This window comes from Panicum virgatum, chromosome 3N (genome assembly GCF_016808335.1).
Source record: "Panicum virgatum strain AP13 chromosome 3N, P.virgatum_v5, whole genome shotgun sequence".
NCBI classification, from domain to species: domain Eukaryota; kingdom Viridiplantae; phylum Streptophyta; class Magnoliopsida; order Poales; family Poaceae; genus Panicum; species Panicum virgatum.
Window position 1 is genome coordinate 45,436,935 of NC_053147.1, and position 72,089 is coordinate 45,509,023.

Consider the following 72,089-nt stretch of genomic DNA (forward strand, 5'->3'; position numbering starts at 1 on the left):
TGGATAAGTTTGTCGTTGTTTTCATTGACGACATTCTAATCTACTCCAAGACTGAAGAAGATCATGCTAATCACTTGCGAGTTGTTCTACAGCGACTACGGGATCATCGCTTATATGCTAAATTCTCAAAGTGTGAATTCTGGTTGGATAGTGTGAAATTCTTGGGACATATTGTCTCCAGTAAAGGCATATCTGTTGATCCAAGCAAAGTGCAAGAAGTAATGGATTGGAAGCCCCCTTCTTCAATTCATCAGATCAAAAGTTTTCTTGGTTTAGCCGGTTAGTATCGCCATTTCATTCCGGACTTCTCCAGAATAGCTAAACCAATGACGGAATTATTGAAGAAGGGAGTTAAATTCGTTTGGGATGACAAATGTGAATAAGTATTCCACACTCTTCGAGCGCAATTGACCACTGCCCCAGTGCTGGCTCAACCAGATAATACCAAGCCATTCGATGTATATTGTGATGCTTCTGGCACCGGACTCGGATGCGTACTTATGCAAAACAATCGAGTAATTGCTTATGCATCACGAGCACTTCGGAATCATGAGAAGAACTACCCCACTCATGATCTGGAGTTAGCAGTAGTTGTCCATGCTCTCAAAATATGGAGACATCATCTTATGGGAACTCATTGCAATATCTACACCGATCATAAGAGTCTCAAGTATATCTTCACACAAGCTGATCTGAATATGAGGCAAAGACGATGGCTAGAGCTTATCAAAGACTGATATTGAAGTTCATTATCATCCTGGTAAAGCAAATGTGGTTGCGGATGCACTCAGCCGTAAGTCACATTGTCATTGCTTAGAAGTGGAATCATACAATGAGACTCTATGCAATGAAATGAGAAAACTAAATCTAGAGATGGTTCCACAAGGTTGCTTGAATCACATAGCTATTGAGCCTACGATTCAAGATAGTATTATCTCGGCACAACTTCGTGATAAAAGTGTCAAGATCATCAAATAAGAGTTAGCTCGAGGCGAAGAAAAGTACAATTGCTTTCACCTGGATCATAAGGGAATTTTATGGTTCGACAATCGCATTGTTGTTCCTAAGGACCATCAACTCCGAAGGCAAATTCTTGATGAAGCACATCTCTCAAAGTTCTCCATTCATCCCGGAAGTACTAAGATGTATCAAGATCTTAGACAACATCATTGGTGGACCAGAATGAAAAGGGAGATAGCCAAGTATGTTTCTGAGTATGATGTCTGCCAGAGAATTAAAGCCAGTCATCTCAAGATAGCAGGTACACTTCAACCGCTATCAATCCCATCCTGGAAATGGGAGAATATCAGTATGGATTTCATTATTGGCTTACCCAACACCTCTTAGAAGCATGATTCAATATGGGTGATCGTTGATAGATTAACAAAGACTGCTCATTTTCTTCCCGTACATACTACTTATTCTACTAAAAGGTATGCAGAAATCTACCTTGATCAAATAGTTCGTCTCCATGGTGTACCCAAGACGATCATATCTGATCGTGGAGCACAATTTGTCTCACATTTCTGGGAGCAATTACAAGATTCTCTTGGAACTAAGTTAATTTGTAGCTCTGCATATCATCCTCAAACGGATGGCCAAACCGAAAGGGTAAACAAAATACTTGAGGATATGCTCAGAGCGTGTGTCATCCAGTATGACAAGAACTGGGATAAATGTTTAGCCTTAGCAGAATTTTCCAACAATAACAGCTATCAGTCCAGTTTAAAGATGGAACCATTTGAAGCATTATATGGTCGAAGATGTCGAACTCCATTGAGTTGGTCACAAACTGGAGAATGCAAAATCTTTGGACCCGACTTAGTAACTGAAGCTGAGAACAAGGTGAAGGTTATCCAAGCAAATCTCAAGGCAGCTCAATCTCGACAGAAGAGTTATGCAGATATGAGGAGAGAGCCATTGCAATTTGAAGTTGAGATCATGTATATCTGCGAGTATCTCCAACTAAAGGTATTCAACGATTTGGCATAAAAGGAAAGTTAGCACCACGCTACATTGGACCTTTCGAAATCCTTGAAATATGTGGACCAGTGGCTTACTGAATTCAACTTCCTTCTCGATTATCCATGATGTGTTCCACATCTCTCAGCTCAAGAAATGTGTTAGAGTCCCCAAGGAAATTGTTGAACAACAAGACTTGGAAGTAGAGTCAGATTTATCATATGCAGAGCATCCAATGAAAATCCTCGACACTAAGGAAAGAAGTACCAGAAGAGCAAAGGTTAAAATGTACAAGATCCAATGGAACTATCACACCAAGGAAGAAGCTACCTGGGAAACAGAACACTATCTTCAACAAAACTTTCCCGACTTCCTTAGAACGAATCCAGGTACCTAACATCCTAGTCCACTACTACTTTGGAATCTCGGGACGAGATTCTTTTTAGGGGGGAAGGCTGTGACACTTTAGGTGTCTAGCTATTAGAATCTAAGTTGTGTGTGCATTTTGTGTATTTACCCTTGTGTGGTAGTCAAAAAAAAATTCAATGCAAATTAAGGGCATATATGTAATTATACAAAATTACTAGCCCCTGTTTGCAAAAAGTGTAAACATAGGAAGTATTTTCAAATTTATAAAGGGCTTTCTTGCAAAATGCAAGTAATCATGATTTTGGCAGCTTTATTGCACTTAAGTCCAAAATTTTGATGAATTTGCTACCAAAAAGGTATTTTCCTTGTTTAAATCAAACTCTTGCAAACTTTTGAAAATATTTCAAAATACCTTGGTCTAGTGAAAATTTGCACAACATGAAAGTTGTAAATCTTGAAAAACTGGACAACTTTCATTTGGGGAACTTTTTCATTTAAGCCCTAGAATAGCAGGAAAATTTTGTTTACAGTGGAACCCCTTAAGTTTTCACAAATTCCAGAAAGGTCCCTCCCACCTTTCTTCCCCGTCCCGACCCGCCGGAGCTCTGCCCCACCACCGTCGCCGCGGATTCCCGCCCACCGGCCGCCCGCGCCGCTGGTTTGGGCTTCCACCGACCTCCCTGTTCCTCTTGGCCCTACTCCCCTCCTCTGCTGGCGCGTCCTCCCCCCGCCACGCCGCGCCGCCGAGCCCCCGCCCCTGTTTTTCTTCTTCGGAGAGCTCCCCACCGCTATTTCCATTCCCAGAACCGCCGCGCCGCCTCGGAGCACTACCACCCCACCTCCACGCGTCGTGCACAAACCTCCGCCGCCTCTAGCGCCACCCCTGCTGGTGCTTTCCGCGCACGCCACGCCGACGTGCCCTGCCACCTCATTGGTCGCCGCTGGGAAGCCAGTGCCGTCGCCATCTTTGCCTTTCCTCTGTCGAACTTGACCCCTAGACATTTCATCTTGCTTATCCTCTCTTCCTTGGCCTATATAAAGCCCGGCCGGACTTCAATTCCGGCGTGCACCACCGCCACCCTTTCTCCCCAACTCCTGCGAGCCTGTCCATCGCGGACCCGCCGCTACTGCCCTGCCCCGACCCCTACAGCCATCTAGCAAGCTTCATCGAGTTCCTGTGAAGCTGATCCACCCCCCCCCCCCTCGCTGCTAGTTCCTCACCAGAAACCCCTCACCGCCGTGTGCCCTCGCCGCCGTGCTCTGCGCCAACGCCGACCCCCTTCCCGGCCACCTCCAACTGCGCCACGAGTACCTTCAGGTGCACCTTGACCTGCTCAACCTCACTGGCCCCTCGGACCTCGCCGTCGGCGATCGCCAACGCCAGTATCGGCGATCAACCATCGCCCCTCCCCTCTGACCACGATGAAGGACCTGATTGCTTACATTCCAAATTTTCCAGGGTCGTCTTTGCAAAAGTTTCTTTTCCTTTTATTCTTTTTCCAGTGAAATTTGAAAATTCCTAGTAATTTGTAGAAAATCAGAAAAATACCAAACCAATTTTGTTGTGTTCCATGTAAATAGATCTACAAGTTTGGTGTTGTGAAGATTTGATGAAACCTTGTGCTTTTAAATCTAAAAATAAGATTTGTTTATAGTCCTTTTCTTTTATATCCATTGTTCCAAAATGAATTTGTTTGTGAGCTTTTAACCATATGCTCCTTTGAGTAGGTAAAGCTCTACAAAAATTTTCTATAACCATTAGTATACTATAACCTCTACTTTCAAAATTTCCTTCTTATGTTTTAAAAAGAATCTATAAGAAATTATTTATATAATCTCTTGTGGATTATTCTTTTGAAATAAAAGTTCCTTTTCCAAGTTATTTTATGGAATTTTACCGCATTTACTTCTACTCTATAAACAATTTCCCAATAAAGTAAAAATTATTAAGAATTATCTTAATATTTACTTTTGCATTTCATATAGAAATCACCCCGCTAGTTGACGAAACATACGAGCTCACACAGGAGCCAGAAGGGGATTTTTCTTCTGAAGCTCAGGCCAACGTTGTCGAACTAACAGAAGCCCCGAACTTTGGTTCGGAAGAGCCAGATTTTACTGACCCTACAGATACCTCTACAGGCAATCCCCGTAGCATAATCCTATTATTTTAAATTATGCAACTTATCATTTTTTTTACTTGTGCATTTAAGTTATTGGAGTTGAATGAAAACCTTAGATGTATAATTCTAGGTGCCTATTGATTGAATACTAGATTTAAGTCCGAATTAGCTGCTTTGCTAATAGGACCGGTAAAAGTCGAGTGATTGTCTGTCACTCGCGAGCTTATAGGAGTTGATTGTTTACTTCCTGCAATCACTATAAGGATCATGGGCGGATTTGTTGAAGTCTGTCTGTGTTGATGAACTTGATAAGGCCGCAGTGTGTGGTAGCGGTGGTTAAGCGTTTGAAAATACTAGCCACATGCCGTAAATATGGTACGCGGCAAGCCTAGTAACCGATCAGACCGGCAAGTGGACTTTACCCCACTCTCTTGTAGAGATAGGAAGTTATATATTATATGTTGCAACAATCCATGACTACAGAGAGGGTCGGGCTCTCTGTAACCGAGGAGAGTAGCCCTGTCCATGAACCGAAATGAAAGGCAAATGGTTGCTTGGGTGTGACTCGTCAGTGCTCCAAGCGTGTGTGTTATGTTCTACCTTGCAAGGATTGAAATTCGGTTCGAACTGTTCCGTCTCTCACGGATAATGAGACTACTTAATCCCTTTGCTGCATAGAGTAAGAAGTTGAATATTTATATTCATAATATGGTTAAATGCAAATATATCCTCTACCATGTTTGTGTAGATAGATGCTTACCTACAATGGTTAATGCAACTAGAATCTGAAAGCTAAAATTTGACCTTAAGGATCTACTCTTTGTTGCTTTTCAGCAAAAGAAACTCCAGAGCCTTCACAAACCTTTCATGTCTAGTTAAAGGGCTATGCTATACCCTTAGACGGGTCAGTCTTGCTGAGTATTAGTATACTCAGACTTGCTTTTGATAATGTTTGCAGGAATGCTTCCCAATGACCAAGACTCTAGCTCAACTTGGCCTAGTGGTTTACCTGTTGGCTGGACGATGGAATGGGAACCATCTACCAGCTATGGTTCGGATGAATGATGTCATGTTCGGGCTTACCATGACATCACCCCTACGATGTCTATACATAATCGTGTTTTAGTTTCCGCTGCAGAACTCTTTTCTTATAGTTTGTTTATGTGAAACTTCTCTAGTTTCTGTCAGAATAAAACTGTAAAAGCTAAAGCTTCGGCTTACTAGCTTCAAAACTTTGATGTAAATTATACTCCTTATCTATGCGATGTAAAATATTGTAAAATTGTTGTATCTCTGACTCGCCTTCGTGCGGGATGTATACTTGTATTACGATCCGATATCGAGTGGCTATATCAGGATTTTACCCGAAGGACCATTGGTTATACTAGTTGAAATGTTTGAAGCACTAAAACTGTTGTATTTCAAAGTAGTTCTGCCACATGCGCCCTGTTGGGAGTGAAAAGTGCGAGTCCTGGTGGCCTACCTCTGCGGCTGCGCCTGCATGGAGGTGGATGGCAAGGAGGCCGTGTATGGCACATGGTAAACCTCGTGGCGAGTGTGCTCTTCTCCGTCGACGTCGTCAACGTTGGCACAAACACGCACCCTACAAGTTTTGAACCATGAATTAAGAGGAGGAAGGGGAAAATGAGAAAGGAGGAAAAGAGAGGGGAAAGAAGAAGAGGAGGAAATGAATCCCGCTAAACCCGAACGAACTCGATCTGGATCGGTACGAGTAGTGATGTGAGATAGTCCAACAACCACTTACCGTAAATGAAGATTCACATGAGTTCGAAATTATGATGAAATATTCACAATTTTTGTCATGTACTCCTTCCATCATGTAATATAGGGCACCCTAACATTTTTATGAGAGATTAAAGAGATGAGGAAATAACGCATGTACCCCTATTTAATGGCTTGTTTGGATGTCATTTTGCTGATTTAATGGCTGATTGAGAATAATTAGTTTCCAAAATGTCCCAGGATGCCTTACATTTAGGTATAAATTTTGAACCCTCTAATGCCTTACATTTAAGGACGGAGGAAGTAAGCGGAACCATATCGATGCATTTCGTGAAACAAACAGAAACGAGGCAATCGTGGCCCATGCGCCATATGGATATTACTATGTGAAGGTAGCCCAACCCAATGCAAATTTTTCTAGCCGACCGAGATGTGGGAGGAGATAACGCTGAGGAGTGAGGAGAAGGAATGGATCCCTGGACCAGGACCGGCTCATGATTGAGTTCCATTCCTTAATGGTTAACCTGATGATCTGGCCATGCGCAATTCATATACCTTAGATCTTAGAATGAATGTTTCGGCCATGATCGTGTTTTGGATTCAAATGGTCATGAGGTGCAAGGTTTAGCCGCACATGACACGATGCAGACGCAGAGCTGAACTAAGAGGATGATAAATATGGGCCCCTCCCTCCTCCCCCTAAATCCCAAAGCGAAAAACTAGTACATACACACACTGATGATAAATATGGGCCCCTCCCTCCTCTCCTAAAGGCCAAAGCAAAAAACTCGTACATACACACACTAACACACACATAGTGAGAGAGTAGGGGCAGATTTGGGAGGGGGGGTTGGCTTAGGGGGGCTCTAGCACCCTTACTGCCTAAAATCTCCATTAGAATAAAAGGAGAAAGATGAGAAGAAAAGAGAAAAAAGACGAAGAATAAGAGAAGAAATGAGTGGAGATGCAATCCCCTATCTTTGAACTCTGCGTCCACCACTGAGAGAGAGAGAGAGGAAGATGTGTGACCGTGGGATTCACCAATGCCGAACATTGTCGGGCTACTAGCCCTCTTGACGCTAGCCATGATTGTCGTGGTGATCGTGAGTATCTGTTCGCGGTCGCAAGGCATGGAGAATGAGCATGCGGTAGCGTCACGCGTGCTCCAGCTGCTCAATAGGGAACCGCTCGTTATAGTCATGATGCTCGGCAACCGCGCGCCGTCCTTTGTCACCGTCGCCATGCCCGTCCTCGCCTCCTGTTGGCACTCCTTAGCCTAACAAATTACTCCGCAAGCGCACAGAGACCGATTGTAGCTTTCACTAGAGAGTATACCTGGGATATCGAATCCAAAGAACGGTAAGACTTCGACCAAACTTAGAGATCCTCAAACGGACACTACCAGCGAGAAGAAGATAACGGGAAGAGGGCCTAACTATAGATAACCTACTACTCTGACTAGTTGACGGGCTAACTACTGACTGTATCTGCTTCGGCGGCTGGAAGAGGAAGGACTTCAGAAAGAGATGATAGGGGAGTCCAATGGCAACCTGCACTGCTGCTATGAAAACACCTAAACGTGGTGGACTACAAAGGATGGATAGGGCTGTCACCACCTACCGACTATCACAACGGTTCCGTGGGGTGGAACACAACCTGAGATAACTACCAAGCCTAGGCACCACGCCCACAGCTCTCAAGCTACTTGCTCCTACAGTGTACTTAGATAGGAAGCAACCTCAAATAAGCAGAACTTGCTACTTATACAGACTCAGGATCCCGCAGATCAAAGTAAGCACTTAACTAGTAACTAAGACAGAAAGTAAAGCTAGCGAGAAACTAAAGTCGAGACAAGGAACATACTCAAGTATATTCCCCCGAGGTGGATACAAAAGTGGAGTAAGACCGAGAGAACTCGAGTCCGCTCCTTTCAGCTCGGCTTTCCCCAGAGCACTCACCTCACTCTCTTCCTACTCAACACAAGGGTGTACAAGAGACTCTCTTCTCTATGGAATGGTGTGTGTTACAAGAGGGGTATGGTGCTCTATTTATACTATTCTGAAGTCGGTACTGGGCTGAGTGTCAGTTGCACGCAGGTAAGTTCGTTGAGCTTGTCTTCCACACCAAGGGAGAGCAGCAGAGGCTGCCAGGTGGGGCCGGACGGCCTCCCCTAGGCCGGCTGGCCTGGGGATGTGGCCACGTGGCCACCGCCTTTGCGTGGATGCTCTGGATCTTCTCTCGGAGTCGGTGGAGGTTGCGTAGCACCAACGGTGACAGTTAGGGGCCGGCCGGCCTCTCCTCGACCGGCCGGCCTGGCTCTGGCTCGGCTCAGGCTCATGTTGCACTGACACATTGTTCCCACAGCCCACTCTACTTCACAAGTTAAATTGGGCTCTGATTCTTCGGGTTGTCACTGAATTTGACCTCAGCTCTACTTGGTTCAAGCATTTTGGCCTTATCTTGTGAAATTTGCTAAACCCACATTGGTGTGACTTGATCTTGGGCGCAAGTCACTCTCCACGAAGTTGCATGATGTGGTGCTGCAAGGGTAGGCTGGCCGGCCGGCCTGGGGTTCACCCATTTTTGGCTCAATTTTGCACATGTTGATCCTGGATTCAAACAATCACCAAAACTTGTGGAACTTGTTAATGTTAGTGAAAATTACAGCAATATGGTTCCAAAAGTATGAAATCCGAAGGAATATTGGCGGTAAAAATCGTCGAAATCGACCGCTAACACCTCCCACGATGCTGAGGGCGCAACCGTGTAGGCACGGGGCATGAAGCCCCGCGCGTGCCGATGTTTGTAAGAGCATTTTCTTGTATGGTATGTTTATTTATGCATTTTCGCTGTTTCAGGTTTGTTACCATGTGATTTCCATCGATTTGGTGTTTTTCCTTTTTTTTTTGTTCCATGGCCATGTAAAAAAACTCTCATTTCATCGGTGATTCTCGTCCTTTCACTTAATTTACATGTTGACTGGATACTTTTCCTAAATATTCAGAGTAATTAACCTGTTCTCAGATATAGCTTTAAATTCGTGCATTGATGAAGTTTGGTTCTCAAGTATATATATGCGTGGGATTTAATTTATGTATCATATTTGAGTTTGTCTTAAAACTACAAAAAAAAATCTATTAATCTATGATGATTAAATTTCATTATAGATCACTGAAAAATCGTCATAAAACAATATCTATGACGATCTCAAATTTTGTCACATATTAAGCGTCATAGATTACACCTCGCGACATTCCTTATAAATCATCACAGATTAGATAATCCATGACGTTTTGAACCTGTTGTAAAATATCGCTAGGCTGCCGCACAGCCCAGCCCAGGCTTATTTTTTATAACGAAAATAAACGTCACACATAACGAAAATAAACGTCACACATAGCCGCCACTTGGATGATGATGTAGCTGCCTACATGGATGATGATGTGGCTGCCTACGTAGATGATGACGTGGCTATGGCTGCCTACGTGGATGATAACGTGTCTGCCTCCATGGACGACGACATGGCTGCCTACGTGGATGATTGCGTCACCACATTCCAGCTTATAAAAAAATTTTGGCCCACCAATTTCAATTGTTTTTTCCAGCCCAATCAGAATTATAATTCCAGCCCATGGATCTCATTTCCAAAAAATTAAACAGAACTAGCATCACATCAAATACAAAACTTTTCATCCAGTATGACATAAAAAAAAAGGCTCAAGCCTCTCCTGTCCCGGTGGCTACGTGTACGTGTCAGCCCAAAGCAATATTTTGCCTTATAACAAAAAAAACGTTTCTAGCCACCCAATCATTACTATAGCTAATCATCGATTAATTACCATCATTAGATTCACCGCGCAAAGTTACACTTATATGTGAAAAGGTTTTGCAAATAAACTTCATTTAGTACTCCATGCACGTAAGATTCTTTTTGTAGCGCGAGTAGCACAATGGAAACAAGCGGGGCCGCCATGTTTGGTTGTAGTAGCGCAAGCTACTGTAGCAAATTTTGACCAATAATTAAAGATACTAAATAAAGGTAGTTTACAAAACTAACTCCACAACCCCTGTGCTACTTTGTGAGACGAATCTAATGAGACATTTGACCGCATGATTAGATGTTGGTACTGTAGCTTTACTGTAGCCAATCATCGATTAATTACTATCATTAAATTCATCGCGAAAAAATACACTCATTCATAAAATGATTTTGTAAATAAACTTCGTTTAGTACTTCATGCAGACAAGATTCTCTTGTAACGCTAGTTGGGCTACTTGCAACCAAACAGGTGTCTTATCAAAAATAAAAAAATAAAAACAGCAAGGACAATGATAATGATAGGGAATTGACGGGAGGACTAGCTCATTTCAGCTTCCTCATCCTTAAACTGGCAGCCCCGTTTCCACATTAAATTTTTTTTTTACTTAGGCCCCGTTCACTTCTCAAAAAATTTTCTATGGTACCTGTCACATCGAATTTTCGGACACATGCATGGAGTATTAAATGCAGTTGAAAATAATAATTAATTACATAGTCTAACTGATTAGCACGAGATGAATCTTTTAAGCCTAATTAGTTTATAATTGGATATTATTTATCAAATAACAACAAAATGTACTACAGTAACTTTTCATCACCTTTTCGCGAACTTAACGGGGCCTTAGGTTTCAAACGGGGCAGGAGGGGTGCAGCGGCCGGGTTGCACTGCACATGGGCAGCCAAGTGCCTTCAAGAATCGGGTAAATTAAAACCTGCTACCTTTGCTCTCCTCCGTGTTGCCTCCCGCAAGCTTCGACAATTTTTTGGAAACATCCTCCAATTTTGTGAAAATCCCAACTAAGTCCAGCTCATTCTAAGATTGCAGTACCCATATTCGTATATTTTCCACGTAAATCCTCACACTAATATTTCTTTCGCTACAAAGAAAAAACACCCTCCACGAGACACTTTTTACATTTACACCCTCCTGCAAGCCCCGAACCCTAACCCCTCTCGCCAACCCCGCCACCTCCTCTCCCTCTCCCCTGGCGGCGCCTCCTCCCTTCTCTCTCCCAGCACCTTCTTCCCGGCGGCGTCCCTCCCCGCCCTCACTCCTCTTCGTGGCACGGGCTGGCATGGATCCGACAGGCCTGCTCGCAGCACGGCCGGAAGTGCTTGCGCGCGGGAAACAGAGGCGAACACTGCTGCGCACGCGAGGAGGAGGAGCAGTAGTACACAGACCCCGCACGGGCTCGGCCCCATGGGCGGTAGGAGCAGAGGCCGCAGCGCGGGAGACAGAGGGGTGGCCGGCAGCGTAAGCGCCGCGCACGCCAGGAGGGGCAGCAGCACCAACGTGGGTCCCGGGCGGGCTCGTCCCCATGGGCGGCAGGAGCAGAGGCCGTGGCGTGGCCATGCAGCAGCAGCGCGGCGTAGGGCAGGAGGGGGACGCGGCGTGGGTGTGCAGGAGGACCAGCGGCATGGCCGGCACGCGCGTGCGTTGGCAGCACCATCAACAAACAACGAATCAGGTTCCTTCCGCCTCGAATTGACCTTGCTGGGCCTTAAATCGAGGTCTCCTTCCTCAAATCGAACTCCTCCTCCTTCAAATCGATCTCACCAAGAACAGAATCGAGCTCCTACTCCCTTGAATCGACCTCAATGAACCGTGAATTAAGCTCCTCTTCCCTGGAACTGACCTCACCGAGTCACGAATCCAGCTCTCCTGAACTAGCCTCTCTTCCCTCGAATCAGCCTCTCCTCCCTTGAATCGAGCTCCTCTAGCCGGAGCAGGAAGGCGAGCACGAGCAGGTTATGTGTTTATTTTGTGCTTGCAGTTTTTCTTCTCATGATGCACGGGTATAGTAAGGCATTGCATCATCTGTGAGATAATTTTCTAAAAGATGTCATCAGAGAGAAGAATTACAACCCGAAATATCAATTCACTTAGACATTCTTTGATCTGATAATACTTGCTATTATTCCGTGCCGGTGAAGTAGGCACATATGTTGACTAGCTGCAGAAAGTTCATGTCAGGAATTGCTTTCAGGTGTAATTTAGTGTAGCAAGATGCAAAAACCCTCTTTGAATAAAACTGATTCATATTGCTAATTAGTTAGTATTTTGTGCTACTAATCGCAGAGAGAAAAATCTTCATTTGGCTCGATTTAGCTATACTCAATTAAATTGACTGTTTATAAGGAGTTGTGGCGGCAAACGCTAGAGTCCAAAGGTTTTAGACTTAGCAGGACTAAAACTGAGTATATGAGGAACTTCGGCGCCACTCATGAGGGAGATGTTAGTTTGGAAGGCCAAGTAGTGCCCAAGAGGGATACCTTTCGATATTTGGGATCGATGCTACAGAGAGATGGAGATATTGATGAGGATGTTAGTCATAGAATCAAAGCGGGATGGATGAAGTGGCGCCAAGCTTCTGGCATCATTTGTGACAAGAAGGTACCTCAGAAGTTAAAAGGCAAGTTTTATAGAACGGCGATTAGACCGGCAATGTTGTATGGTGCGGAATGTTGGCCTACAAAAAGGCGGCACGTCCAACAATTAAGTGTTGTAGAAATGCGCATGTTGCGTTGGATTTGTGGGCATACAAGGATGGATCGAGTTCGAAATGATGATATACGGGATATGCTAGGGATAGCACCAATTGAAGAAAAGCTTATCCAACACCGGATGAGATGGTTTGGATATGTCCAACGGAGACCGCCAGAGGCACCAGTGCATAGTGGTATACCTAGAGATTTGTCCTTGGATAGGAGTGCTTGAAAAGCCGCGATTCACGTGCCAGAACCATGAATAATGGTCTTTGTTAGGTTTCAACTCTAGCCTACCCCAACTTGCTTGGGATTAAAAGGCTTTGTTGATGTTGATGTTGATGTTGATAAGGAGTTCCATATTTTCATGTAGACTCAGGGTCTTGTTTCCAAATTATGCTCATTTCGTATCTATATTTTTGTTACAGAATTTGGGTTCTGTTGATTGTTTTGTATTGGTTTATATCTTTACTAAAAATAGAAAGGGAGATGGTGAAAAAACTGAAAAGGTATACATGATGATCTGAAATTGTCCAATAATTACAAACTTTCATGCTTCAGATATTTGTAAACGTTATACTGTTATGAATTGTCATCTGATTTGTTCTGCTCTCACATGTTGCAGGTTTTCAAATCTTTTAGTGACAGTCAAACATCTTTGAAGGAATTTGTCTTAGCTCTGATATCCATCGTTGGAACATAAGTTTTTGTGGAGGCAGTCGGGGTTGGTAAAGGTAGCATGATTTGACTGGATTTGTTACGGACTAATCTAAACCCAATCAAGCTCTCATAGCGACTTGTCTACAGGAAGGACTGTTCGTCGCTTGGTTCAGAAGATATAATTAAATTCTTAACTGGTGATTTCAGAAGTAAGACAAGATCAAATGATATTTTCTGGGAAGCTGTCTGGCCCTGTTTGCTTGCAAAAGACTGGCACTCAGAGTAGCCAAAGGATGTCAGCACAACTAAAAATTGCCTTGTATTTCTTATGCCTGGTATAAATAAGTTCTCGAGAAGTTAACTCACTAAAGACACCCATTATTTTGATTCTGTGAGTGATGTCCTAAAAAAATGGTGTCAGCTGATCCTGTTCTTCTTGAATTTGAGGCTGATGGGGGTATACCATGGTTTAACTGCTGAGAAAAATGGCAGTATGTGGTCGACCATGAAACTGAACCAAGACAGTCCTTCAGATGGATATCAAGAGTTTCCTAAGCTCACAATAATTGATACAAGTTTAGTTTTAGGGGAAGAACCCTTCAATGTGTGGGAGATGACAAACTTACCTGCAGATGCAAATATTAGTTTTGTCCTTTCACGCCATTCATCTAATATGGTGAGTGGCAGTTCCTCCGAGGAGGAAGATGCCAATGATAGATTACAGATGAGCAGGAAGATTGTGGACGAGTTACAGCTGAGGCTAACGAAATTGAAATGGTTTCAGTGGGTTCATTGCGGAACATGGTGACTGCTAATGGTCATTCTTCTAATGGCAATGATGATAAAATTGATTTGACAGGCAGCTATGGCATCAAAACAAAACCTGAAAAAACAAATCCAGAAAGGCGCAAGAATTTGTCCCCAGTGTCAAAGCCCAGAAGATTAACTAGCTGTAGTAATGAACAAAGCAGCCGCCCCAACTTTTCTTTCTCAAAAGGTCGTGGTGTTTTGGAGAAAGAGAAAAGCAAGCCGCCGTTGACTTCAACATCAGCTGCAGTTGATGTTGGTGACACTTTCCAGACTAAAACAATTGCATGCTGTTCTACAAAGGAGAAGCGATCTGAGCACAAAATGAATGCATCAAACTCTGTTACCAATGATGAGCAAAATGAGAGAATGGTCATGGAGAACTTAATTGAGGACAAGTCGTTTGAGCATAAGGCTGATGCAGTGGCTGAAATTCACTCAAAGATCACCGCTGATGAGACAAATTATGCCAAAGAAGGTCATGTTTTAGTGGTCCGATTAACTCAAATAAGCTGAAGACACCACATGATGATAGGGCAAGCGGCAGTATTTGTGTCATGCCATCAAAAAATCAGAGTGGCATGAAGGATGATGAAGCTCCCTCCAGTTCGAACAGTAACATGGCTCGTGATCCTTCCATGGCAACAGGAAAACCTGCAGCAACCTGCTTTGGAGGCTAATCCTCGGTGGCATGGAACCAGAAATAGGCCTCCCACTGCAAGAGCTTTAGAAGCCCGCTTTTGCACTACTTGCAAGCGGGAAGCGGAAAGGTGATCAAAGAACATGGCAACAAACTTCAAGATTTATAGCTGGAACTGCTTTTACTTCAGGTTTGGGCAACTGGAAAAACGTGGACAAATGTTTGTCAGTTGGAATAGGTGGTAGCTTTCTTGGGTCTGTATTTGTGCGTAGTGCACTCTAGGCTGATTAACTATAGAGTTATTCAGTCCCTAGGTTCTGCATTATCCAAAAAAAAAGTCCCCTAGGTTCTACCACTTGTATGTGTTCTGACCTGACATGCCTAGAAAATATTGCCAATTTTCAGATCCAAACGTGAGGATAAGCTAACAAACATCTATAAATATTATGACGTCAGATGATAAGATGTCTGATAGGGCACGCGAAGTGTGCTAGACTGATGTATAAATGAAACATTCACTTGGCAAGATTGAACTACCTGTTGTATGATGAATTTGAAGACCAATTGGTGGATGTAGCTAGCAGAAGGCCATATCATCATTTTCTCTCCTTTGTATAGACAAATATATGAACATGTTTCCATTTATTACATGCTGATGTTATGGATGTCAAAATGTGCCATATCTGTTTAATATTGTAATGCATCTTGAGGATTATGATAGGGACATTATGATAGGGCGCGCAAAGCGCGCCAAATGTTCTAGTTTTCCATATAAACCTACAGGGGCAGATCCCCTAGCCCTCTATTGGCCAAAAGCTCCATTAAAATCAAACAAGAAAGATGATAAGAAAAGAAAACAAGATGAAGAAAAAGAGAAGAAATGAGTAGAGATGAGGAGTAGGAAGTATCAAGCACCCGTATCTTTAAAATCTGGATCCGCAACTGTTGATCGCATCCATCGCTAGGGCTAAGTGTTCGACCTCTTCTCGTTCTCAGGTCACTAGACGTGCAAGGACAACATCATTGAGTGCTAGCCACCTGAGCAATAATTTTAGTCCTCAAAGGTACGATCGACTACTAGCTAACCAAGGCCTACTCCTCGTTCACCCATGAAATAGATTTGTTGGATGGATAGTTCTGTTAGTGAGATAGGATTGGATAGGATTGGATGATGAGGACTATCTACAAGTGGACTGGAGGGTAACATAATATCAATTAGATGTTAATTGGATATCAATAGTTGGATTTTGGATGATGATCCATTCCTAGGAGTATCAGAGAGCACCAACGGTCTTATTGTTATCAGAAAAAAATCAGACCAATGTTTAATAAAGATAAATAAAAGAGTAAAGTCTATTTTTGGCCATCCAACTCTTGCCTCGGTTTGGTTTTGGCAATTGAACTCCAAAACCGGGTATCTTCGACCACTCAACTATGAAAACCATTCATTTTTTACCATCGGGTTGTTTTGGTGGGTGGTTTTGCTGACGTGGACGCCACGTGGCAGTGGGCCCACTTGTCAGCGTTACCCCCTCTCTCTTCTCTCTATCTCCCTCTTTCTCTCTCCTGTTTCATCCCTCCTCTCTCCTCACTCCTCCCTGCTCGCCGCCTCCTTGCTCACCGCCGCTGCTCGTCTCCTCCCTCCTCTCTCTCCGCGCCTCCGGCGGCCCTCCGCCCCCTCCCTCACTCTCCGCCCTCCCTGCTCCCATCAAGCGGCTCGAGGTCCCCGCGCACGAGTCCCCTGCCCCCGACCCCGTGACTCCAGCGGCCGCCGCCATCTGTCGCGCTTTCACCGGCAGCTCCGGCGACCATTGGGTCCCAGGCCCGTCTGTGCGCGTTGCGGGGCCGTCCCATCCACGCGCTCGCCATGCCGGCATCAGCACCGCCGCCGGGATCCTTCTGCTCTGCTCTAGACAAAGCCACGCCACCACTCTGCTTCCGCCGTCGCGCGTCGCCTTCCCGGCCAAATTCGCCACCACCACACCATTGTCTGTCGATTCCTTCGGTGGACAGCTCCACCACGACCCCGCATTGCTTCCCCGCCAGTCATCCTGGCTCGTTGACCGACGGGAGGAACCGGCGGCAGCAAGACAGGAGTTCTTCGGCCGGGAGGGTGAGTGAGCTGCGCCTCCACAGGCAGGCGAGCTCCACGCTAGTCGCGCGTGGGCGAGCGCATCCTCCCGGCGGCCATGGGCGAGCAGCGGAGATCGACGTGGGCGCGGTGCGGCGACGGAAGCGAGCGGTGCGGAGGCGGAGCCCCGCGCGCCGGCGGAGCAGATCGAGCAGCGCAGGGGAGCCTCCTGCCAGGCCCAGTGCTGGGACTCCGGCGAGCAGGCAGCGTGGATCCGCTCCGCCCTCCATCGGACTGGGCGCGAGGCAGGGGAGGCCGAGCCGCCAGCGCCGCCGTGACCCACTTCTAACGCCCAGCCAGCCGCCCGCCCTAGCTCCGGTCTCCCGCCCCAGCTTCAGTCTCCCACCACCGGCCGCCCGCCCGCCGGGCGTCTGAAGGGAGGAGGGAGGAGGTTTGCAGCGGCGGCGAGCAAGGAGGCGGCGAGCAGGGAGGAGGGAGAGGAGAGACGAAACAGGAGAGAGAAAGAGGGAGATAGAGAGAAGAGAGAGGGGGTAACACTGACAAGTGGGCCCCACTGTCACGTGGCGTCCACGTCAGCAAAACCACCCACCAAAACAGCCCGATGGTCAAAAATGAATAGTTTTCATAGTTGAGTGGTCGAAAATACCCGGTTTTAGAGTTCAATGGCCAAAACCAATCCGAGGTAAGAGTTGGATGGCCAAAAATAGACTTTACTCTAAATAAAAAGGGGAAAGATATCTATACTTCAGCTGCTCTGCAACCGTGCAGAAACAAGTCACTGAACATTTTCCTCACACTCTGCGCAGCCGCACAAGTCAAAGCACTGTGCAACGGTCACCTGGCCGTCGCGACCCCGCAGCTCCCCGTAACGTACACTTGCCAGCAATTCAAATCGAACCCACCAGGCCACCACCACCGAAAGCTGCCGCAATTACACCCGCTGCATCCTCCCGATTCCTCTCGCTCAGATCCGATCCAAGTCCCAATGTCGCCGCCGGCACCAATGGGAGCACCGGACTTCTCGCCGCCGGAGCCGGAGCCGACGCACTCGCCGGAGCCGGAGAACCCCGGCCACGACAACCGGGTAAGCACTAAGCAAGCAGCTCGTCTTCCTGCTACCGCTGCTGGGACCTGTGCCGCTGCGAGCTCGTTCGATTTCGTGCCGGCTTGTCATTTCTGCGCGTGCCTGGGGTGGGGGGATGCAGAACTGGAAGGCGGACATGATGTCGGCGCTGGGGGAGTCGGTCTCCTTCGGCCGCTTCCTCACCGAGCCGCCCGAGTGGGGGAAGTGGTCCGCCTTCGCGCACAACCGCTACCTCGAGGAGGCGGCCGTGCAGGCGCGCCCGGGCTCCGTCGCGCAGAAGAAGGCCTTCTTCGAGGCGCACTACGCCAGGAAGAAGAAGCGCAAGAGCGAGGACCACGGCGCCGCCGCTGGCGCTGACGCCGGGCTCGAGGCGGGTGCGGCAGAGGAGGACGGTGGTTCCGCCGCCTCGCGGCCGTCCTCATCGGCGGAGTCCTCCTGCATGACGGATCAGGCTCCGGCGCCTGGGGATGAGGAGACGTGCGGCAGCGGGGAGGCCGGCGTGGTGGATTGTGGTGGTCCCCGTGCCAGTGATGAGCCGGTGGGAGTGCCCGAGGAGCTCGCGGTCGCGGCCATCACCGATGCTGTTGGTCCTTACAGGATGGATGCACCCATGGACGGGTTGTGCTGCAAGGAGGACGGCAATGAGCTAGTTGCTGGAGCAGTTTCGGAATCGCTGGAGAAGAAAGATCTGTGCTCGAGTAATTTGGTTGTTGTTGCCGTAGAGAAGCAACCCTTGAAGGTAGAACAAATTCGTCTTTGTTTCAACGAGTAGTAAAATTAAATTGCTCACGCAACTGTTAACATGGCCTATGTATTCTTTGCAGGAGAGCTCTCTTGTTAATCAGGATATCACGGATTCTGCAAAGAAAAGGAGGATCCAGATGTCATCTCTGCTTCAGAAGCCGACCAAATTCAGATCTCCCCCTTCAGGAAAGAAAGGGCAGCCTTCATCAGTGAAAAGACGGTCGCCTCTGCATTCTGCAAAGGAGAACACCTCACCTCCTGGTACAGATAATAACATGCATGAGGCAACTTCAGTCACTCGAAAGAGGTCCACACTGGCGGCATTGCACATGCTTAAGAGTTTCACTAGATGTGAAACAGGAAATGCTGCCTGTGGCTCAAGAAATCTTGGTACCACAATTGCCGAGAGGATTAGCCAGTTGGAGTCTGAAAGCAGACCTGTCGAAAGCACTCAGCCTGAGGAATTTGGGCCACCAAGAAAGGTATATAAAGTTTTCTAAGCATGGATTGAGTTTATCTTTTTATTTTTTAGGAAGATGAATAATTCTCTGTCTGACATTTATATTTGTTTGCTGTGGTGAACTTTTCAGACCTTTTCCACAATTTTGCCAGAAGTAGCCCTAGGAACTCCTCAAGTGGATGAACAAAGGTACCATTTGAAATGCAGAAGCTATGATTATCATAGAGTATATATTGAAAGACTTGATCAGAACGGAACAATTCTAAATCCTGAATGTAATTATGTTATTAGTTCTCTCAAAAATCCGACAGTACTATACGGATCAATAGATACCTTTGAATTCTAAACCATCTTCTAATGGTACCCTATATTTCTCTTGCATCATTCAGGTCCTCCCATGTGATGAGAATCAAAGAAAAGCTCTTTGGTTCAACATCACCATTGGTGCATCAGAAAACTGCTATAACTAAGGAAAAAGAGGTAGGCACTCATCGTAATGTTTATGCTGTTGCAAATAAAGGTCTGAATGATTATCCATAAAAAATGCAGCTAACTTCCCATAGTTTGTGTCTGTTATGTACATTCCCATAGTTTTAAAATTAATTTATAGATCGAATAAGGTAGTAATAAAAATCATTGCTACCAATGCAGGAAAAGCTCAGATTCATAGTTGTCTTTTTTTGTATCTGACTGTATTGACAATGGAGAAAATTTACTCCACATCTAGCTAAAAAAATATAAGCCTTAAAGAGACAGCTCACATAATGAAAAAAAAAATTTATAGTGCATCACATCACATCTTTAGAGTTTCTGTTATGCAGAGGAAGTTCAACAATGAATCTGGGTTTAAAGAATCACGGCAGAGTTTTTGCTTCAAAACCAGGCCACTGCCAAACTTCTGTCGAAGAAATAAACAACTAAACGATGGTAATCAGCAGGTAAAACCCTTTTCTATATTTCTCTTTTTACTTTGAGAGTGTGGTTTTAAAGTTGTTAGTAAACCAGTGAGAGATGAACTGCTGTTGCTTATCTTCTTAAATATCATTGAGATGTCAAAGTATTTTTGGAAAGTACTTCAAAACATTGTAAACTTATTTCAGGTAAAACTTCAAGTTACAAACATTTCAAATATGACACCTCATGGGCTAATGAAAAATACGGTGTTAATCTGAAAAATTTCATGTTGTAAATGTCATGTTTGGCCAATATTATTGTGGATTGTTTCCTCACCATAGTTCTATACTTCTATGTCACAGATTGATCTGTTCTTTCAGTTATCCACAATCAATTTTCCTTTGATCTGTTCTTTCTGTTATCCACAACCTATTTTCCTGTTTTTTTTTTCAGAACCATAAGTATGTAGAAGCTAAATCTGGGGTAAGTATATGCTTAATTCTGATGGTTTCAATCCTGTACTAATGATCCAATTATCTTTTGCTACACTTTTGTGGGCCATAAACAAATAAGATATAAAACAGTAATGCCACTCTTAACATCTTTTTTTCTTATTTCGTATTACTGCACTGTTTCATCGTTTGACCTCTTGGCAGTATGCCGGTATTGCCCCATATTTGCTATCAATGTTTTAATTCCTAGATTTCTAACCGCAAGGATATTGAAATGCAGACTATCGAAGAGTTTCCAAAGTTTCGGGACAGCAACCATTCAATGACAAATGGTAGTCGTGCACAGCAAATGGGCAAAGGTGTATCCAAGGAGAGACAAATATGTTGTTTCCCCATCAGAAAGCTGTATTAGATCAGTCCCGCTTTTCCTTATCCGTCTTATTAGGTTTCCAGTAAATAATAACTTATTCTTTGAATTCATATTGGTTGTGCCGTATTATATGTTTAGGACAGGCAATCCATAGTGGTTATCTTATGTACCTACTTGGAGGATGTCAGTCTCAATCCATCTAATACTCGAGCTCGAGTTTGTGATTGTGATCTGAACTATCATTTTCTAGCTTGGAAAATAAATGAAATCAAGTTTACTATTGACTCTTAGATGAGGTAACAATTTTTATGGAGACAAAGAAATGATATAGGTTCTGTAATAGGCTGAAATCAAGACTTCTAGTGACGTATGCTGATCATGTCTTGAATTGTTTGTAACTACAGTGGACAATGTTAGCTATTTTCCTCATAATGCATGATGACGTGGCAGTACAGCTAAATCTTTAGAGTCAGTAATCTATGTTTGACTATTTACTCTGACACTGATTACAATCAATTGGTAAACAACCAGTAGGATACTTGCTAAAAACTGAGGCACCAACCTCTCTACTCGACGAATGCGAGCAACTATTCTCTCGCGATGTGGTACATTGTCACCACCGCCCTGCTCCATTACTATATCAGAATCTGACGGTGTCTCAGGTACTTCCTCCATGTCCCCTTTATCTTCCTCCCCGAGTACCACAACCACCCTGGTATGAAGAGGCTTCAGGCAAGTTGGGTAGTCGGTGAAGGGCACAGGAGGCGTGCTAATGATTTGAGCATTGCCCTAAAAAAGGTATATGTCAATGCAAGCAAATTAAGTACACATGCAAATGTACTAAACATAGCAAAATGAGAGGCTACAAATCTTACCTCAGGAGGGGGATTAGTCACCCGAAACAAGGATGGCACATAAGGAACATGGAGCTGATCTGGAAAGACCAATCTAGTCATCTCCAATGCCTGAGCATGCTCCATGGGCTCTGCAACAAGTCGGGAACTATCTTGAGTTCCTTGATATTCAAAGCCAAAAGTGTTTCTCCTCTAAAGAGGCTGAATTCTCCTTTAAATCTAGTTGTAAACAACTGAAGCAGCAGTCACTCTCTTTGCTCTAATGGATGCAATTAGCTGCATCAAATCTCTAATCTGGCCTTCATCAGTATCGGAGCCAGGGCACAGCCACTCGAGTACATACTCGGGGGCTTTATTCCTGATTCGAGGAAGAGGAGGAAAAGGATTTCTGACATAAAACCACTCAGCCTCCCAACCACTCGAATCGCCCAAAGCAGGGTATGGAATATACTCGTCAATCCTTTCAGGCCTCAACCGGATCCTTGCTCCCCCAAAGATATGAAGATTTTTGGAAGTTGGGTAAGAAAATACACAGAAGTGGTGTCGAAAAAGATTGAAATGAGGTGGAATTCCAAGGAAAGCTTCACAAAAATGCACGAAACCGAAAATGTGCAAAATTGATTCTGGATCACGGTTGTGAAGTTCGATTCCGTAATAATGCAGCAGCTTGAGCAAGAAATCGCAAGCTGGCAATGCCAAGCCGCATCTCACAAAAGCGACAAAAAGCACAGTTTCATGGAGCCAAATTGATGGATCTACATCGTTTCAACAGTATGCCGGCGGATCACCTCCCTCGATTGAAGGAGACTCGCTTGCACTAAACCCATTATGGCGTGTTTAGTTCCGTTTGCAAAAAAAAATTTCAAGGGAATCTTACTAATTTGAAGTACTAAATGAAGTTTATTTACAAAACTTTTTGCACAGATGGATTGTAAATCGCGAGACGAATCTAATGATGCTAATTAATCTATGATTAATCAATAATTAGAGGATGGTTACTGTAGCATCACTGTTGCAAATCATGTTTAAGTGGCTCATTAGATTCGTCTCGCGATTTACAGTCCATCCATGCAAAAAGTTTTATAAATAGACTTCATTTAGTACTCCATACATGTGTCGAAACATTCGATGTGACTTTTTTTGTTTGTGTTTACGGGGTTTACGGGGTCGGATCTAAACAGAGCCTATGTCAACTTTAGAGGACTTACTTGGGACCTAGGAAGTTTCTTCCGCTGACTCCTCCAAGTCATCACGTTTCCTTTTCTCACCGCGAGCAGTGCTCTTCGATTCATCCATCCTAAAGGACTAAAGGTCACGAGTCTCTTGGTACACATAAACTTGGAGGCTTAGGATGAAAGTTTTGAATGCTTAGGAGGGAGATTTGGAGGCTCAAGAAGCAAGGCAGCCAGGAGGTTGGGACAATGGCGGCGGAAAGAAGCGACGACAGCATGGGCAAAGGTACTTTAAACCCTAGCAAAATAGGGGATTAAATAAAAAAGTGTAATGACAAAACTGTAATACAGTGGAAGCCGAAATGACCATTCGCCGGAAAAGTAAAATCCCGAATTTTACGAGATATCTATAGCAAGGCAATCAGTTAGCCATTTTTTAGGGATCAGTTCCGAAAAAAAGAGGCATGATGAAATCATGCACAAATCCGAGTATGGCACGATCTTTTGGATCCTTTTTTCAAATTTGGAATTTTGGATACAAGGCTCGGGGCTACTGGGTAGGTACGTGTAATCAAGGATTTATTTTTCAACATCTGAAGGATAAATTGAGTGAAATTAAGATACAAAATTGAGCTTCAGTTTGATTCTTCAATTCAACATAAGGCTCGGGGGCTAATCCATATGGAGTGCGACTATTTGTCGCAGTCCATATATGAAGATCTTTTCTAAAGATGTCAAGACCACTCGAGCAAGAGCACCACGCAGCCTCAGCACAACTCTTGAAGTACTCGGAAGGCACGTTCTACGCGAGGTTTAGGAACTACTCGACGACGACTTCTGAAGTACTCGAAGACCTACAACTACTCAGCTACAAAAGTGCTCGGGGACTTGTCAGACCCAAGGCCACAAGATATCTAACGTGGAACGGTCCTATATGAGATGTAGGGTAGGGCATGTCATGTATACATACGTCATGTAATTACTCCTATCAAATCTTGTACTAGTAAGTATAGATGGAAACCACCCAAGTAGTACTTGGATAGGACTTAGGCGCCGCACCGACCTAGGGATTCTATGTAACCCTGCTCCCTCAGTCTATATAAGGGCGAGAAAGGACCCCTCCAACACATCGACCTTCAAGTCATTCCCCTCAAGCAATACAAACCACACATGAGGTAGGGTATTATGCAACTCTCGCAACCCGAACCTGTCTAAACCCTCGTGTCGCACCATCGTGTTTCTGATCTCGGCGATCCCCAACGCAACTAATTACTACCTAGAGGTATCCCTAGGTAGGTTTGCCGGTAAAACACCGACAACAAAGGAAAGAAGTTTCAAATTTAAATTGGACCCTCAACCCGATTCTTCGATTCAACCTAAATCTCTGGGGCTACTCCATACGGAGAGCAATTTTCATTGCATCCTATATATATATATATAAAGATTATTTCTGAAGATTTAAAATCTACTAGGCCAAGAGCACCATGCATCCTCAAAGCAGCTAGGAAGGTACTCAGAAGATACATTCTAGGTGAAGTTCAGAAGAACTTGAGGATGACTTCAAAAGTACTGGAAAAACCTTCACTACTCGACTACGAAGTGCTCGGGGGATTGTCAGACTAGGGGGCACAAGATAGCTTACGTGGCATAGACTATGTTATAGACTTGTACAAAATAAGGGATGTGGCATGTCTCAAACCCTAACATGATGTAATGTACTCGTATACGAGTAGGACTAGTCGAAACAGAAGGAAACTATCCGGGTATAGTCTAGGTAGGATTTCTAGGCTCTTATCAGGCTAGATTTCCTTCTGTCCCTCCTGATTATACAAGGGCGGGAGGGTAACCCCTCCAAATCGTCTACAACCTCATGCAATAAAACCACCACACATGTAGTAGAGTATTACACAACTCGCAGTCCGAACTTGTCTAAACCTTGTGTTAATTGCACCATCGACTTCTTGATCTCGGCGACATCCTACCTGCAAATGAATCACCTCAGGGTATCCCTCGCTTGGCTTGGCGGTAAAACATCGAACGTAGTCGTATGGTGGCCTTGGCCGATCTTGGCTGGCTTTCTTGCTGAGCTGCTTGGGGTCAATGCTTCATCAGGAGGTCAGGGTTGGACTAGTCCCCTAGCCTTGATAGTGCGTGTCGGCCGGGCTAGCTCGACGCACTCTCCCATAGCTTAGGCTTTATGGTAGAGGGCGACGTGTTACACCCCACCTCGTCAGGATGATGGGACGGAGCAGGTGCAGACAAATGGCCTCCAGTCCACAGCGTCATGATAGCCTCGCTGACCAGGGGTTTACGTGCCGGACCTCCGGTCCTCAAGTGGCACTCCGTGTCTGGTTTGTCAGATGGGGTCTGTGTCAGACCCGGGGCAGTGGGACTGCTTATAGGCATAGAATGTTCTAGAGTAAGGAATAGCTCATGGCATGTACCTTACCTCTTTTGTAACTACCCGAATAGGTGTAGAACTAGCTGCAGTACAAAGGAAACTACCCGATCGTGTTGTAGTAGGACTCCAACTGTGCTCGGCTAGGACTTTCCATGTAAACCTGTCCCCCCGGATATATAAAGGCGGGCAGGTACCCCATCGAAATACATCAACACCTAAGGCAATACAAACCACCACACAGGACGTAGGGTATTACGCAACTCGCGGCCCGAACCTGTCTAAATCTTTGTGTTCCTTGCAACTTCAAGTTCCAGAGCCGTCGATCCCTACCTACAAACCTTACTGCTAAGGGTATCCCTGAGCAGGCTTGGTGGTAAACATCGACAGCTGGCGCGCCAGGTAGGGGTCTTCGCGAGTTTATCGGCGAATTTGATGGTCACCTTCGCTTTCAGCACCATGACGCCTCCTCAAGGCGGCCTTCATCTTTGGCTCGTGGGTCTGCGTCGCCAATGGTTCGTGCGGCTTTGACAGCCACATAACCAACTTACCCGCGCTGAAGATCATCACGTCGGAAGACTCCAACAAACTTGCCAGATCTGACGATCGCAGCATCATGTTGCTTCCCAACCTCGCCAAGGAGATCGAGGCGAAACTCGAAGACAACTCGAGTTCCACTCGAACTCAGATTGACCTCAAACCGAAATCTACTCGGATTGGGACTCCTCTTGCTCAACCTATATTCGGCTTGCGCAATTCATCATCTGCCTACAAACAGATGATCAGATCCATCTATGAAAATAGCTTGGATCACCCTCTTTACGTCGGAAACCACTCGGTCGCCGCTAGCCGGGAGGCACCCGTTTTCGACGTATACTCAGATCTAGTCGAGTCATCTCAAGACAGCCTGGATTTCATCACCAATACGCTGGCAAAGATCCAACTCGAATCTTGCCAATGCCATACTCTCGCGGCACTACTCGACAACCTTCGCGAAGTTGCCAGCATTGACGATCTTCCGTTTCAACACGGTACCCCCCTCGTAACCGAGAGGGAAACTGGCTCCGGAGAAACCGTCCTAGCTGATTACGACTCAGAACTGGAAAGCTTCTCTCCCGAACGCCTAGTTCCATGATCATCCAACAACATGAAGCTAGTCAGCATGATCCAAACAAAACCTTGGATCAGATCTCAGCAGACAATCTGACCCAAGACGCTCCACAAGATGAAGATGAAGCTGCCCGCACAGCTCGCAGGGCAAGAAATCAACGTAAAGGAGAGCGCAGGGTTCACGCTGCCGAACGAGCTCGCCTTCCCCCGCGCAACCTCAACAACGAATTCAACAATGTCACGGATCCTGTCTTCAGAACACCAATTGCTGCGATGACAGAAACAACCCTGTGACTCATGCAAATGCCTCGAAACCCAGAGATGGAACAAGTCATAAACCTTACCAAGTATGCTGTTGAATAACTCAAGAGACAAAACCCATTGTCCTCACTTCATGGTACACAGTCAAGGGCTACGGCAATAGTCATACCTCAGGCAAGCCGTACTCCTTGAGGTCACCATCGACAACAACAACCGGAGCAACAAATTCAAAGAAATCAAGAGGATCAAGATGCCGCGAGCAGCCATCGCCCCAGGGGTGGCCAACAGCCGGCAAACCAGGCCCCTGGGCCTCAGCCAAACAACAACAACAACAACAACAACGGGCACAACAGGGAAGAGGTAGCCGACTCTATAATGGATGCACGGGACATCATCAACGCAAGATGCAGATCGCAGCTTGCAGACAACTCCAATCGCTTCCAAGCCCTCAGTAGAGTCTTCGACAACGTCAAGTACCCAAAGGATTTCAAGCCGACGAACATCCAAAAGTACGACGGTAAGCAAGATCCTGCTCAATGGTTACGTTTATACTCGACCGCTGTTAGTGTTGCAGGGGGAGACACCAACACCAAGGTCCTCTACTTCCCGATGGCCCTGGAGCCCGCACCCCTCACGTGGCTCGAAAGCTTGGCGCACGAGTCCATACACTCATGGGATGACCTCAAGAAGGCCTTCATCGACAACTTCCAAGGGTCGCTACACCGAGTAGCTACTCGACACGCCCTATCCATGTGCAACCAGGAGCAAGGCGAGTCGATCAGATCCTACGTCAAGCGCTTCTTCGACACAAGAGCCACCATCCCCAACGGCGCCGACGACGATGTCATCGACTACTTCCAGGACGGCATCACCGTCCAGTCTCTATACCGTGACTTCGGGCGTAATCGCCCCAAAATGGTAGTGGAGCTACGAGACATGATGCAGCGCTGGGCAGACGAAGAAGAGCAAGAACGCAGTCGCTTCCCACGCCGTAACAACGACAACAATGGAAAGCGCCACAACGACCGTGGAGGGCCTAGCAACTAGCGGGATCCTGCGTGCAAACGCAAGCCTGACGACACTGTCGGCACTATGGATCGCACCCCGCGTGGTAAAAAGGGCGACAAGCCGCAGGACTAGTTCGACAAGATTCTTCACAACAAGAGATGTCCAATCCACCCCAAGAGCAGCCACTCGATGTGGGAGTGCACGATTCTGCGCAAATCCTTCCAGTCGGCACCTGCAGTCGCTCCTAAGAAAGAACATGACAAAGATGATGAAGACGACAAGAAAGACACGGATGGTTTCCAACAGCAACAAAACATCGTCAACGTCATATTTGGAGGATATCCCAGCTTCTCCAAGCGAGCCCAGAAGCTCCTACTCAGAGAGATCCTCTCAGTCGAGCCAGCAATTCAGAGGCCACTAAAATACAGCGAGGTCCCCATTACCTTCTCCAGGGAAGATCAATGGACCAGCTTCTCTGAACCTGGAAAGTTCCCGCTAGTACTCCATCCAGTCGTCCAAGGCTCCAAGCTTACTCGAGTGCTTATCGATGGCGGAAGTGGGCTTAACTTGATCTTCGCAAGCACATTGGCAAAGATGGGCCTCAACTACATGAGTCTACTCACTCCAAGCAAGGCACCATTCTACAGCATCGTCCCCGGAAATTCCTCTACACCAATTGGCTCGGTTACTCTTCCAGTCACATTCAGTACAGAATAGAACTTCCGGACATAATACATTAAATTCGAAGTAGCCGACTTCGAATCTTCCTATCATGCCATCCTGGGAAGACCAGCGCTAGCCAAGTTCATGGCAGTACCACACTACTGGTGATGTGGGCACCAAGACCATCCAGCTACAAGAGGGAGACGACTCCAAAACCGCCATCATCGGAGCAGGACTGGGTGACAAATAGGAACTCGAGCTCGTCAACTTTCTTAGGGCCAACCGAGATGTATTCGCGTGGAAACCAGCGGATATGCCAGGGTTGCCCAAGGAGTTGATCGAGCATGCCTTGAAGGTCGACCCTAAAGCCACACCAAAGAAACAACGGTTGCGGCGTTAATCACCAGACAAGCGAGAAGCCATAAAAAAAGAGCTGGCAAAACTACTCGCAGCAGGGTTCATCAAGGAAGTTTACCATCCTGAATGGTTGGCTAACCATGTGCTCATCCAGAAGAAAAACAACAACAAGTGGAGGATGTGCGTCGACTACACCGATCTAAACAAGCATTGCCCAAAGGATCCTTTTGGACTACCACATATTGATCAAGTAATCAATTCTACAGAAGGATGTGTCCTGTTATCCTTCCTCGACTACTACTCAGGGTATCATCAGATTGCCCTGAAAGAAGAAGACCAAATCAAGACGGCTTTCATTACCCCTTACAGGGTATACGCCTACAAGACCATGTCTTTCGGGTTGAAGAATGTTGGTGCTACCTACCAGCGTGCGATACAGCTGTGCTTTGCCGATCAGTTACATCGCAATGTTGAAGCCTATGTCGACGATGTTGTCGTCAAAACTAAGACCCAGGACCAATTCATTACTGATCTGGAAGAGACCTTCAACAGCCTCCGAAAATTTCGCTGCAAACTCAACCCAACCAAGTGCGTCTTTGGCGTACCCTCTGGAAAACTACTCGGATTCATCGTCAGTAACCGATGAATTGAGGCCAATCCAGAGAAGATCAATGCCATCATGGCTATGGATGCTCCAGCTACTATCAAGGACATCCAGAAGCTTACAGGCTGCATGGCAGCTCTGAATCGATTCTTGTCCAGGCTTGGCGAACGGGGTTTACCTTTCTTCAAGCTCCTGAAGTGACAAGATAAGTTCGAGTGGACTACAGAGGCCGCGGAAGCACTCGAGAACCTCAAGCATCATCTCCAGACACCGCCGACTCTAACCGCTCCATTACATGGCGAGGAACTAATCCTCTACATCGCTGCGACTACTCATGTAGTCAGTACGGCGATAGTAGTCGAACACCCGGAGGAAGGCCACGCCTATGGCGTTCAGAGACCAGTTTACTTCATCTGTGAAGTACTATCTGAATCAAAGGTTAGATATCCATCAATCCAGAAACTTCTGTATGGAATTCTAATCACCTCTTGGAAGTTTCGACATTACTTCGATGAGTACAAGATCTTAGTAATAACTGACTTCCCATTGGGGGATATACTCCACAATCGGGATGCCACTGGACAAATTTCAAAGTGGGCAGTTGAACTGGGAGCCTTGGAAATCAACTTCAAGCCAAGAACAGCAATCAAGTCACAGGCACTAGTCGACTTCTTAGCTGAATGGCGGGAAAATCAAATTCCAGCACCGCATAACATTCCAGAGCATTGGGTAATGTACTTTGACGGCTCACTCAAGCTCGACGGAGGCGGCGCGGGAGTTATGTTCATCTCTTCTAAGGGAGAGCAATTGAAGTATGTGTTCCAAATCTTGTTCAAGGTCTCCAACAATGAAGCTGAATACGAGGCACTGCTACATGGCCTTCGACTAGCAGTTTCTCTCGGCATCAAGCGACTACCTGTTTACGGCGATTCTCTACTCGTCGTTCAGCAAGTCAATAAAGAATGGGACATCAACAATGATACAATGGACGCATACATCGAGGAAATCAGAAAGCTCGAAAATAAGTTCTCAGGATTGGAAATCCACCACGTAGACCGCGACAACAACGTGGGAGCCGATGTCCTTTCCAAACTTGGATCTACTCGAGCAGCTGTTCCACTGGGAGTTTTTGTCCATGAACTTCATCATCCATCAGTCAAGGTACAAAGCCAACAAGCCACTGACACGGAGGCCCCGGCCACAGTCAAAGAGGTACTGATGATTGAAGAAGATTGGCGGACCCAGTTTATCGACTTCATCAAGGAGTTCAAGCTTCCACCACATGCTGATCCTAAAAGCGCTGAAGCTGCCCGCATCATCAGACGTAGCAAGGGTTTCGTTCTCGTCGACGACAACCTATACAAGTGCTCTGCTTCTGGCATCCTCATGAAATGTGTTACCCTTGAAGAAGGCAAAGACATCCTCAGAGAGATACACGAAGGAGTTTGCGGCAACCACGCCGCATCAAGGACACTAGTCGGCAAGGCTTACAGGTCAGGTTTCTTCTGGCCAACAACCGTTTCAGATGTAGAAGACCTTGTCAGACGATGTCCTGGCTGCCAATTTTTTGGCAAAAAGACTCACGTCCCAGCACACAACTTGATAACAATCCCTCCATCTTGGCCGTTCGCCTGTTGGAGTTTGGACATGATCGGACCATTAACCGTAGCTCTAGTAGGATACAATCATGTGCTGGTAGCAGTTGACAAGTTCACCAAATGGATCGAGTACAAGCCCATTGTCAAGATCTCATCCGATAGAGCAGTGGATTTCATCTCTGACATCATTCACCGGTTTGGATTTTCTCACACCATCATTACGGATCTTGGCTCTAACTTCACGTCACAATCTTTTTGGGACTTCTGTGACAACTCCTGCATCGAGGTCAAATATACTTCAGTAGCTCATCCTCGGGCAAACGGTCAAGTAGAGCGCATCAATGGTTTAGTACTCGATGGCTTGAAAAAAAGACTCTACGACGCCAACACCAAGAAAGGTGGCAAGTGGATTCAAGAATTACCTCATGTGGTCTGGGGGCTGCGAACGCAACCTAGCAAAGCAATTGGACAGTTTCCTTTTTTCCTTACTTATGGGTCTGAGGCTATATTACCCGCAGATATCATGTGGAAATCTCTAAGGGTAGAAGCCTATCAAGAAGGAGAAGCAGATGAAGCACGACAACTTGAGTTAGACTCAGTCGAAGAAGCCAGAATCAATGCTTTAACACAATCGGCTAGATATCTTCAAGGAGTCAGACGCTATCATGATCGCAATGTCCAGCAAAGATCTTTCAACGTTGGAGATCTGGTATTACGAAGGATTCAAGATGAAACAGGATTGCACAAGTTAAATTCCAAATGGGAGGGTCCTTTCATTGTAACTAAGGTTACAAGACCCGGATCATACAGAATTACTGATGCAGATGGCAACGAGATACCCAATTCCTGGAACATTGAGCACTTACGCAGATTTTACCCTTGATCCAAGTAACATAATGATGTCAGTTGATCTCTTTAGTAAAGCAAAGGCCTTCATCGATTTTTTGACTACACTAAAGGCAGTTTTCAACTTGACAGCACTATCTCTGATTATTCACTGAAAAAGTTCATCCAACCAGGATAATCTCTACAAATTCATACCGACCTGGATAACTCCCTCTGGATAGCTTACATAGTTTTCCATCAGGGTAACTATACAAGCCACATCCTTGTCCTCGATATATGGGTATAACCTACTCGCCTAGCTCGAGAAGGTATATGGATACATTTACTAGTTGTCCACCTTGGGTAACTCGACGAAGTTCATCCTAACAGGTCAACTATAAGGAACTCCAGCCTTGTCTAAAGGCAAAACTACTCGCTCGCTCGAGTATATTATGGATACTACTACATTTTGTCCATCTTGGGTAACCCGACGGGGTTCATCCTAACAGGTCAATCTTAGTAGTTACTCCAGTCTACAAGCTAGAACCCTATTCGCAAGCTCGAATAGGTATTGGATGTCTATAAGATGGTTTCATCCTGGATAACTCGACGGAGTTCATCCTAACAGATCTATCTTAAAAACTACTCCAGTCCTTGGTTAGGACACACTACTCGCTTTTTCGAGTAGTTTATGGATATCTTTGCAGTCTTTCTATCTGGGTAATCCGACGGGATTTATCCTAACTGATCAATTATAAAGATTACTCCCTGCAAGCATTTTACTCGATTACTCGAGTAGTCTGTACATATCCTATGGTATCAGATAATATTTCTGAAGACATACCAACGGGATATGAGCAATGTTTACAAAGACAATGAGTTGTTACAAACATTTTACTCTGCCAAGTTCTACAGAATGTCATCAGCAATCACTTCTGATTCTTTACAATAGTCTCAGAATTTCTCATCAAAACAATCGGGAGCTATTCCTTTAGCTATGGGAGCTAAATTGAACTGAGGCAAGTAAGATTTGACAACTCCTATCATGTGGGTCAGATAATTCTTGGAGGTAGCCGTCATGACATCAAAGATCTTCTTGGGAGCCTCTTCTAAACGCTCTTCCAAGGATTTGCTATTCGACGACCCCTCTTCAGAATCAACCATGTCCACAATGACCTGAGCTGCTGCTACCAGTCGAGTATGGTCATCTGGAGAGCCTGCCGGAAAGATATTTCAGTAATTATTTTTGACAAAGCAATATCAAGACACAAGATCGAATACTCACAAGCTTGAGTAATCTGCAACTGTTCTTGAAGCCTTGAATTCTCTTCCTGGAGCTTTGATCTTTCTTCTTCTAGGCCCTTGATCTGCCGCTTCATATCACAAATTTCTAGATGATGCTTTCGGTTTGCTTCATACAGCTTGTTTCGACCAGCAAGTGATTCATCTAGTCGTTTGGCAATCAGGGCGTTATGCTGCTCCAAGGTTTTCCGATTGTCAACAGTCTTATACAAAGCTTGAGACTTTAAAAAAGACCGATTGGCAACATCCTGTAACATACAAGGCAAGACTGGTCAAACATCACCAACTACTCGAAGAAGACAAGTAGTAGCAGAAGGCTCACCTTGGTATATTTGAAGCTCCAGTGCATATAGTCAGCAAGCTTCTTTACATCATCTATGGACAACAACGGATCATCAAACAATTCCTTTCCCAACTCCTCCTGGGTTGACTGAGGCATAGATTGAAAGGGCACCAGTCGAACGGCAAGACCTCTTGATCCTTGAGCTCAACTATTGCCGGTTCCATCAGCATTGGAGGCAACCTCAGCAGCTGCAGAAGTACGTTCAGGTGCTTGAGGATTTGGCTCATTTGATATCTCAGCCGTGTCTGCATTTGGCAAACCAGCAGATGGGTTCTCGATCAACCCAATTACTGGCGACTCGGGGGCCGATCGACTAGTTCCTTCTGAACTACTCTGCACCCAGTTACGAAAGTCTTGGATTTGATTTTTCTCATGTGCTGGTAGATATTGGATCCTAAGCCAAGCAAGGATTGAAATAAGAAAGCTGAGGCAAACAGAATGAAATCAAAAGAATATCAGATTCTTACTGGCCAGCATCGAGATAAGGAATTTTTCTCTGCAACAAAGATCCAGGAGTTGCCTTTCGTTTCTTGCTGCCATCAGAAGCAGCATCTACTGAAGTCGGTGGCATGCAATACCATGACTTATAATTTTTCTGCAAAAGAAGCAAAAAATTCGTCAGAAGATAAAAAAAATGTTAACTAAAAGTACTCGACAGTGTTTCCCAAACACATACCCATGCATTCTCGGGAAGGTTTTTCGCCCAGAAGAGTGTTGGAAGTTTCAAAGACTTGTCAAAGTTGTCGAGTACTTTGTAGCATCTCCTGATTACTTCAGACTGAGCCATTGGTTCTGGTGACATTCTGGTGGGATCTTGTGTGCCTTCATATCTGAAGGCAGGATTCTTTCAAAGCTGGAGATGCTGGATCTGACGGCTTACAAACAAAAAGACCACATGATCACCAGTGACTCCTTTATTCTTCAAATGAGCAATGGCTTTTAAGATGCAATTAACTTGCTCGCCACCAGGTCCATTACTCGACCAGTTTTCTTGGATTTGGGGGGCCCCAGGAATTCTTTCTGGAAGTGGAGACTCAAAGTTCCCGACATGAAACCAAAAATTTTTCCACTCAGCTCCTTTACCTGATGGATCATAAGCCAAGTACTCGTTTCGGGTATCAGGACGGAGTACTAATTCACAACCCTCAACAACGGCGGGTTTGGCGGAGTTTGGAACAGGAATAAGAGTGAAAAAGTGTTGGAAAAGGTGAAAGTGGGGAAGAATGCCAAGGAATGCTTCACAAAAATAAGTAAAAATAGAAAGATGCAAAATGGATTGAGGAGTCAGATGATGCAGTTGGATTCCCCAAAACTGCAGAAGAGCATAGAAAAATTCTGATATGGGAAGTGCAAGACCACGTTCCACGACGGTCTCGAGGGTACCTTCCATAGGGTAATCTTCTTCTTCCCACGCACGCCATTGGATCACACCCTGAGTCTGGAGAAGACCCAAATTTTCCAATTCTTGCACCACTGCTTCAGACATTTTGCTTTTGCGCCAATCTGTTGACATATTGGCAATTGCTTCCTCTTCAACCTTGGTTTTGTCCTTCTTGGGAGCCATCTCAACGTCACGAGCTTAGTCTCGGGGGCTACGAGAGGGGCTATGGATGACACTGGAAATGGGCAAGTGTGGATCTGAATTTCACGGCGGCCAGGCGTTCAAAGGGTAAAACCCTCATAAGTTACCAGACGGATTTATATGGTGGTAATTTCGTAAATATTTGGGAGATCAATGGATTCTTTCTTTTTCAGGGAAGTTTTTCATTACTTATTTTGCCACGAGTTTACTTTGATTCTTAAATCTAAATGGAGAGATTTAAATTCAAGACTCGGGGGCTGCTGGATATATATATCAGAGATTTATTTTTCAATTTTTTTGGAAAATAAGGAAGGAAAAAGAATGAAGTGACCCTCAGCCTGATTCTACGATTCAACCTAAGGCTCGGGGGCTACTCCATATGGAGCGCGAGTACTTCGCGCACCATATATGATCAATATTTTAGGGCTTGAGCACCTCACAGCCTTGAAGCAACCGGAAGTACTTGGAGGACTACTCGACGTATCTGAAGGAAGGCCCAGAAGTAACCAGAAGCATGTTTTGACTACTTGAAGTACTCGAAGACGCCCGGCCAAGTACTCGACGCTTGCAGGACTCGGCTACGAAGAGCTCGGGGGCTTGTCAGACCCGGGGCAACGGGACTGATTATAGGCATAGAATGTTCTAGAGTAAGGGATAGCTCATAACATGTACCTTATCTCTTTTGTAACTACCCGAATAGGCGTAGAACTAGCTGCAGTATAAAGGAAACTACCCGATCGTGTTGTAGTAGGACTCCAACTGTGCTCGGCTAGGACTTTCCATGTAAACCTGTCCCCCCGGATATATAAGGGTGGACAGGTACCCCCTCGAAATACATCAATACCTAAGGCAATATAAACCACTACACAGGACGTAGGGTATTACGCAACTCGCGGCCCGAACCTGTCTAAATCTTCGTGTTCCTTTCACGTTTGAGTTCCAGAGCCGTCGATCCCTACCTATAAACCTTACTACTAAGGATATCCCTGAACAGGCATGGCAGTAAACACCGACAGTGTGAGTGCGCATGGGCATCCGATCGGTCCTAGCGCATTAAATGTATTCCACTGGTACATCATTCCCATCTCCCTGTGGGTTGGGATGGTGGGATCTGGCTATTGGAGGGTGCTAGCTTCCCGAGTTTCCGCAAGGGGTTGGGAGGCTGCCATGTGTGTTCAGGCTAGTGGCTTGACCCTTGGGTCCCTGCCTAATGCGCGAGCCCCGTGGGTCAGTGCACCTTGCTTCCTGGGCCCACCTTACTGGGCTGATTTCTCCTTGGCGGTTGGGCCTGTCTTTCTTTGGGGTACCCATGGTACTTTACCCTATCACCAGTGCCTTCCCTAGCAATGGCACCAAAAATATTTGTTGATATTTTTTACTATCACAGATAAATCCACAAGAAAGCATAATTGGTAGAGAAACATAGCCCACTAGTCTAAAGGGTCACCAAAATAGAGAAGCGTTACTGAAATTGACTTAAATGCCATCTTTTTATTGTTCATATAAATGAACTTGGAGCATAGTGTTTGACAATGCTCAAACTAACATTCAAACAATATCAAAATAAATTATTCACATGAAGATTGCTTGATTCACATGGCAACAACATTATCACAGAAGTTCAGAACTTTCCACTACAAGAAAAATGGTCATTCGTCCATGCACGTTAGTACCGGTCATAATTTGGTCCGGTATTAAAGTTGGCATTGAGCCACTTTAGTACCGGGTCCAAATTTGAAAGCCTCCGGAGCCATTTTAGTACTGGGTCATAACACCACCCGGTACTAAAAGTCACCTTTTAGTACCGGTCGGTGTTTTGGTCCGGTACTAAAATGGCGCGGCCATTTAGTACCAGTCAATGACACCAACCGGTACTAAAGGGTGACATTTAGTGCCGGTCGGCGACTTTGGCCTGGTACTAAATAGGCCTCTACGTGTACTTCAGAAGGAAAGCATAGTCACCTGTGATGCATAGGTGGGATGGTAAAGCAAGCTCTACGCAAAGCTTGAGGTTGTGGGTTCGAATCCTCAAAATTGCGTCCATTTTTTCTTCTTTATTGCCTGTCTTACCGGTACTAAACCGCCGGCCATTGAGTAGCGGCCGGCCGGTACCGGTTACTTCAACCGGTACAAATCAAAGTTTGTGACTGGTACTAATAGCTTGTTTTCTAGCTGTGTTCTTTCACCATTTAGATCAGTTTGCACAGAGCCTTTCACAACATTCACATGCATATATGTTATGGAAGAAGTGAACAAAATATATGATGGGTACATATCAATGTTACATGCGAACATTGGTTGCAAGCTAACAAGCATACAATAGTTATTCTGAAGCGCTTTTCAAATTAAGAGTTATGCAGTAACATGTGGAGGCACGCGAACAGTTGGGCAAAGGTAAAGATCCCTCTTCCTGCGTACAGTGATACCCATGTCCTCCTCCATGTCTATCTCACTTGGTGACATTCCAGATGGCAACTGCCAATCAAAATGATATAGGAGGGCAGCAAGTGCTAACACCATGTTTGCTTCTGCAAATGCTATGGCTGGGCACATCCTCCTCCCTGCTCCGAAGGGTATGTACTCAAAGTACGTCCCCTTGAAATCCACATTAACTTCCGCGAATCGCTCTGGCTTAAATTCTTCAGCTTGGTCCCAGTATTTTGGATCCCTTGCCATCCACCATGCATTCACCAAGACGGGTGCACCTTGAGGTATGTCAAATCCAAGGATGTTGCATTGTTCCATGCACTCTCTTGGCATCAATAGAGGTGTTGGTGCATGCAGTCTCAATGTTTCCATGATAACAAGCTTTAAGAACTTCAAGCTGGTCAAATCATCCTCAGTTACCCTTTCTTTTCCTTGTAAAACACGCAGCACCTCTGCTTGTGCTTTTTGCATCGCTCTAGGATTTCGCATGAGTTCCGACATTGTCCATAGTAGTGTTGTTCCTGTAGTCTCACTCCCACCACCAGAGATCCTGCTATGACATTCCATGATCCATGTAAGAGGGAACCTTCAGTTTATACATAAAAAATGAACTCTACCCCCACATTTTTGGCCATAAGAGAATTGTCAACATACTCTTCCATGTTTTCATTACTAGCATCCACATGCAATCTGGTTAAATGAGAAATCTGATTTACTTAACCAAATAGGCAAATATTACTGGATGGTTTTGCTATTTTCAAGTGTTTGATATAAGGATGCAAGTGGGTATATATTCAATACTGGTTTTTTAGATCGGCTAATTAATTACGATGGCACGCCACCCTAATTCGTTTCTTATCCCAAATTATTTATGTAGAATGTCATTCTAGTTCATTTTATTAACTTCTTAGGTCGACCCATTAATTACCCAGCATTCTAGATCCTTGAATCAACATCCAACCACTTGGGAAGTTGGGATTAGATAATTGGTGTTGATGCAATCAGAAATTAGAAAATAAGTCGGCTCCAAAAACTTAGATATTAGGTAGGTCAAATTTTTAAATATACAACGGTCTTTGTTCTACCTGAAATTCTACAGTTCTAGATACATCTTACTTTTATTCAGAATTACTAGAGCGTTGACGTACATCTTGTAGAGCTTTAAATCTCAACCGGCTTTTTAACCAGTTTTTGGAGGATTAAATCAATACAGACAAACTCTCGTGATATTGCAGTTTAAGCATATTTAAACAGTAGATGATTGAGGTATAGTTCTAGATGATGGATATATAATTACCAAATTAATGACGAATAAACAGGAATGGTTTTCCTATGCAAGAAGCAGCAGGGTACGCACCAAGACCACGGCTTTCAGGGTTCCATTGTCAAGATGGAAATCAGGGCCTCCTTTTTGTATCCTCAGAAGAACACCCATCAAGTCCTTGTCTCCAGTGTTGTCATCAACGGCAACGGTGGCTTTTCGCTCCTCATGCTGCTCAATGGCGCAGTTGACCAGCTCCGCGATCTTGCGGTGGAACTCCCTGTCCTTCTGGAACGTGCTGCTCATGGCACACAAGAGCCTCGAGGACGGGAACATGTCACCGAGGCTCGTGCCGGGCTTTATGCTCTTCAACCCCACCTCCAAGACCTCGAGGAACTCGTCCCGTCGTCGGAACCGCTCGCCCACGATGGCGCGCAGCACCGAGTCGGCGACGAACACGGCCACCCGCGCGCTAACGTTCACTGGCTCGCCGTGCCGGGACGACGACTCCTCGGCGACGGCGGCGACGAGCCGGGCGGCCTCGTCCTCGCGGACGGCGCGGAGGGACCGGACGCGCGCGGCGCTGAGCAGCTCGACGGTGCAGATCTTGCGGAGGTGCCGCCACCGGTGGCCGTAGGGCGAGAAGGCGATCCCGAGCCCCTCGTGCGCGGTAGCCCTCATGCTCAGGCTCATGGGCCGCGATGCGAAGACGGTGTCGTGCGTCTTCAGGACCTCGCGCACCGCGTCGCGGGAGGAGATGACCACGGCAGGGACCTCGCCGAGCTGGAGGTACATGACGTCGGGGGCGTCGTACCGGCGCGCGAGGTCGGCCATGGCGCGGTGCACCAGCGGCTTCATGACGAGGTGGTGGAGGCTGCCGATTACCGGGAGGCGCCATGGCCCGGGAGGGAGCCGCGGTGGTGGAGCTGCCTCGTTGCGGTTCTTGTGTAGCTGCGGCCTGAGGAAGATGAGCAGGAGAAGCGGGAGGAGAGCCAAAAGCAGGTAGCAATAATAGCTGGTGTACGCGGCCTCATCATCACGTAACATTTGTACTGGCTCCTATAAGCGCTGCATGACACTCCGTAGCCCGCAGCTATATATGACCTCAATGCGTCCATATCTTTACATATCTACCTACATAAATGACCATATCTATATCTGTATCTTTAATTCTTTATCTCTACAAAGCTGTATCCATACCATTATACCTTCTAAATATATGCATAATCTATGCATATCTACATATACATCTAATACATTTATCTATTAATGGGATATAAATGACTACATCTCTATCTCTATCTTTATCTTCTATATATGATATATCTATCTAAATCTATGCATATCTCTACCTATCTAATACATCTTTATCCATCAGTATGACAATATCCCTATATCTCTATTATCTTTCTATGTATGTATGTATCTATCATGTATGTAGTTCTTGTGGGCTTCGAAAAAAATTCCCACATGAATTTGAGAAAAAAAGCATTTAGCCTAGTTTTTTTAATTATTATATCGAACTATTGAACAACTCATCAGGTACTGTTGCAAATTTAAATCTACATTCTAGTTTGGTGGCAGAGAATTAAGAAACTGGGAGACATTCCCTAAAAAATTTTCTTGACAAAAAATGGAAATTGTCAGGCAAAGAAGAATCAACAAAGTTTAAAACACAAACATTTGTGAAAGAGAAACCCCCCCTTACCTTTCCCATGCCAAGATGGAAATCAAGGTAACCATCCTTCCAAATAAAATAACAACTATATGTGCAAGCCCTTGTCCCACAGGTGGCAACATATTGCCTCTGTTAATTGCCAGTCCTGCTTGATAGCATAATAATCACTATATATTACAGTTATCTTAACAGTGAAACGCCACACCCCTCACGCTTTTTGGTTGATTTGAAAATGCTGGAGTTGCATAAGAATTGCTGGTCTGCATATGCATTTTTTATTATGAAATCTTCATATCAATTTCACATGATTGGCATCGATGTATGCGTGGATGATGTTGGAGGAATGATCAAGGGGGAGTGGTCAACACGAGAAAAAGCCACTTCCTCACGCATATTAGATTTAACTAGGATACACTCTTGTTTTATCATTGAACAGAGAAATGAAGGTGGTCACCGGTTCATTTAGCTTTTGTGCAATCACATAACTCTATAGATATTGTTCAAACCCAATTTAATTAAGACAAATTATCCTTGTTTCTGATGTTGTAGAAATCAATTTCCTGAAATTACCTTGAAGTTCTTATCATTTGAAAAAAGAAACATCCTTTGTTTCAAACTAATTATTGTAAAAGCAGACCTGTAAACAAACATATATAATGACATTAATGCCAATATGATGCTATTCAAGATAACTTGCCAAGCGAAAATACATGATAACAAATACAGCTAGGCAAATGTTTCTTTTTTCACGTTTTTTCCCTAGAGTCCCTCCTTCCATGAACTCTCATGGTTGGGCCCCTTTGGTGATGCTGATTGTGCATGAGAATGGTGTTGGAACAGTGTAGCCTGAAAAAAACAAAGTGTAACCCATATTCAATTATTCATGTTACCTAGATGATCTTGTCCGCAAACTGATTTTGCATTTGTTAATGTGGATAAGAACATGGTAGTACTAGACCTCTTTTTCCCCCAAAAAAAACACTTACTGGCGCATTTGGTTCCAGGTGGCACCGGTTGGCCACATTCTTGTGCAAGACAAACAAACTTAGCCATGCTAATTTTTTTCTGATCTTTCGCAGTCATGCCACAACAGATGGAGATCATATTTGATGTCGTACAAGCCATAAGACAGTAGTGATCTGGAGAACGGTAGGCGCCACCATTTTTTATGAAATTGAAGCATCTCTTCACAACATAGCCTTTGGCCTTGTCACCACATACCTGATGCACCGTACTTATGGTAAAAACTGAAGTATAAACCAGGAGCTGAAGGATCAGTTTTATAGTCGCCATGTATTGTGTACGAGTACGATGTTGATCGTACTAGGACCAACTACGAAATTTGGCTTCTGGACTGGACTGGACTTATGTATAACACAGTAGCACCATGCTTCTTTTTATAGCACATGAAAAGTATAGTCCAACAACTATTTAATTTCCAAGAATCAACAAAGGGATTTCATTTTATTTCTTGTGGATTGGGTGATGTAAAAACCATATCTGCCTTAAATCTGGATCATAAAGCAAAAAAAAATATTCACAAATCTATGAACAAACTTACAATGATTTGGTCATATCAAAGCCAACACGAAACTAAATTAAATGATTAAAATCTTGCAATTGATATGGATGCTACATCTATAAGATATCAAATTGGAACTCTCATTAATTTTGGTATCAAACTCACAACTTATTTAATTTTTAACATAAATACCAAAGTTGATCATTGCAACAACGTACTCTAGATAGGAGATAGAGCTTGAAGCTATGTTAGCATTTCGCTTTTTATGCAATAACATTATATATAATAACTCAGAAATTAAGGGTCTGAATGGTTGCTTGTGCAGCCCTTAGCAATATCTAAAAAGAAGAAATGTCTTGTTTATCATTCCACTACCAGAATCTGGAATTGCCTTGGCAGCCAAAAACCGCCAAGGAAAGTAACAAAACCGCGAAGTAAATAATTCTTAGTGTTGGCCGCCAAGCAAAATCAGATACCAGCAAAATTGGTCACCTTGGCAGATGACCGCCAAGAATAATTTTCTTAGCGGCATGACCACCAAGTAAACATTGGTGTTCGCAAATTTCCTATGCGCCAAGAAAATATTAAAACCATCAAGTTAATAAATTTTCTTGGCAGATATCAACCGCCAAGTAATTGATATTCCTTGACGGCACTCAATCGCCAAGTAATAGAGATTCCTTGACAGCCCTGAACCGCCAAGTAATAGACATTCCTTGGCAGCCCTCGACCATCGAGGTAATATATTTCCTCCGCAGCTCATAACCACAAGGAAATTGTGATTTTCTTGGGTGATGATCGCCAAGAAAAATGCATGTAACGAACAAAAAAAATGCTCGCAACAATCAATAAATTCAATTCACTCATGTCACTGTATGCAACAATCAATCCATCACTGGAAACATTGTTATATCAATCCAATTAGATACATTGTTCATTTCAATATTCGAACAATGCCAATTTCATGTAACTAGAGAATGAATAGACATTTGAGTAATTGACAATCTTCTGTTCACCAGATTGCCCACAATCCTCTATAATGGAACTTACTTGTCCTTCACTGACATAAATGTGGAGGTATTCCGATAGTAGGCAGGAGTGCATTTAAAAACATACATGACATATAATTCTAATATTTAAACATTATTTTACAAGACACAAACACTTACATGTATGTTTGTTATATATTTTTAAGTGAAAGAATTTCGTTGGCTGCCAATCGCCAAGTAAATGGACCTTTCCCTTGACGGTCCATATAAACCAACAAAAAATGCAACATATTCTTAGCAGTCTAATGAATCCGCCAAGTAAGTCCACCATTTCCTTGGCAGCTTGACAGAACCGACAAGTAAGTACACCATTTTCCTGGCAGCTTAACAAAACCGCCAATGAAACATGAACTTTTCTTGGCAGTTCTTCTAACCAACCAAGGTATATACATTTTTTGTATGTTTACTAGCACCACCAAGAAAATTCTCAGCCGCCAAGGTAAATCTAGTTTGGTGTAGTGTTTTGCGAATTGGAGAGTACGATCGTGAATCATTTTTCTCCAGAGGAATACACGAGTTATGTGAATTGGAGAGTCGGACTCTTGAATCTAGTTCTAGTATAACATCTTCCAATGGTAATATACTTGTTGTGTATGATGGAGGAGTTGCACTCAGTGCATGACACATGGAGATTGTTGGGTTTTGTCCTAAATACCATAAATTAATGGTGGCAAATCCACGGCAATTCTCATGCATCCATCAGGTTAGTACTTTGTATTGAGTTTGGCTCAAGACCTTGATTTGCTGTCGGCTCCAATAAATCAAAGAGTATTGAGGTGCTCAATGCTTTTGTTGGTTGTGGGCTCCAGTTAACCTATGACTAGTGAGGTACTCATGCGGATCAAGTTAGGCCATAACTGCTAGCTGCTTACTATAATCATTGTTGTAGGGTATATATCAATATTAGGGATACCCAAGAGTAGAGCAGGAAGGCAAGACCGCCTCGCCCGACCCCTAGGGAGAGGTTATTATGCAAACCCGTAGATTTTCCCATGTTTTTTTTGACAGGATAGATTTTCCCATGTTAGGTGTTTGTGGTCCCATCTAGGTTCTCCATAAATACCAGTTAGCATCCACTCTTCATTGCCCCTTACATCCACGTCGATGTAGTAATGGGAAACACCTTGACACTGAATCACATTTTCCTTCCTCCACATCATGAGCAAACCTCCACTTCAGCCATCACTTTCATTGATGATGAAGTCATCACATCCCAATCGTCGCTTCAATTTTTCTGCCTTAGCATTTCCCAGATGTGTTTCAGACAAAGAAAACACATCTTGTCTCTCCTGCTTCTAGATATCCAGAAGTGCACGAACTGCCCGGGCACTGGCAAGGCCCTGGCAGTTCCAAGCTAAGATTTTCATTGTGCCCAGCCACTCTCCTCGAAGGATAGCGCCGATCTAATATTTGTTGTTGCAGCATTACCCTCCTCCCCATCACCATTCCTCCTTGGCCTCTTCTTCTCTTGTTCTTTCTGAGGGCTAATCGCTGTCTCCTTTTGGCCTGACAGCTCCAGAAAATTGACACACTTTGCCACTCTTCCTACACCATCTCCATCCACTCCCTCCCTTTTCTTGGACTAAATTTGGTCCCGCATATCATCCTCTCCCATAGAGGTTTCCATGTCTTCTAACTCATCATCAAAATCGTCTCCTCATCCTCCTCGTCGACCTCACCCTCTACCCCGACCTCCACCCCTTCCTCCTCGAGGATCATCTCTTCCCAACACCGCCACCGGCACGAATTGCACTTGCAACCAATCCTCTACTCGTGGCTTTCCCTGCTGTGGATTCCATCACCACATTCAGTAACCTCATGCCCCATGTATCCGCAAAAAAAAAAGCAGAAAGATGGAGTTTCTCATATTGCACTAAAGATTTCATCCTTTCTTTAAGTGTGATTGGCACCACTCTCACCAAGGGTTTGTTAAGGTCAAGCCACACCCTAGCACACAAGTACAGTGTAGGGTCGATCTTGCCCTCATTCACCACAACTAGAATAGGGTCTCACACCTTTTTTAAAACCTTCTCTGCTAATTCCTTCTTTTTCATCAAGCCCTTTGTAAGCCCTTGAATCCTTGCCCATACTGGGATTTTATCCAATTTGTATGCATGGACATTAGAGAAGCCATCATACTCCTCCCTCACAATCACCACACCTCTAAACAACCATGGTCTTCCATCCATTACCCTCGACCAATTCCCAAGACAATGGAATTGCACCAAAAACAGATTTGGTTCCAATACCTTGAATGTCACCTCTTTCGCTGCTGCCCAAGCGTTTTGCAAGGCACTGAACAGCACAACATGGTTGAATGGTTTCATCGTATGAACCCTAAAAAGGGCCAGCCATCGGACTTCTTTAACAAGCTCATCAATTTCTCCAGAAAGATCAAGACTTTCCTCTTGTTCTTCTCCTAGCAGGTTCAGCCCCTTCAAATATTCCTCCAAACTAGGCGGCTTCGCTTCTTCCCCAGACATCTTATCCTTCCCCTTCGCATCCTTGGACCGATCCATCATCTACGGTTGTTCTTGTTGGACTTCAGCGTCACTGCTAGAGGAGACAGAAACCATAAAGTAGGGGAAAACAGATCCCATTCCCACAATAGCTGTGGAGGAACTCACGATGGAGGTGATCCCGAGAACTAGGGTTCCTAAGCAGCACTGCCCCTAGTGGGAAGATTGATGATCAACGGCGCTCGGAACGGCTAACCGTTGATATGCGGTGGCCGCCGCCGACTGGGAGCACTATACCACAGCCCCACAATGCCATCATACATCAGTCGTTAAAAGTACTAGATTCCCGTCAAACCGTTAGTCGGTATAAGTGTGCGTCAGACCGTCTATCGGTATTGCGCGATGTACCGACTGCATATCTATCGGTATAGAAATTTAGATATTCCATTGAACTGTTAGTGGGGATATCCTAACAATTGTATCCAACCATCCATCGGCACATGTGAACTGGGCCTCCTACGCTCACCCAGCCCAGTATCGCGGGCAAATTTTGGCCTGAGCCCCACCGGTCAGCAAATATTGAGCTCCCTCTCTCGAGAAAACCTAGCCGCCACTCCCTCTCCCTCTTGTTCTCCTCAATTCTTGCCACCGCGCGCCATGGATTTTCCTCCGCGCGCATGCTGAGCTCTCCAAAAATTGGCAGCGCGCACTCTGGAACCCTCCAAATCATTAGCGCAAGACCCTTCTATTTGCCTCAACCACTCCAAATCGGCCCGCAACCCCCAGCCCCCTGGCGCCCGCAACCCCGCACCCAGCTCCCTATGCTGCGCCGCCACCGCCACCGCCGCGAGTTCCCCACCCCCACCCGACGCCGACCGCGAGCCCCCCACCTCCACCCGACGCCGACGCCCAGACCCGACGCCAGTGCCGCGCCCCACCCAGACCCCCGGCTACCGCGCCGCGGGTAGGACCCCCAGACGTGGGAGCCCCCACCAGACGCCGCCGCCGCAGGCCCCCACCCCGGCGCCCGCACCCACCCAGCTTGATCTACTGCGCAGCAGAGGCAACCACCACTACCGCTACCTTCTATTATGTTCAGGTGAGGTCCGTAAACAAAATTAGCAGGCTGAGGTCAAGATCTATTTGGTAATCACAGCAAGCACTGGTTTCTATTTCGATCTTGCAATCATGAGTCTGGTAATTTTGTTCAGTCCTTGTACAGAGCTTACTAGTACCCTCTTCATATGCTCAGTTGCTAGGAATCTTGTTTAGTATTTCTATCCAAGATTTGGAAAGCACTAGGCTCTGTTAGTAGTAGTCTGTAAAGCTATTAGTATGACATGGATGAATATTAACTAAAATCTAGTGGGCAGTTAATTATTTCTTATTTGACTTGCTGCAGTTAATTTCAAAAGTTTTCTATTTAAACTCGGTTGCATGTGCTCTAATATTACATATTCTTTGTTGAAAAGCTCAGTAGCATCTTGCATGCTAAATTTGAGTTGACTATCTGACTTTGTATCTCCACACAGCCACCTCCTTGGAGCTTCCTCCACTGATTTGGTTACCGAGACACTGCTGGCTCACCGCAGGTTCATATTGCAAGACAAGGTAAATAAAATTTCAGATATGAAGCAAAAATTCTTGGGTACCATATGTAATGTTGGATCCTTTTTGAATTTATGCCTGATGCATATTACATTTGTTCGAGCAGACTAGTAGCCGAAAGCAATTGACATTTTCTCGACATCTACAATATTTGGAGCAGCTGACCTCCTATCAAGAAGTATTTGGGTGAAGGAACTTGTGTAACGGTATGATTATGCTTCTACGATTCCAATGCATTACTGTCATTGCCTTGTTTTAAGCTTCTAATATGTTTTGTGGTTGCACTCCATGCGAAAAGATATAATCTGAAATCCGATTGATCTCATCATGGATAAGTCATGGATCAACAATGATGCTAGGTACAAGCTGGTTATTTCACAAATATTAAAATTGTTGTGTAGTTAATCATGGATAATTAGTTGATGAATAATCTCATAGACATGTAAGCTCATATTAGTAGCAAACAGTAATTTTTACAAGCTCATAGCTCCTATTTGCACTACCACTTATTTATCTCATCTTTATAGAGCCCAAGGTCTGAAGAACATGTTGATGAGGCATGTCATAATGCTCAAAATCAAGAAGATGGAGCTTCTGATCACTCTGGTGAGGATGATTACTTAACTGTGAGAAGGCGTGTTGTAGCCCCAGCAACAACCCATCATGATCAAATGAGCCCTGGAGGTGCAGCCCCAACAGTGCAGCCACGTCGGCGCATCCCTGTAGCCCCATCTTCACATGATGAACTTGTAATCTTCTCATCCATGATATAATATTTTTTACTTTCATTTATTTGTGCCTCTATCTCATGAATGCATCATTTTCTTTAGGTTGGAAAGGATGTTATATTATATGCCTTGCTGCGATCTGATGTAGCAGTGGCTAAGGGAACAATTATTTCAACTGATCCAAAGAGCACGCTAGGAGATGTGGCTCTTGGAAATCAGTATTGTGAAGTGGTTGTGAATGTTGTGCTGAAAAGGGATACAGTTCTGCCTCGTCCTTATGGTTATGTGGAGACCATGGCTGATGCACATAGAATGTCAATTGCATGGCCATATAAAAGAGTACTATACTTATCCTTGCTATATTTTTTCATGTGTGATGAGAGTGACTGCAGCCACTAATTAATTGTTTATATTTCTGACAGTTGAAGGTAACCAAAGGATCACAATCTACCCAAGGTACAACAGGTATTTTCTGAATTTTTGCTTTCAGCAAACAGCCCACTCTTCTACTAGTACTATTTGATCTCATTTTAGTTCCAGCTTTGGGCATGTTAGAATTTGTGGTAGTCCATACAGAAAGTACACTTAGTTGTATGAATTGCAAACTAATTAGTCAATTTTCCTAAGAGTAGGCAAGTCAGCTAGCTGTAGCAACATCCAGTAGTTTTGTAGATTAATTTTCACTCTTCCTTTTGTTCCTATAGTTATCTTTCAGCATACTTTTAACATGTTCAGGTGGGTGGTCTTAGAGGTGGCATGATGGTTGATCATGTAAGCAACAAGCGGATCAGCGCTCATGGATACTTATTTTGGGCAGTGCTTATGGGCACTTTTGTTCTGGGTAGTGCTTATTTGGAATATCTGGGCTGGCTTCTAGCTTCTCTTATTTTGTAAATGTGGGCATGTGGCTGCTGCTTGTACTGTGGTCTGTGACAAACCTAATATATGATCTAGCTAGCTTGACTTGAGCACTGTGACATCACAAATGATGTCTATGATGAAGCTTTGCCAACCAATTATGTATTGTTTCATATATGCTGGGTTCATATGAAAACTATGAGCTCTTTTAGTCAATACTATGTTTGATATCTGTTGGATTCAAATGAACAATATGATCTATATATCTTTAGCCAAGTGTGCTTGATATGTATTTTTTCAAAAGATTATTGGTGTTGTATGGTCAATGAGGGATTAATTATATTATTTTTTATGGATGTATAGCGTTGGATTGTTGGTTGGTAAAGAAATTTAGCGACTCACTATCAGTCAGCATAAACATGGTAACAGACATCTGTCGGGAATATATGTCAGTCGGTATATATTTGTATGGCAACAGACTATCTGTCGGTATATCTATGTCAGTCGGTATAAGTTATACCGACGCCACTTACAACGACAGAAATGTGGTGTTGGCATACATCTATACCAACTGATGATCTGTCGGTACAACGGCTTTTACCAACTGACGATCAGTCAGTGTATTGGGGCTGTGGTATAGTGGAGTTGGTGAGCGGGGCGTGGGCACTGGGACCTCAGTGATCGTCAGTGATTGCAGGTCCAAAGTCACTAGCGTGGCCACTAGGAGAACGTTGGGATCGCGATTGCCATGGAGATCGCCAGAGAGAACCCTAACTTGTGTTAGGGGAAAAAGAGTCACCGGAGAGAAACATCGGAGAGCGATGCTTATATAGAGTCAACCTTAGCTAAATGGAAAGCTAAATGAAAATTTGACTAGTCTGTTTTGGGGAGTCTATGGAGATGCTCTAAGGGCCCTCTCTGTAGTAGTGTGGATCTGTTTTGTACTCCCTCCATTCCAAATTGTAGGTTATAATAACTTTTTACTATATGCACCTAGATAAACGTTATGTAGATACATAGCAAAAACTATATATCTAGATTTGCCAAAAGAACATACAATTTGCAAAAGAGGGATTAGATAAGTCATAGAACCCAATGGCGCAATGAAAATGGATACTTAAAGTTAACATAAAATAAAACACGATGATGGTGGATATCCACCTATCTCTTCATGTTCGCAGTTGCAATTGCCATGAATGCCGGTAACAAAAAAAGCCTCTAGTTGTTGTTAAAGCAGCAATCAGCTGCTCGCAGGCATGAAGGAATGGACATGATTTAATTGAGATTGGGGGGTCGCGCTCTCGCTTTTGTTGCGCGTTAACACGCTCCTTTGGGCTTGTGGGTACCATTTGTACAACTAATCAGTCAGTGGCAGTGCAGGCCGTGATGATGATTTCATGGCGCTGACATGGATTGCATGCCATGATGCCAATAAACATCACGTTTGGCAAACAAACCTGAATCTTAGTGCAGCTGCAAGGATAACCACAGCATATTAGCATGATTATCGAATGCCAGTGAGAAAACCACATATCTTCTTTGATGCAATACTTCACTTTTCTTCTTTCTTCCACCCAACCTTGAGGCTTATGCATTATTTATTGTCTCAACACAACAGGGGAAACAGCAAAGCTATTCTGTGAATCTGATCAATCTCAAAAATACAGGCACAAAAAGTTTACAGGTACAGATATACACCACTATACAACACGTGCATTACTTTGATTCTCCTTTCATCAATCAGATCAATACAGCAACCATCTGGAGAGCAGTCAACAAAAACCGATGAAGTCCTGTGGGGAACCCTAGCCAGTCTTGCCCAGGTTTTATCATGCACAACCATGGCAGACATGCATTCAACTGCGTATCAAGAGAATATGCAATCCATGTGTCAAATGAAACTAGACTACTTTCCTGTAACATGGTCATTGTGCCCCCATCTTCGAAAATATCCCAGAGAAATTAGGCAGCTTATCCACATGCTTAAGTGCTCGCTCGGCAACTTGTCTTGTCCTGTAGTCACCATGCCTGAAGGCTTCTACCAAGGCCGTACCAACATTTTGGTTCCCTGATATCTCGTATGCTATTTCATCCATCCTTAGGATCCTCTCCACTGCCCACACCGCTCTCTGGCGCAGTGCCTCATTTCGGTTTTCACACAATACCTCAAGTATCGGGTTGATTCCTTCTGCATCACACAGCACCATGACGCCTTGGTCAATGTCCACTCCATCGTCCAATAAAGTTGATAGTGCTGCTAGAGCAGCTTCGACTACTTTCTCATTGTTATTATCCAAGCAAGCAACCAATTTCTCCACTGCCTTCCCCTCCAAGAGACAGAAACTCTCCCTTGCAGAACAAATACCACAATGAACTCTACAAACCCCAGTTGCTACAGTCTTCTGGCTGAGGCATGGAAATATTGAAAAACACAACCCTGGGTTGGGAGCTGGTAGTACCTTTGTAAGATGCTTTGACTGATGTGAGAGTTTCTCTAGTGCAGTAGCAGAGACAATCTGGACAGTGTCAAGTCCATTCATCTGAAGCAAATCTGTGAAGAGCACAGTAAGGTTGCACTCACGAGCAACATCAATAATATCTGGATTATCATCCAAGATAAAAGTGATCTGGGAGACTATTCTAACTAGACCTTCAAGAAATGGATTGACAAAACGCCCGCCACGAATCTCTCCTTGTCGAATTCTCATAACTTTTGAAATGATCATTGCAAATGCCCCATCTTGAAGAAGACGTCTGGTTAGGACTGAGTCCCGCATAGGAAGATCAGCTACAAGGCCAGCAGCTGCCGCTTGCTCTTCAGAAACACCGTTGTTATCAGCAATGACCCTGACCAAGCTGCTAAGTTGACTAAAGTTTCCACAAAAAGCATCAGCCAATTCTTGACCCATATAAGGTGATATGTTATTCAAGAGCTTGATGGAATTCATGCGTAGTTCCCTTTGAGGTGCTTCAACAAACTGAATTAAACTGACAATAGCGCCTGAACTTTTGATGGCATCAACTATGTTTTGCACAGATGTCGAAGAATCAGTTAAACCAACAAGGACCTGGAGCAACTTGCACTCAATTGCAGGTCCAGTGTTGCTTATGAGATGAAGCAGATTGTGAACAATGTCTTCAGACACTAAGGTCTGCCTATTATGATCAAGTGGAATGGACTCAAAGCGCGCACCCGATGCCACAACATTTGCAAGAATGTTTGCTGAGACCTCCTTCAATCTCATTGGAAGCTGGTTACTGCCAACAGTAAAGAGGTCTGTGATGAGAGGTGGAAGAATACCCGCTTCAATTAGTATCTTTGCACTGGCATCATAAGAGGAAATTTGATTCAATGCCTTCAGGGCTGCTTCTCTAGCCTCTCTATTCCCTTTTTTCAAGATATTGACTAGTGTGGAGCCAGCCGTCTGGGCCACAAGTACCTTAACATCATTGCTTAAAACAAGCTCCCCGAGATAAGCAGCCATAGATAATTGCATGTCAGGCGAACCTGCAAACAACACAAGCTAAGCAATTGGCTACCGAATACAACAACGATAACAAGAAAGAGTGTTGAACATCAGCTATAGCATGCCAATTCTGCATTTTGGAATTTGATAACATGATTGTGCTTTCTTGCATGCACTTGTACACTTGTACTACCAACAACATACAAAGGCCAATGCATAACAGCTCAAATAGACATCGCTTCACCAAAAGAAGTAACATCAGGGAAAAAAATGGCTCTACGTTCTACAAAATGCACTGCAACGCAGATGGAACCTCAAGATACCAAAATAGAACAATTCATCTCCATATCCTGTAGCATACTGCTCGTAACATATGAGAACTGAAACCTACAAAACTTTAATCTTAGATAAACTAACAAGCTTGATTTTACCTACTCAAATTCTACCATAACTTGGTAAATGATACAAAACATCTCATATTTGAGTAGCAAGCTCATAAATAATAATATATAACCTTATGCCGTGATACTATCTTGTGTCTGCATGTCCATTGGACTAACTAGTGCATACACAAACAATTACAGAGACGAACTTGAAGAAAAACCAAATGAAAAATAGCAATAGTTTTCTTTGCTATTGGAGTTTGGAGATGCTTAGCATGCAGCTACTATTGACACAGAACGACAGAAAATATGACAAAGGAAAACCAATAATGAGCTGAAGCTTGAAAGTATATTGATGAGAATATTGGGTAATGAACGTCACAATGCTATAGCTGTAAAAGGATACATAATCACTTCGGTTGTGAAAAGGAAATATGTAGATATAAAAGAACTGTACCTTCAAGAAGAAGCCTAAGAAGAGGTTGCAATCTACCATTTTCAGCCATTTGTCTAACATTCTTTTCACAGCTCTCCAAATTCTCCAATGTCTTCTCAGCTCTGTCAATGATCAATAAGTTTTCTACTTTACTGCTTGACAAGCCAACAAGTATAAGAATAGCTCCAGGAACACTGCCAATTCTTTCTGAAAGAGCTTTATTTTCCGAAAGTTCATATAACAGAGACACAGCCTTTTCCTTCTCCTGAGTCTGTCCATGATTTAAGAACTTTACAATTGTGCGAATATTGTCTCCAGCAGCGATCTCAACCTGCAGGGAATGTTTGAAGATAATATAAAGTCAAGATCTGCTTACAGATTAAGCATCAAAAGACATTAGATTCACAGAAAAAAGAAAATACCTTATTGTCATCGTCATCTTTTGCAATGGAGCGAAGAGTTTCTAATGCCTTTTGCCTTACTTTCGTACTGCTATTTTTTAACAACTCAGCAATCATGCTTATCAACCCATCTCTTCTCACAACTTGCCTATTGGATCGACTTCTCTGGCATATCTCATCAACATACTGGAGTGCTTGTAAGATATCACTTTCCGTGGTATCAGAAGTCAATGACTTGTGAGCAACATCAAGTTTGGCTGCCTCATTGCGATTCATCCATTCATCAATGGTGTTCCTCAGAGCTATGCTTGGATTTAAATCAGTGCTGCTGAGCTCTTTCTTAGTCACAGGGCACACAAGCCTCTTTCCACTGCTAAGGCATTCGTTCAACCACTTCATAATGGCTTCGCGTTCAAACGTAACACCACTGTCAATAGTGACAGGATCCCGCATAACCTGTTTGGTGAGCGGGCACAGGAATGACTCGTAGATTGGCTCAACACGCAAGCTGTCAGTGGACTGTGACATCGAATCACAATGGCCATCCTGGACTTCTGCCATCGCTAGTACAACACTGCAAACAAGTTAAGTGGCACCATTTTAGCATTGACAGCATGTCCGTGGAAGATTGCAACACATATTGACATAAAAGAATGTCGTAATGACTTTGACATGAAGAACAGACTCATATCCACAACGAACAAAAGGAAATTCAACGCCAGAACCACGATCCATGAAAACATGACACGGGAAGAACCAATCCCCCCACCCCCCGGTTGAAATGAAGGCAAAAGATCACATCTCTGATCAAGGTGCAATACGATAGCCCTCATGCCTTCTAACTCCGCACTCACAAAGAAACAAATTACAACGTTGTATTATATGGTACAAATATCAATACTCCCAACCCCCTGCCCCCGGGCCAAAAATAATACCTGAGCAAGCACCAAATACAAATAGTAAGGATCATAGACGCTAAATTAACCGAGCAAGCGCTAGAGGTCTAGTATCTCTAGTAAAACCAGCCCCAATCCCATCGAAATCGAGTGCGAGGAAAAGCATCTCACCTCAAAGCCTCCAACAGAAATCAGGAGGACGGGCGGGCCGCAGAAGGAAACCCGCGACGGCGCCCTAAGGGGCAGCACTTGACAAGCCCCGAGCGCGACCACGGGACACGGCACCGGCGGCCAGCGCAGGCCGCGTGGAAACGGCGGGGAAAATCCCTACCCGAGCATGGTCCGGCGGGCCCCACGGGGGAAGCGGCGGCGGATCTGGGGCGGGGGATCCGGGCCGCGCGTCGAGCTGCTGGCGGCGGGAGGAGACGGGGAGGGTGGGGAGGAGGGGGGACGGATGCTTCGCGGGGGCCGCGGCGCTCGACGGCTTGCTGGTCCTCCGCTGCTGCGAAGGAGCGAGTTGGTGAGCTAGCGAGACAAGGCAAACCCGCGGACCGGACGCGGCTCCCCTCTGGACTCGCTGGACTGCAGCCAGCTGCTGCTGCTGGTGCAAGCGCCGTGGAGCAGAATAGAGGAATGATGACGCCGCGGTGTCTGTCCGATCGATCGGTGGATGATGGGGCCATGATTGGTTTCGTGACGCTGCTTGACTCGTCAGCAGAGTCTGTCTTGTGGGCCGCGGAAGGACCGGACCACATGCTCGGCATGGTAGGCCAACTGGACTGGAAACCGAACAAATTCTCGTAGAATCGGATTTGGATAGCACTTTTTATTATTTTTTAATCGAATACGAATACGAATTCGAATTTTTCGGATATTCTTAGATACGAATGCAAAACAGATGCCTCGAATTCGGATTCTAAATCGAATATTGACTTGATATGTGACCTAACATTTAGCTATTTTCTTTATTAGTAGTTTTAAATTATAAAATTGTTATACATATACAAACTAAAGTATAATAATATAGTAAAGATATCTAGTTAAAATAATTTATTTATCAATAAATATGTTAATAATAAATACACAAAAATAAAATTAGAAATAAAAATATATTGCAATAAACATATAAATGATTTTATTATTTATAAATAAAAAATATAGAAGTAATTTAAGATAAAATAAGAATATTTTAAAGTAAATTTAATGTTTTTATATCTTTATTATAAAAATTGATAATATGGGTGGTGAGAAATAAATATTTAAATAGTTTTTTTATTAAAAACGGATATGGATAGTGTCAGATATTGTCGAATACGGATGGTGGAATCAATTAGAAAAAATCAATGAAAATTGGATTCAGATATATCCACTTTACACTACATTAAATTCGAATACGGATACGGATATCCATATTGATGTTTAAGCGGATATGGATATCGGATAATTCGGATATCTACTATCCATTTTCCATCAAGAACGAATCTGCATCTAAAAATTTAAATGGAATTTTCTCTTAATCTGCAATTGCATTTGTAAACCTCGTCTGAACCACATGCTGCCTGATATCTATTTCAATGTTTTTCTAGCGAAGATTTTGAAATACTTTTTGGAGCAATTCTAATGTGTAATGACAGTATTGGTCGTAAAGAATGTTGGATTCTCTTTCGTACGAGAAATGTTTCTAGCAACTTCCTTTTAATATAAAGATGTTGAACAAACATTGCCAAATTTGTTAAAACAAGTTTTAAAAATGTTGAATTTAATATTTTGAATTATGAGGTATTAAGGAATATAAATAATACAATATGGGTAATGCTATAATTATTTAATGACAAATCCTACAAGAAAAAGAGAAAAAAGTTGGAGAAGGAAAAGAAGGAAATATCAGGTGACATACAATGTCACCTGATATCAGGTGACATACAATGTTGAGCTAGTCTGACTAGAGATTTGAGTCCCAAAAGAAATAACCAGGCTATTTTGCCGTTGTGAGCTATTTTTCTTAGATCACTACTCCCACTATTCCAAATATAGGTTATTTTGGCAAATTTAGATATATTTTTTGCCAAGTATTTGGAAATAATGTATATATATCTAGGAACAGAGGGAGTATGTATTATAAATCTGTGTTTTTACATTTCAGTTAAACTCAAAGTTGTATATATATACATTTTGATTAAAAAATGCTTTAGGTCTCTTAGGGCCTCCCGGCGCGTTATTTTCCTACAGGGAAACAAAGTTGGCAGCAAATTAGAATGGGAAAATTGGTTCTGTAGCACCGAAAGATCGCGACTTCCGTAAAATACCACCGAAAGCATGAGCCCCTGTAAAATACCACTGAAAGATGCAGACGTTACCCAAATTTAGCATTCCGTCAGTTTTCCTTCACAAAACGGTTTCAATCATCCATTTTCAGAACAAGAGTTGGACATAAAATGACCCATATGCCCTTAGCCCATAGAAACCTTATCCTCTAGTTCAACTCCCCCCCGGTGTCTCAGTCTCCAGACCGACGCTGCCCCTCCCCCACCTGCACCGTGCGCCGCTCCGTCCCCTCCCTGGTCGATCTCCCGGGCTGCCACCGCCCCGTCCCTCCCGCATCTGGGCGCCGCCGCGCCCCCTCCCGGCACTGGGCGCCGCCTTGCCCCCGCCCGCTCCGACTAATGCCCTCCAGGCCGGCGAAAGGGGGCGTGTGTGCCCTCCAGGCCGGTGCGCGCCAAGCAGGGGCGCCGCCCCACGCACCCTCCAGCAGGGATGCATCCACCAGAGATCCCCGAATGGTAAGCATCATATTCTCCCATCCCTCCCTCTCTGTTACTGCACATGGTTCGTCTAGGGTTAGGGATCCTCTAGGTTTATTGTGGATGGAAACGGATTTGTTGGTCAGATTTGGACCGGTTGTGGTATGTATTGGATATAGTCAGTAGAGATTCAATAGAAATTGCAACAACTCAGACCGATAGGTAAGAAATGTTGTTGATTTATGCACTGTTACTATTTCAGGATCGATGCGAACAATGCTTGTAGAATTGTGGTTGATGTCTGCTCATTCTCAACAATTGAGGATGGTCGATCTGTGTATCAGAAGGGCAGATCATTGGAATGGTGGGTAGGTTCAGAGAAGTACTCCATCATTGATATGGAGAATGATGTTGCTGAACACTTCAGTTGGTCAATTTTTCAAGAGGCAAATTTTTGGTTTGAGGATTAGAAAGGTCAAATAAATCGCCTTGCAACTGATCAGCAGCTTATAGGTTTGTTGCGGACTTCAAAACTTGTGATGTTCACCATGACCATTGATAGATGTGAGCATGGTCAGAATGTGACTCAAATGGAGGATCAAAGCCTAGTGATAAATGATGATGGTCAGATCGAAGAGAATGAGCACCAACTTGTGGTCAGTAATGCTGATGATTTGGTACAGGTCTCATCTCGAGGTGTGATTGCAGAATATCAAGGCAAAGAATGGGCAGATGAACCGGAACTTGGGATTATAGCAGCTGGTCCTGATAGAATAGAGGAGGAGGAGGAGGATCACTATATAGAGCGTGGTTTTGACCCAGAGGGAGACGATCCTATTGGAGCTGATGAAGAATGGAGATATTTCAAGAAGCAACAAAAGACATCTGAAGGAGGAAGTAATGAGGAAGTGCAGTAGGAAAAGAATAAAGTGGAAAAGAAAGCGAAGGTATATGAAAGTACAGATCCTGATGCTGTACCAAGTGATGAAGCCACTATGATGAGTGATGCTACATATTTTGCACACACTACCTATGACAGAGATAACCCTGACATAAAGGAAGGATCCACATTTCCTGACAAAGATGCATTCAGGCTGGTTATCAAACAATATGCCATAAAAAGGGAGTTTCAGACATTTGTAGAGCATAGTGACAAATCAAGGTATAGGGCAAGATGTGCTGATTCAGAGTGTGAATGGAAAGTTCATGGAAAGAAACTGCGCGGCTGCCCTACATGGATGGTATTTATGTTCTGTTTTTGTATATTTTCATACATGTCTCCTTTTTTTAGATTATTTTCAGATTGTATCTATATGGTTAATGTAAATGTTTTAATACATGTATCCTTTTTTCATATTATTTTCAGATTGTATCTATATGTTTAATGTAAATGTTTTGACCTACATGTATCCTTTTTCAGATATTTCCATTTCTGAAGGTCATACATGTGCTAGCACAAGCCAGGTGAAGGGTAAGGAGGCCAGCAAAGTTTGGATTGCCGATAGGGCAAAAGAGGTACTCAAGTCCAATCCAGTCATGGGAGCAAAAAAATTGAAAGATCAGCTTGAACAACAATTTCTAATCAAACTATCATATAACAAGGTGTGGGAAGGAAGACAACTTGCTCTAGAAGGACTTCATGGCACTTGGGAAGATAGCACTTTAGTGGCTGAAGCACCAGCCATCTCCACTTCCTTGGTCTCTCAATCATCAGTTAGTTCAGGACCAATAACAAGAAGGATGGCAACTTCTACTTCTACTCTAACAAGACCTCCAGACACACATTTAAGTCTAGGGCCCACAACCAGAAGCATGGCTACACAGTTAGACATATCACCAGGAGGTATTGCAAGGAGGCGTATCATAAGCTAAGCCTTCGAAAAGGCTGCTGCTATGCTGTGTTTTAGTGCAAAATATGTGTATGGTCAAGTGCTGTCGTGTTGCTGAAACAATTGTGTATTGAACTATTAGTGTGTCAAGTAGACTAGGTGCTTCCAGTTTATGTAAGATGGAACTAGACCACTTGTTTCTGTGCATTTATTGGCTCTTGGATGTGTTAGCATGAAGCACTTGTTTGGTGGTAATATCTGGTTCATATGTTGGTATTGACAAAGGTCTTTTGTTCAAATGGTGGAAGCATGAGCCATGTGCTTATTTGTTAGGGATAACATGAACCGATGGGTGCTGTGTGTGTGGTTTTTGTGAAATAACGGTTTGGGGGCATTTTTGTCCAAGTTAACAGAGTTCCAACCAAAATCTAACAGAATGCTATACTCAGGTAACGTTTGCATCTTTCAGTGGTATTTTACGGGGGCTCAAGCTTTCAGTGGTATTTTACGGAAGTCGCGATCTTTCGGTGCTACAGAACTAATTTTCCCAATTAGAATTATCGTTGTTTTAACATTGTCACTGAACAAAACGATTCCTGGAATGACATGTCGTAATAACACGGGACCATTAATTATTATATTCTGATGCAGACCTGGCGCTTGCGGCATAGTAACCTCTACTGGAGGAGCACGGTGAGACAGAACGCTGAAACACTGAAACATGAGGTTGGTTGAGAAGATGACACCAGGCGCCTGTTGACGTGGACCAACCCGCCAACGAGGTAGCCTCTGTCCCTCCACGCTTCCGCGGGACGTCAAGCCTTGACTTGCGCGTTGACTTCGCTTTTTTTTATGAAACAGGAGGGGAGAAATCCCCTACTGATTATATTATATTAAAAATAAAAAGAACAACAAAGTCTCCAAAGGTTCAAGATACATGAAAAGATAAAAAGAAAATCTGAGCTATTATACAAGGCCTTCTAACCATTGTGACATAGGCACTTTATATCGTACTTTTGCTCTCAAGATAACTAGAGCAAATTCTTTTTTGAAATAGCTAAGACAACTCTCTGAGGAAGGTTGAACACCCTTGAAACTGAGATCACTTCTTTGCATCCACAGACTCCAACAGAAGACAATCATGATATCCATAAAGAATGGTAAGTTGAGCTGATCTCTGATTTCCTCCAATGCCAGAATTCAATCTGATTCCACAAGAACAATGTTTAAACTGATCCAACATGACTGAGCAAATGGACATAAGAAAAGAGGTGGGTGAGTGATTCCTCAGTCTCCAGATTACAGCAAACACAATCATAGGAGGGCAAATGCATATTCCGTCTTCTAAGTTCTCCGGTACTCAGTCTGTTTCTGAGGAGCCAGAAGAAAAATTTATACTTGTTCTGACATGAAGACTTCCATAGCTTTTTGAAAAATGAGTGAACTGGCATATATCCAGTTAAGTGCTTATAAGCTTTAGAGGTTGAGAAGAAAGGGGTACCCCAAATATAGGTCCAGGTATCCTTTTCTTCACTTGCTGGAATGGTCAACAAATCTGCAACTTGCAGCAATTGAGTTACTGCTACGGGAGATAGAGGAAGATGCAGGAAATCCTCTAGTGCTTCTGCATTTAAAGCCAGCTGTGCAAAGGAGAACAATTGTGGATAGTGTAAACGAGGAACCTTGTTAAACCAAAGATCATCCCCGAATAGAAATGTTCTACCATCAAACATATTGACCATAGCAAGACCCTTGAATGAATCTAAGAGTTTTAGGATGTCCTTCCACCAAAAAGAGCCCACCCTGTTGGAAGAAGTTGGTAAAGCTCCAGAACTGTAATGCCTCTCCCAAATTGAATTCACCCATGGGATGCCAAGCCTGTTGACTTCGCTTTGACGGGAATACAAGTACTCCCTCTGTATCGTATTGTAAAGGAGGTTATTTTAAGTTTATTTAAAGTTAAATATTTTAAATTTTAACTATAAATAATTTTTGTAGTTGAGTTTGAAAATATAAAATGATATAAGTATATTCATCTTGAAATGTAATTTCGTAAAAATATATATTCACTATATTTTATAAGTTTTTTATTGCAAAAAAAATGATCAAAATTATTTTTGAAGAACGTATCGATGTCCGAAACAAGTTCCCTTACGGTACTGAGGGAGTACAACAGCTGCAAGCCAGCCACAACACCGCGGTAGATTATTTACGGGCAGCTGGCTGGTAGGTGACTACTCTACTGGAGCTAACTTTTGACTGTGACAGGGATAGCTGGATCGTTGTAGTAGCCTGGGAGTCTTGTTGGACTTTGGATGCACTGACGATGCCACACTAGAGCAGGCAAAAGCTAAATCAGTCTCGATTCTTCAGACTACCATCAAGGCTAATGGTAGAATGTGTACAGTCATCTAGACTGAGCCTCGCTGTTGCTTTCTTCGGCCAGCACCAAAATCATTTGCAATGGCTCTCCTGGCCGACGTATCTGTCATGCACGGGGCCGGTACTCGGTGACCCTTTATCACCCTTTCATTTGTGCTGGGGATGGGGGCTCTAAATGCTCTTTTCAAATTTGCTCGGGGCATTTTTACAAATCTTGACAGCTGCCCTTTATCACAGAGTCTTTCTCTACACAGGTCATGTAATTCTATTTTGTGCAGCAAGACAAAGACCTGGTGGTGGCTAGCGGAATTCTTGATCTTTTTGCTATAATAGGACTCTAAACGAGCGGATTCACTAAAATAGGACTTCTAACATTCGCTTTGCTAAAATGACAGCCGAAACATTTGTACTTTGGAATACATGACATTATGCCCATTTTAATTCATTTGATAATCCTAAATACATGTATTTTCCTCATATTGACCGTATGGCCCCTCATATTGACCGTTCAGCACCACGTTCGTCTCCAGCAGGTCGTGGCGTGCTCTGGCCTTCACGCCGCCGCCTTGCCTGGCCGCGCCGCCGCGTTGCCTGGCCGTCGGTCGAGCTTGCCGTAGCTGTCACGAGCTCCGCTAGACGGCACGTGCACAGCTGATCAATCCGACTAGCTGTCCAATAGGTACTCGACGTGTGGCAGCCTGACCCGAGCGAGGTCCGCGACTGGGGGCATGGCGCCGCGCATGCCTGCCGCTGGGCGCGAGCGACGCTGCGTCCGCGCAGCCATCGTCGTCCTCCTGTTGGTCGCCGTGTCCGTCCCCAGCGTGGCCGCCATGAGACGACCTCAGCATCCTGGGCGCCACCGCCGCTGTGGCCGCGCCGCGCGATGGTGGGGGTAAAAGTAACAGATACGCCCAAAACCGCCGTTAAGCGATAGAAGCCCAATAAGGTCAGGACAAGCACAATCCGAGGCAAGCGTAGACGGCCCACCGGAGGCCGGTCCCGCCTTCGTCCGACCCCACAGGAACCGCTCTCCTCAGACTGACCCCCGCGAAGAGGTCTCCGCCTCGCCAGACCCCCGCGGGGGAACTTCCGCCTCGCGCAAATTCCTGCGTCAAAATATCGCTCCGACCCCGCGGAGGGGGAGGAGCGGGCCCACATGACAGCTTGACCATGCGGCAAGCACGAAGACTGTGGCAGAATTGCCCGACATAAACCGGGTTAAGTGTGCTAGTCATCATTGCAAAGACAATTAGGTTTAACTCGCACATCAGACGGAGCACATCGGCAGCCCGTCGGGTAAAATCCCGATGAAACCACTTAAACCTGAATCGAACAAAGCAACATAACTCACGCGAAGTCGAGTCCAGAGATTACAACACTACACCATATATTACAACACAGAGAGTTTAACATAATTTTAGAATTACAAACCAAGTTCCACACTTAACAAAGTATTTTGTAGTGCCAACATAAAAGAAGTTCACCAGAGTCTTTTATTTTATCGGAAAGTAAACATGAGAACTAACGACGATAAGGGTGTCATGACATCACTCGTTCTTGTCATCGTTGGCCGGGGACGTATCCCACTCCACGGACCAACCAGGTGGGAGAGTGCAAGGCCAGGTCAGACTGACAATCATATCATCAAAGGTTTCACCTGAAATAAATTATAGCTACAAGCAAGGCTGAGTACACTAATACTCAGCAAGGCTTACCCGACTGAGGGTATACTTAACCCACTATCTAGACATGCAAAGCCTTTGGCTTGAGGGATTTGTTTTGCTGAAAAACAATAGAGTGTAGGTCCTTACTTTTAATTTTAGCTTCAAGGTTCTAGTTCAACTAACCTTTCTAAGTGAGCATCTATCCAATAACATACATGGTGAAAAATATTTATCTTTCATCAATCAACCATATTCATCATCATCATCATGTTACACTTCTTACTCTATGTGGCAAAAGGGTTAAGCAGTCTCAATAACCGGTGAGAAATAGACGATTCAAATCGAATTTGTTAACCTGGCCAGGCAGACCTAAACACACGTCACGTGGTTACTCCCAGAGTCACACGTGCAACATTTCCCCTTTCTTTCCGGATTGTGGATCAGGGTCACCATCCTCGACTACAGAGCCCCGCTCTGCACCCGCATGTGCGCGCATGAGAAAAACGTTCAAAGATGGTGATGGAGAAGTCCACTCGCCGGGCCAATCAGGTACTTAAGCTGACCGATTACCATATTCTCGGCATGTGTCTAGTACGTTCAAACGCTTAACCACCACTACCACACAATGCGACCTTATCAACTTCCACTACACAGACGGGGCATCACAAGTACCACCACCCCGCCCGTAGACCTTACAGTTGTAGCATGTAGTAAATATTCAACTCCTATAATTCTCGCGAGTGACAGGAAATCACTCGACTTCTACCGAACCATTAGCATAGCCAACTAGCGACCTACACATACTAGTGTTCAAACATAGTTACCTAGGATCATACAACTAAGGTTCTAGTCAACTCCTGTAAACTTAAATGCATAAGTAGATAGGAACAATAATAAGTTGCATAAATTTAAAATAGAAGGACATGCTCCGGGGCTTGCCTTCCTTGGCGTAGCTAGTTCTGGGCTCTTCCGAAATCGGGTTCGGGTCTTGCGCAGCTTCAGTTAGATTAACTTGAGCTTCACGCTGCTCACTCTCGGACTCGGGCGCCATCTCGTACGTTCTGTCAGCAAGAGTAGTCGAATCTATATGAAATGCACATGTATGAATTGTGTGACGATAATAATTTATTATTTACTTCACTATAAAGTTGTAATCCAAACAAAACCCGAATTGGAGAATGAAACACTTTCATAAATATTTTACTGGGCAATCATTCATCGTGTAGTATTTTATTTATACTTAACTCACAAAAGAGCTGGGTTTGCTGTTTTTCTTTTATAAAAAAATGTAGAAGAAGCGTTTTTCATCATATTAACACATGGAAAACAAGGAAAAACTATAACTAAAGCTAAAAGCATAGAATGGTGCTGATATTTTTATGTGAGATGCTTTACTGGGTCACTAGTGTGCAGTAAAATTTTCAAGTCATCTAATGTAGCAAATAAGTCAGAAAAACTCATGAACCTATTACTACTAGTGTACAAAAACAATTCTCTAGGGTAGAGAATGTAAGTTCTGGTAATGAAATTTTACGAGTAGGTTAGATTCCTTAAAATGAGATTGTGGTAAAGTTTTCATAATTTATTGAGCTATACAACAAGCATAGGAATTTAGATTCCTTTCCTAGGTATATATATAACTAAAAATCTACAGAGTAAACTACTTAGTTTCAGTGGCTAAAGTTTTACAATCATGTTCACGTACTCAAAACCAAGCTCTAGTAAAAATATGAGATTTTTTGAATGAAGGAAACTAGGGCTTTTGATTTACAAATTTTATTCATGAATAAATCAAAAGGACTAGTTATACATTACTAAAAAATTCCCAAAATTTTTCTATAGCATCTAGAAACTAAGGTAAGGCTTTTTTAAAAATTTCAGCTCAATAAAACTAGCATAGCACCCTGTGGATTTAACTCTATTTAACATAGGCATAAAACAAGATCTAATGAAACCTATAGCTAAATTTGTCAAAAAGTCCTCAAATTTTTACAGTAATCTACTCATCTATGTTTCAGTACACTGTATAAAAATAAGCTAAATATCATAGGTATAACTTGAGATACATACAAATGTGGATTGAACTAATATTTAATCTAGAGATAAAATTATTGGTCAAAAGCAAAAGTAGATGTAACAAAAGTTGTAGATCTAGTCACAAGGATTCCAGAACAGTTGATCTTTTATATTTCTGATTTTTCTACAAATTTATATAGATTTTACAAGTTCACTGGAAAAACTAGAAAACATATACACAGATTTGCAAATGGACCCCTGGGACTTGCACAAAACCCCCTGGATTCATAAAACAAATTGCAAATCGGCCCTTGGCTCGAGACAGAGCAGGGGGGAGCGGATGGCCGGCCGGATTCCGGCGATTCCGGTCGCCGGTGGCGAGGGCCCCGTGGGGGAATGGCAAGAGGAGAGTGAGAGAAACCTAGGGGTGGGCTCGGTTGGGGCTGGGGTGGTCGGAACGGGCGGCGCCGCGGAGAGCAGCGGCCGGCGGTGGCGACCGTCCGGCCGTCGTGGGCGACGGTGAGCGGGTCGGGGAGCACCAGTGGAGGGCAGGGATGCTTGCTGCGGGGTCCGTTGGGCGCGAGGAAGGGCGGAGGAGGGTGCTCCGCGGCGACCTAGGGGGCGACGACGGCATGGTGGGCGGCAGCGGCCGTTCCCGGCAAAGGGGGCACGCGGAGCTTGGCTCTCGAGCTCAGGAGCGACGAAGGAGCGACGAAAGGACATCTCGGAGCTCGAGGGAAGACTCTAGGCAGTCAAGGGCGAGAGAAGGGGCGAGGCGCAGTCGGCTGTCTCGGCACGTCGTCACTGTGGCACTTCGGCGGCCAACCTCGGCGTGTGCGCAGGGGGCGGCGCCGCGTGGCGAGGCAGAGCGGGTTGGGGGGCGGTTTGGGAGAACCCGGTGGCGTGGAGGCGGTTTTGGCCGGGGAGGACGGCGCGTGGCCGGCGGCCTCGGCTCGGCCGGCGCAGAGCAGGAGAGGGAGAGAGGGAAGAGAGAGAGAGAGAGTAGAGAGAGAATGAGACTCAAATTTGAAATTTTTTTCTCCAAATTTCTTACAGAAACTTAAAAATCTCCAAAACTAAAAGTTGTGCAAAATTTAATTCCCTACAACTTTGGTTTTAGAAAAATATTCATTTGAGCTATATTTTGAAAAGTGTTTTCAAACCTATTTCACTAGTGTTTGAAATTCAAACCTCTCATTTGTTTGAAAGTTGAATTATACACAAGATTCTTAGTGCACCATTTTAGCACTACTTAAGGGTACAATTTTGATCCTATATGCCTCATGACAAGTTGATCATTTAAAAAAAAAGCAAACATAAAATTTAAAGGTTGTATTCACTACCAGAAACCGTGCGTTTGCCGTGTGCCCAGAGATTTGCCGTGGGCTAAACCTCGGGCACCCGGCAAACGTAGTGTTTGCCGTGTGCAGACCAAAGCAGCACACGGCAAAGGAAAGGCACACGGCAAACGAATTTTTTGCCGTGTGTCACTCTCTAAAACGCATGGCAAACTCCAGGCACACGGCATCCTTGCTTCTTTGACGTGAGCCAGCAGAGAAACACACGGTGAAAGTTTGGCACACGGCAAACACGTGCGTTTGCCGTGTGCCAAAAATCAAATACTCGGCAAACACACGTTTTGTCGTGTGCCTTAGAGGAGCACACGGCAAACATGTGGGAAAAAATTTGAATTTACCCTCCAAAATTTTTCTGCTAGACACATATAATGTATGTTACTTCATTTTAAATTTTGCTATATTTCACATGAAGTTTGCCATATTTAGTACTTTAGTTTCATTAATCGAATTTCTTGGTGATTGAACTGGGAGTTTATTAAATAGTGGAATATAATGCATCAAAAAATCATATTCATGTTATGGAGTACAATGTGAGGATATATGCCTAAAACAGAAGTAAGATATGAAGATCTTGTTCACGACACATGAGCACAAACGTTTCGAAGAATCGTTTTAAATTTTTATTAAAAGCAAATGAATTTTGAAAATTATAAAACTTGTCATGGTATTATGATTTCATGCATGGACACTATGGTAAAAATTTGGGAAAGTTTTGCACAAGTTTTCAGTACAGATGTTAGAAATCGGAACGTCTCTATAGAGGTTCCGTATATTTGTAACTAAGTCTTTACCATTTGAACTCAATGTTTGCAACGAAATGCGTGTTGACTTTCAAATTTTTTCTATTGGCAAACCAGCACTTAGTTGATTTCATGCCAAGTTTTGGTTATTTTTTGGATCAGTTTGGTAATTACCAATTTATTTTGCAACTAAATAATCTCATGTGATATATATTGAATTTGAGCTAAAAGTGCATGAAATAATGTTTTGTATTACATAAAACCAGAAAAGATTAACTTTGGCAAAGAATCAAAGATACTTTGTCAAAGGGACAAAATGTGACAAACAAAATTTACAAACATGAACTTATAGGAAAAATATTGGAACAAAAAAAAGAGATCGTTGGTTTGCTGTGTGCCCTGCAGGAGGCACACGGTAAACTCAGCGTCACCGACGTGGCATGTTTGCCGTGTGCCAGATCAGGGACACACGGCAAACCTTCCCTTTTTGTCGTGTGCTAGATCGGGGGCACACGGCAAAAAGGGCACCTTGCCCTTATCCAAATCGAGCTCCTCCCGACCGCGCGCCTCCCGATCACACGCTCGTCCCGATCGCCTCGTCCCGCCCCGCGCCACCCCGCTCCGCCACACCACGCCACCCCGCTCTGCCGCGCCACGCCATCCCGCCCCGCCCCGCGCCACGCCCCATCCCGTCGCGCCACCCCGGCTGGCCGCGCCGCCGTCGCACCTCCCCGCCGCGCCACGCCCCATTGCGCCACCGCTCCGCCACCCAGCCGTGGCGCCCCGCTCCACGGCCAACGGCCCTGGCTCGCCGCACCGCGCTGCCCCGCCGGCACCGGCCCAGCCCGCCACGACCCCCCGCAGCCCGAGGGGACGCGGCTGCCCGAGGCCCCCTCCGCCCGAGGCTCGCTGCCGGCCCCCTGCGCCGCCGCAGGCTGGGCCCGGGCATCGCCACCGAGACATGGCCCCGCTGCAGTCCAAGCCCCGGCCGCCCTCCACCCCGGCAGCCCCGGCCGACCTCCTCCTGCCTCAACCCCGCCGGCCCTGGCCACACTCCACACCGCCGGCGCCCGCTGACCTCCTCCCGCCTCTACGCTGGTGATTTTTTTGGGCCATTTCTTTGTCATTTCATTGCAATTGATGCAAATGTGTATGGATAATATAGCTGTATTTTTTCTATTTGCATGAAATCAAAGGAAAAAGATAGTGAAATTGACCTCACATGCTGCACCGACACACGCATCCCCGCCTCGCTCGCCGTCGAGCCCTAGGCGAGCATGTAAAAAAGGCCTTCGCTCACATGCTGCACCGACACACGCATCACATGCTGCAGGATGTATAGCAAGGTGAGGCATACAAGACTCCACTTTTCGTATCGCATGTTCGTATATCACGTAACCTAGTTTGGCGTCTCCCATTCGAAATAGATACGGATGGAAATATGCAAAACTTTGCATATGTACGACCGTATCTATTTGGAATTGTCCATGTTTTTGGACAGCCCGAGGATGCATAGATGGGGTTAGTTTCCATGGTCTACTCGCATTCGAGACAGAGTATCGGCATCATTTCCCCGTTGTTCTCCGGATACACGATGTCCCTTCCGGGACGTGTATTTGGAGAACAGCGGCGAAATGCTACCGAAATTCTGTCCCGGATCGGAGTAGATTATGGAAATCAACTCAAGCTACGCATCTTCGGGTGGGATTAGGACCTATCTTAACCTAGTAGAATGTTTGGACATCATGTAGATGCAAACGTTCTCTTGTATATTATATTACTCGTTGATATGATAGAGTATGGACGACTGTGCGTGGATGTACTCCGGTTGGAAACAAGGGGGGAGTTGACCTTGGAATGGATTCAGAAGACCGAGACTTTCTTGGATCGAGCATTTGCAAAGGTTAAAGGAGGCTCATGCACTTGGTGTCCCTGCACCAAATGTGGAAACACGCGTCGACAGACACGGGAAGTCATGACACAACATCTTTGCAATTATGGATTTACGAGAGACTGTACCCGGTGGACCTACCATAGTGAAGGTAATCGTATGAGAAACGAGGTCGTTAGGCAACACATTGAAGATCATGATGCTGATGCCGGGGTAGGAGATATGTTAGATGACTTTCATGAAGCACACTTCGAGGGAGAACATAGCGAGGAGGAGCCAGAGCCAACCACGAAGATGTACTATGACATGCTGGGTGCAGCACAAGAACCCCTTCATGGGCATACCAAGGTTTCACAACTGGATGCCATTGCGCGCCTGATGGCCGTGAAATCCCAGTTTACCCTGAGTCGAGATGCTTTTGATGTTATGTTGACAGTTATTGGCACTCTGCTTCCGGAAGGTCACATTCTTCCAAAAAGCATGTATGAGGCACAGAAACTCCTTCGTTCATTGAAGATGCCGTATGAGCAGATACATGCATGTCCGAAGGGATGCATCTTGTTTAGGAAAGAACATGCGAAAGCAAAGTACTGTCCAAAGTGTGAATCTTCTAGGTTCGTAGAGGTAGATACTAGTGATGGTCAGAAGAGACAGCTCGCGGTCCCCTGTGAAAGTCCTACGATACCTTCCGCCCATACCGAGGATCCAACGGCTATTCATGACCGAGGAGTCCACGAAACAGATGTCATGGCATAAAATGGGAACTCGATACAATCCTGATAAGCTTGTACATCCATCCGATGCTGAATCATGGACCCACTTTGACGGGATTCATCGAGTCAAAGTAGATGAAGCTCGTAATGTGCGTGTTGCCCTAGCAACAGATGGCTTCAATCCATATGGAATGTCTACTGCACCTTACACTTGTTGGCCTGTCTTCGTTATACCCCTCAATCTCCCTCCCGGCGTGATTTTCCCAACGACAGAACATATTCTTGTCGCTGATAATTCCTGGACATCCGGGAAATAATATGAGTGTCTACATGGAGCCCCTGATTGATGATTTGCTCAGTGCTTGGGAGGAAGGGGTTTGGACATACGATCGAGCTACAAAGAGAAACTTTAGGATGCATGTTTGGTACCATTATTCCCTGCATGACTTGCCGGCGTATGGAATATTCTGCAGCTGGTGTGTTCACGGAAAGTTCCCTTGCCCAGTATGCAAGGCAGCTCTGATGTTCATATGGTTGCGGAAGGGTGGGAAATATTCTTCAGTTCGACAAACATCGACAATTCCTCCCTCTTGACCATCCATTCAGACGCGATAAGAAGAACTTCACGAAAGGTGTCGAAGTTCTGGACCTTCCCCCTCATATTATGACAGGTGCTGGTGTTCGTGCTCAGTTAGATAGTCTTGTGGCTAATGCAGATGGTGGTTTTGAGGGATATGGTCAGCAACATGCATGGGCGCAGAAGTCGGGCTTGTGGAGGCTTCCCTACATGCAAGATCTCCTCCTTCCACATAACATTGATATGATGCACTCTGAAAAGAATGTCACCGAGGCACTGTTCAGAACTATCATGGACATTGTAGAGAAGACAAAGGACAACGTTAAGGCCAGAGTGGATCAAGCAACATTATGCGATAGACCGAAGCTAGACATGAGGCCTCCTGCGTCAGGCAAGGCATGGAAAAAGCCTAAGGCCGATTTTGTCCTGACGAGGCCCCAGAGGAGGGAAGTGCTAGAGTGGTTTCAAACCTTAATGTTCCCTGATGGGTATGCAGCGAATCTGAGGAGGGGAGTCAACTTGTCTACTATGCGAATCAACGGGCTCAAGAGTCATGACTATCACATATGGTTAGAGAGGCTTCTTTATTCTAACGCTCAATTCTGCATAATTTCTAATCATCTTCCTTTTATCGCAGTCGGCGTCACATGGTGGTGTGCCTTGCACCCAAGTCCAGGCATACTGTTTGGCCCACAAAGGAAAGGCGACGTCCGATGTCACCTTCAACCCGCAGGATCCACCCGAAGTGTACAGCTACGCAAGCGTCCACAGCCGCCTCAGTGGGTACACCTCGATGGCACAAGAAGTTCATGGGCTGGAGTTTGATGCGATCAATGAGCCCATTGATGGAGAAGTCGTCATGAGGGCGGGAGGAGGCAAGAAGCATGGATGGTACTGGTTTGGCGACAGCTTAGTCGACACGGCGACTACTCCCACTCTCTCGCAGATTCGAGCCAGGAGTACCAGCTCAAGCCCTGCCATACGCCCACGGCCAGACACTACACAGACTCAGATTGAGGCTGTCAAAGTTATTTCTGTTTCATCCGTCGTTCCTCCATTTTTACATATGTTCGCTTTGAATTCTAACCCTAGGATCAAATCCTTTAGGCCCAGATGGAAGCAGCCTTCCAAGCACGGCAGGAGGCGGCAGAGGAGAGGTGGAGGGCCGAGCGGGACGACATCCAGCAAAAATTGGATCAAGCTCTAACATTTATGCAAAGCCTGGGCTCGGCGATGGGTGTTTCGCCTCCACAATTCCCTCCGGCCCCACTTGTTCGTCGTGTAGAAACTCCTCCTACCGTAAGTGGTTTTGACTCCAATCGAGTTTTGGAATGTCTTAGTGACTTAGCATTAACCTAGATTTACTTAAAAATAATATCTTATGATACATCTACAATGACTTAGAACTTAGGTTAATGCTTGTAGTTTCATTCTTATGTAACTCAATATATATTCGCTTATATGCAGAATCAGTCGGCGGCATCCAATGATGGGCCAGTGAATCCTGACTTCTCACCTCAGGTGCAGCAGACTCAGCAGCCTCAGCAGTTTGTGTGGCCACCGCCTCAATGGGTGGCTTGGATTCAGCAGCAGCAGCAGCTAGGTTGGTCGCAGACGCCTATATGGCCGCCCCGCAGATGTGGCCGCAGCACCCGCCACCGCCGTCGGGCCCGTGAGTTATGTTGTATGGACTTGTTTTGTACCACTTTTATGGATTTGTTTGAACTTGATTTGTATGAACTTGTATGAACTCGACCAGTACTTGTGGTTCTCGATGAACGAAACAAGACTTTATTTGTATGTATGTATCAAATGCCTGTGATGCTTATTCGGATACATGAAATAATCATTATGATATATATGATTTTCTGGGGGTACCATATACGTAATAATCAAACAAAAAAATGGTTCTGGCACCTTTGCCGTGTGCAAAAATCATGGCACACGGCAAACGTGCCAATATTTGCCGTGTGCAAAAACCATGGCACACGGCAAAGATTTG

At 44.7% G+C, this 72,089-nt stretch overlaps 3 protein-coding genes, 1 long non-coding RNA gene and 1 pseudogene across 5 annotated transcripts; 3 read left to right on the top strand and 2 right to left on the bottom strand.

Moving 5' to 3' along the window:
- Positions 1-11,199: 11,199 nt before the first annotated feature.
- LOC120666000 lies at positions 11,200-15,495 on the top strand (annotated as a pseudogene).
- Positions 15,496-17,711: 2,216 nt separating this feature from the next.
- On the top strand, positions 17,712-21,216 carry LOC120666001 (protein WVD2-like 7). Of its 2 annotated transcripts, XM_039945765.1 has the most exons (8): positions 17,712-18,006; positions 18,128-18,745; positions 18,831-19,232; positions 19,341-19,399; positions 19,600-19,690; positions 20,032-20,148; positions 20,558-20,587; positions 20,837-21,206. In XM_039945765.1, the coding sequence occupies exons 1-8, from the start codon at positions 17,908-17,910 to the stop codon at positions 20,966-20,968; spliced, it is 1,548 nt and encodes a 515-aa protein (XP_039801699.1). In that variant the 5' UTR covers positions 17,712-17,907; the 3' UTR covers positions 20,969-21,206. The 2 variants fall into 2 exon arrangements, with proteins under 2 accessions (XP_039801699.1, XP_039801700.1); XM_039945766.1 differs by lacking the exon at positions 20,558-20,587 and having other exon boundaries at positions 17,846-18,006; positions 20,837-21,216.
- A 16,139-nt stretch (positions 21,217-37,355) lies between these two features.
- Positions 37,356-39,738, bottom strand: LOC120667826 (desmethyl-deoxy-podophyllotoxin synthase-like). The gene is made up of 2 exons (XM_039947820.1): positions 38,786-39,738; positions 37,356-37,980 (listed from the first exon to the last, which is right to left on the bottom strand). Exons 1-2 carry the CDS (start codon positions 39,736-39,738, stop codon positions 37,356-37,358), a joined length of 1,578 nt encoding a protein of 525 aa, XP_039803754.1.
- Positions 39,739-47,622: 7,884 nt separating this feature from the next.
- On the top strand, positions 47,623-48,043 carry LOC120663310. Its single transcript, XR_005670465.1, has 2 exons — positions 47,623-47,756; positions 47,838-48,043. It is a non-coding gene; the product is annotated as an uncharacterized LOC120663310 (long non-coding RNA).
- Positions 48,044-50,128: 2,085 nt separating this feature from the next.
- On the bottom strand, positions 50,129-54,820 carry LOC120666002 (U-box domain-containing protein 44-like). Its single transcript, XM_039945768.1, has 4 exons — positions 54,348-54,820; positions 53,302-53,854; positions 52,901-53,210; positions 50,129-52,101 (listed from the first exon to the last, which is right to left on the bottom strand). Exons 2-4 carry the CDS (start codon positions 53,839-53,841, stop codon positions 50,519-50,521), a joined length of 2,433 nt encoding a protein of 810 aa, XP_039801702.1. The 5' UTR covers positions 53,842-53,854; positions 54,348-54,820; the 3' UTR covers positions 50,129-50,518.
- Between the last annotated feature and the right edge of the window lie 17,269 nt (positions 54,821-72,089).

What these genes read in the sequence shown, in the direction of transcription:
- LOC120667826 (XM_039947820.1), bottom strand. Translation starts at nt 39,738, where the DNA reads ATGTTACGTGATGATGAGGCCGCGTACACCAGCTATTATTGCTACCTG. An exon ending in CTGAAAGCCGTGGTCTTGGT is followed by an intron (nt 37,981 to 38,785) that starts GCGTACCCTGCT and finishes ATGTCATAGCAG; the next exon opens with GATCTCTGGTGGTGGGAGTG.
- LOC120666002 (XM_039945768.1), bottom strand. Translation starts at nt 53,841, where the DNA reads ATGGCAGAAGTCCAGGATGGCCATTGTGATTCGATGTCACAGTCCACT. An exon ending in AAGATGACGATGACAATAAG is followed by an intron (nt 53,211 to 53,301) that starts GTATTTTCTTTT and finishes CATTCCCTGCAG; the next exon opens with GTTGAGATCGCTGCTGGAGA. An exon ending in TCTTAGGCTTCTTCTTGAAG is followed by an intron (nt 52,102 to 52,900) that starts GTACAGTTCTTT and finishes TGTTGTTTGCAG; the next exon opens with GTTCGCCTGACATGCAATTA.
- LOC120666001 (XM_039945765.1), top strand. Translation starts at nt 17,908, where the DNA reads ATGTCGCCGCCGGCACCAATGGGAGCACCGGACTTCTCGCCGCCGGAG. An exon ending in TAGAGAAGCAACCCTTGAAG is followed by an intron (nt 18,746 to 18,830) that starts GTAGAACAAATT and finishes TATTCTTTGCAG; the next exon opens with GAGAGCTCTCTTGTTAATCA. An exon ending in CCTCAAGTGGATGAACAAAG is followed by an intron (nt 19,400 to 19,599) that starts GTACCATTTGAA and finishes TGCATCATTCAG; the next exon opens with GTCCTCCCATGTGATGAGAA.